The following is a 70,368-nucleotide window of genomic DNA, read 5'->3' as shown; positions in this document are numbered from 1 at the left end:
CTGTAAAATTAGGATTTTTCACTTGACAAACTTTGTTAAATTACTGTTTCCATGTTATTTAATTCATTTTCCAACTTGAAAACTGGCAACTATCATTAGAACATCATTAGAAACAATATGTAGCTGTCAGCGACTAAACTACTGTTTGTAAATCAGCAAATAAATAAAAATGTATAATTAGTTTTATTTAAAAAAAAAACAGTGGAAAGTTTGAGCTTCAATACTGATCTGTATGTTTTCACATCAGTTCACATCAGGTAAATCAAGTTGTGTCAGTCAAAACTATAATATAGCAACCATTATAATTCCAGTTCAAATTGAGTCCGGTTATAATCGGATGCTAATAGTAAAAATAGTTCTACTGTAATGTTTCCACATACCTAATGACAAACAATACAGATACACAACATGGGACTGAAATTATAACTTGTTTCTGTTCACTCAGTCTCAGTCTAACTTGTGCAGTCTCTGACCCATTGTTAAAGGTTTAAAGCAACTTGTTTAAGTTCGTGAAGACACTTTAACTCTCTCTTCACTGAGAGATCCACAAACTACTCAGGGATAAACGGCGGGGTGTGGATTAGAATAAATAACTGAAACCCTTTTTTTCCATCATTGTCCAAATGTAGACTAATGAGAGCATCTGAGTGGCCACTGAGTTTTATTCCAGTTTACTTCTACGAGCCTGAGATGAGTAATCTGAAATGATGACGTTAGCTAAATGTTTAAATTTAAAATGAGTCAAAGATCAGTTTTCTTTGGTGAGCTCCGTGGCGTTCACTATAGTCGCCTGGATCTGATCTGTTTTGTGTGACCCCAAATTCCCCAAATCTCAACAACAGAGATGAAGAGGGGACATTTAAAATGACACTTTGAGACAAATACACCGGGATGACACAAACTGTTGTTCTCCTTTAAGGCTGTTTAATTATTATACTTTGGAGGACGTTCCCCTCCCTTACCCCCGTTTGGTGTCATCTCTCCATTTCACACAGTCTAAATCAAGACAACAAGCTCTAATACATATTTAAAAATCAGACTAACAGACATGCAGGTTGTAACACGGAAAACGGTATCTGTATCATCAGTTAGTGCATTTAACAGATAAACTCTTCGAGCCTCCTTTAAATTTTGTTTTGGGGTAGCGGTAAAGGCTGTCAGTCGTCCAGGTCATATCCAAAGATTAAACTAAAACAAAGGCAGCTGTTTGAGTTTTCTTTAAGACGTTTCACTAATTATGGTAATGAAACAGTTGGAGTCTCTGAAAATGCATTTAAGACATTGTTTTCTAGTGGCTAAAATCTATCTTATTGAATGAGTGACATGTTTTATTTCAAACTGACTCCTGCCTCCTGCCTCGTGCGGTTGTCTCTCCATAGTCTGTCCGTGTTGAGCTGCATCGTGTTCTTGGTGTTGGACATGGGTGCCCTGCTGGGAGGGTCACTGTGAGGTCAGCGGGGGCACGACCGCTTCGGCCACCACCATGATGACCACTGATGTCTCACCGATCAAAACGCTGTAAGTAGAGTAAAACTGAAGATCTCTTTTTCTTTTCTTATCTTAAAAACTGCTCTGATTGTCGCTTAGTTCTGTCCTCTGTGTGTGAACGTGTCTCCTTAGGATCTTTATTCCAAAGCTGCCTCTACTAAAAATACATTCACACAAGAACATTTATTTTCTGGGTTTCATTCAGTTTCAGCACACGCAGTCACTTGAAATGGAGTCTCCGACCCTCGCTGGCTGCCAATCTCATCTCTGCTTTAGTTCTTCCTCTCGATTGGTTGCTGAGATCATGACCTCGGAGGGTGACCTGCGGAGCCCCGGGGTCCCCCTCCGCTGGCCCTACGCTGGCCCCGAGGAGCAGCTAAACACAGATGAGCGTCCGTCATCTTGCCGGACAAAGGGGCGAACATACCACGCTCGCCCCTCATGAGTCCAGCCAAGCGCACAGGGAGCACATTAGGACCTCTGGGTTTTATTTCCCTTTTCTTTTTGGCCCTGCAAAGAGTCGACCGGGGCGTCAAGTTTGTCAGGTGCCTCAGCTGTGGCCGTCTGACCACATCACACACACACGCACACACAGCCTTTCAGATTCCCAAAAAGGCCTCATGTTGCATTCTCCCGATTCACGTTGTCGGTTTTCATATTCTCCACGCGCCACTGAAGCGTTATGTCTGTTAAGATTTCTGGCAGGAATGAGGCAGCCCCCGGTACAACTTAAAGGCTTTCTTAGAGAAACCTTCACACGTGAATGCAGTCTCACAAGCACGAGCGTGATTGAAGCTGAAAGGACGGCTCCCCTTCATTCAGTCTCATGACGGAAACTCCAGTGAAATCTTGAGCTCTGCTTGCAGAAGAGAGGCAGAGGGCTGGCATGAAGGTGGAAGCCGCGTACGTCTCAGCAGTGTTGACGAATTTCACTCAAATTAAGCTCAGCCAAGATGATGCGAACCGGATTTATCAGCGTATAAAAACAGCTTCTTCATCCTAGTTACAAATGGTTTGATAGTAGTGGTTTAACTGATGGAGTTAACTAACAGTAAAAATGCTGCGTTTCATTAGTGGATCACTATTTCTGATGCATTTATTGGTAGTAACTCCATAGTATCTCAGAATATTCTGGTATCAAAAATATTAATCTAATGAAATAAGTAGTGATTATTCAAATAAATGTAAGGGGCTGAAAATTTCTTTTTTAAAATTTTGTTTAAAAGTGAAATACACATCTTCGTAAAACATATAAAGCTGTACTTAAAGGCCTTCACTACATCTGGAAGTGAAAACTGCTAAATTTAGAAAAAATAATAATAAATCATCATCTCGCTTTAATGAATATGCCTGCTACTATAATGTCTCTGGTTAATGAAGAAAATCTTCAATAAAAAAAAACACTTTAATAGAAAATATTAGTTTGGTAGAAAGTTATTTCATGCAGTGAACATTTAGATGTTAAGACTTTACGCCAGGGTTAGTATGATGAGTCTATTTGACTTCACAATTTAGGAAAATGTGTGAATCTCCATAAGTATACTTGATGATCAATACATATCTTTATCTTTGCCAGACTTGTATTGTTCTGTATATTTACATCTGTGGTGATCTACAAGTCACATGTCTGACCTTTGTCAGAAATGATTAAGCTGGCTAAAATGTTCTCTGCACCTGGTCTGAGTGTGTGTTCCCGGCATCAAGGCTGGCAAACTGGCATCGGAGCTGAATAAAGAAAGAAAAATCAGAGCATTGACTTAAAAAATAAATAAAAAATAAAAAAAATGTGAAACTCCTTAAATATCTTTATTAAGGTTTCTCGAATTGACATATCCTTTCAAATATGAATAATTTATTGATGTTGTTAAACGTAATGCCATTAATCTCGAACAAAAAGGCCTTAAATTTTGAATTATGCCACTCCATTGGAGACGTCTTGTGAAATTACTCACATGGTGTTATAATTGCCTCGTCTTTTACGCATAACTCCCTTTATAGTCGCACACAGGAACTGGAATGCAGGGTGCTCTTTGTCTAACTACCATGCAAAATTACCTGATTTATCTCGAGCACTTTCCGATGTCACACTGTCTGTGCCTGTGACAAAAGTGCCCCTTGTTGTGGCACGCCAGATAACCAAACCCACCCTGGTGAAGCACGCAGCGCCCGATCTAAAACGGCCTCTCTCAACCTTTTGTCCCCCAAAAACAAAGAACTGCACTTTCTCTTGGCAAATGATGCCTTAATTGTGCAAGTTAACAAGCTCGCTCTTTTTTTCCCATGAATAACAAAGAGTTTCATCCAAGTTTGTTTCTTTTTGTTTGTTTGTTTTTTTTTGCTTTGTTTTGTTTCTTTAACTCTTTTCTATAGTGTGCCACTGCACGCTTGTTGAGGCTGTTCCCATGCTGCGCTGCGGCTCCCCCTGTTTCTCGGATTGTCTGCGGTCGCGGCGGCTGTGCTGTACACAAGAAAAACTTGACGACACAACAGGAAGAGACAAAGAGCAAGAAAAGCGAGGGCGTGACTAAAATGACGGTCCACAGTGGGATATTTTGTACAGTATTCATTATGTTTCCATTTATATCGGGGATGTCTTTGACCCTTCTCTGCTCTCCCTCCTTTAAAACACTGCCTCCTTTATCACTCTATTCATTTTTGGCTCAAATATCTTTGCTCTAAATGGTGGTAGTGTTGAATAGAACATCTCAATGGATTTGCATAATCTGAAGGCATTGCTGGTGAGCACATGGAGGGTTGTGCCAAGAGCAGAAAGGTGAAGCCCTCATCCCTTGGCAGGGGGCAGAATCCTCCCTCACAGCCGCTGAGATTTTATAGTTGATATGTTTGACGCATGCCTTCCCCTTTCTCGTGTGTATCACCCAAATAAGCAGCATTTGCCTTTAACAGTTGTGATTTTATTGTATAAAACGCACATCATCGGATCAAATGCCGCTCGCGCTCTCACCAGAAACACTCCCAGACAATCAAAAGGCATTGATGAGTGTTGTTTTTCCCCCTAACAGACTCCATTCATGTCTGCTGTCGTCTTACAGTGCCCGTCATTCTTCAGACGCCGCTGGTGCCAAGGGCAGTAGGATGGCTGCCTCTCCCTGATGGGAAACTGTTGCTCATGTGCTGGGTTGGCTGCCAAGTTTTGGCATTATTGGCGAGGGAAGGGAGGGGGGGAGGGGGGGGAGGGAGGGGGTGTACAGAAAGGGGGCCCTTTAAACCCTGTGAGATAGTGCTATCTGTTGTGGGAATGATCTTCATCCCTTTTCCCCCTTTTCTTAGACTTAAACTCCCACTTACTCACACAGTTTCTGCTTCTCTCCCTCTCTTCTTCTTTCTCGCCGTCTCACCCCGCCACCCCACCCCCCTCTCCCCCAGCGCCCTCTCAGCCCCTTGTCTTTTCAAGCTGTAGATCAGACGACCATCCTGAGGTGAGCTGGCGGAGATCCGATGCCACTGGAGCACTTTGATTACCAACCCAGCACTGACGGGTGGATTTCTCACAGCTTGGGTACCTCTTTGGCTTCGCTCCCAAACCATGACTGTAACCCTCCTTCACACACACACACAGATAGAGAGGCAACACAAACACACTACATCAGGAGATTTGCTGTTGTACTCCGAGAAGCTTAGCTAAGCCTGACTTTAGCGCTCATACGGGTGCAAAGATCAAACGGGAGCTTTCAGATACGTGAAGGACAAATCAGCACGGAGGAAACAAACTGTTTTCCAGCATTTTGAGTTGCAAGCCCTTAAAGGAATAGCTCCACATTTTTTGTAAACGTGTACTTTCCAGAGTGCATTAGGTTAAAAGATTGATACCACTCTCATGTAAAGTAATTATTCAAAGCAGCATTCAGAAGCTTAGTGAAGCCTGTAGCATAAAGACAAGGGTAAACAGACAGTCTGGCTCTGTCCAGAGGAGACAAAATATGCATATTAACATGTTTGTTTGTTTAACATGAATGAAAACTCAAGTATAAAAATGAAAATAAAATATAATGTCTGTCTTTCATTAGTTATTTTGTACGGCCAACTATTTCTTACTTTTAGACAAAGTGTCACTCCAAGCTAACTGCAGTCTTATATTTGGTGTATAGTATGTGAGAATATTACTGATCTTCTTGTTCTTGGCAAGAATGTAAAGAAAAATATTTCCGAAAGGGGTCAAATTATTCCTTTAAAACACATTTACCTCCATTCACAGATGCAACTGTGGACATTTTCCTTTTCACCGTCACTGTTAAAAATACCTCTCAAGTTATTTCTGTCACTTGAATCTGGAAAGCTAAATAATCTCAAATGATCTTGGAGGTAATGTAACTGTTTCTGTCGGTTTCAAAGAGTAATCGGCTTGTTTTGACATTTTGAATGAATGTATCTTGAAACAAGAGCGATGAAGGCAGGTTTTTGCAGAATGAAGAAAATTTACACATGATTCTTAAAAGTCACCTAAATAGGTTTACTATATATTCATTATAGTATTAAGAAAATTGGATTCAAGAGCACTAGACTCAAAGGAGTCTAGTTAAAATAAAAAAATAAACTTCATAAGTAGATTTTTTTTTTCTCACTGATCTTGTGACCCCAGACATCATGTGGGCTCCTGACACGGTTGAAAACATTTAAGCTACAGTCCATGTGCATGTATTGTGCACAGGTTTTACACGCTAAAACTAAATTGAGAAGACTTCCAATAAAAAATAAAAAAAATCTTCCATGAACAATTTTTACTTATGAATCAACTTTATTCATAAAGCAAGTTACAGACAGTATTTACATCTTTTATCTCATCTACAACACAACACATCTCCAGAAAATGTACTTAAAGTCTTTTTTTTTTCAAAGTAACCATTAAACCTAATAACCTAAAATAATGTTATATTGGTCTCTATTATGAAATGTGATATTATTACTCACATGTTTGTGAGTTAACAATATTTTAATATTGGGTATATTAATATGTAAAAAAAGTTCTGTTGTTGCTCATAAATTTAAAACCGGGGGTTTCATCTGCAACATAACATTTTCATTCATCTTATTAAATGTCATATTATGTCATTATTCATTTAAAAAAAAAGTTAAGATATAGTGATCTCACTCAAAAAAAACACTTCAAAAACTTATGTTTTAGTTATACTAAAACTATATATATAGTATTGTATATTTTATACATTCTTCCTCACTATATTTTTGACCCTTTTTGCCCTCTGTAATTCCTCCTGCCTCTGTTCAATTATGCTACTTGGATACTGAATTTCACAGGAGATAAATAAAATAAATCTATCTGTCTATCTGTCTATCTGTCTATCTGTCTATCTATCTATCTATCTATCTATCTAACTTGACATAAATCAATGAAATGTATAAATAATATTTTTTAACATCTAATGTTCAAAAGATGCATGATATCAAGTTGCTCATTGGAGGGAAATCAGACGCTCAATAAAACTACTTCTATGTCTCTTTCAGCACAATCATGCCCACTTTTTTAAGTGATATAAAGTGATAACAGAGTTTTTGGTTTATTAAGGGACACTCCAATCTGTTTTCAGGGTCAGGTCACTTTTTTCTTTATTCAGGGATAATAATAATAATAACAATCATCATCTCCGTTCCAACTTTTATTTCTTTATAAACTTGTCTGACTTCATTCCCATCAAAGACAAAGTAAAAGATCCGAGTCCGATTGTGTTTTTCTTTGACATTCCAGCGATGAATAATTTTATTTTGAAAGAGCAGATTGTTAATGTTCAGCGTGTGATATTAATGCGAAAGATAAACATTCTCCAACGGGAGCTTTGCGGCTGCGGCTCATTTTACATGACAATAAATGGTCTGGGGTCTTTTTTTTTTATTCCTGCTCAATTTATTATTATTCATGTGATGTGCTGCAGCTAAATCTTTCTCATCTGGTTGAACTTGTCTTTTTCTTTCCCCTGTTTAGAGTCAGGATTTAAACCAATATTGAGGCCGTGGGGATCCAAGTATTCCCTCAAAAGCCTTTTCCCTTTTATCGTATTGTCACTTTTCCATCTGCATGGACACTGTCTTTCATTTCATTCATTTGCCCTCTTGTTGCTTGTCTTTTTAGTCAGAAGGCTGGTTAATGTGGATTTATCCAGCCACCGAGGCGATTAATGCGGGCTTATCCATGCGTCTGTCATCCACCCATCCACAGAGACATGATTCTTGCATCCGTCCTATCTGTCCTCACATGTCAACATACAGTACGTTCATATGAGTATCATCTTCTCTCGTTCTTCTTCCATCACCGTGCCTTGGCATAAATAAATATATTGACAGGAGAGTGATACTGATTTCAGCTTTGTGTATGAAGGAAATAAGAGGAGGGGGGTGTTTTCTTGCTCTCCTCTCAGTGAGAAACTTTGATTTCATGGTGTTGATTATTTTTCTTCGCATCCACTCAAGGATGAAGCACAAGGACTCAGAGATTGTTCCCCTTTCACATGCACGACAATGGGGCTCCTTGGTTTAAAAAACAACAAGGAGTTTCCACTTCTCTCTCTTTTTTAAATCCAGCAAAGTTAAAGAAGACAGAAGGGGCCTGGAAGCAGTTTATTGCATTTATTGAGATGCTGTGGCTGCTTATAGTGGATGCAGTCTTCCACAAAACAAATGTCTTTTGATCTGAGTCAGTTCTTCTTTTCTCGGAGGAGGATGCCTCCTCTCTATACTGCACGGGAAAGAACATTTTGTTTTATTTCTTTGCATGCAAATCTCTCTGATTTCTGATCAAACTGTTGACAGCGCTGCAGTGTTTGACTAAAGACACATTTTAACCAGAGTGTGTTTTCTTCTCTGCACAGCATCCATCTTTAATCCTGATGAACAGTGAGCCTCATTTGCCTAAATATATGGAAATGGAAAAATCTTGGCTAAAGTTCAGAAGGGACAACTTTCATCCTCCCTCCTTGAAATCATCTGCGGCGAAATCGCCCGAGAGCCTTGAAAATGCAACTCTTGGTGCAAAATCGTTTTACTTTTGTTTCCTTCTTTGTCAAACTTAGTAGCTGCTGAAAACTTTTATGGACTTGTAACTGTGATGAAACGGCGGATTTGAATTTTAAGGGAGGGGGAGTGTTTGGTAAACCGTTGGTTTTGTTAAGTGCAAGTTTGGTTAAGTCGGGAGTGGGTGGCCCAGTAGGAACCAAGCTTATGTGTGCCCCCCCTGTAACCCACAGATCAGCCCTTAAACAGCCTCTATGTGGAGAAACTGGGGATTTGTTATGTAGCATTTTCAATATGGCGCCCATTATGCCACAAAGGCCAAGCCTTTTCTAAAAAGTTGCACAATCTGAAGTCTCTCTTGTACAAATGATTCCATTTAGCAATATATATACTGTCTATACTCCAGTCAAAACTTACGTTCCTTTCCTTAAATTATATACCATGTGTAGTTTGCAGTTTGAGTTTCTGGTATATTTACATTCCCAAAAAATGTAGGACAAAATCCCCAGTCTCTTAGGAGTGACTTTTTTTCTTGTGTTTCTTTTGTAAACATAGTTTGGTTCACAAACTTACCCTTTAATGTATCTGTGTGAATTTATTTTCTCTCCAGTTCCCTCTTTTTTGGATTTACGCACGCCAAGAGTGTAAACTGGTCACACAAGACTAGTGTAAATGACGACAAAACCAGATGAATTTTAGTTAGAAATAGGGATAGTTTATTCACAGCATGTACATAATCTAACTGTATAAATTAAACAACAACAAAACAAGGCAAAGTTATTTACATGGCGTGCTGCGCACTGTGCAAACTAAACGTGTTTGCGTGCGTGTGACCGATGAAGTTGAAATAGTGGTGATCGAGTCCCTGCACTGGTGACAAGTATCCACCGTGCTGCTGTGTGTGCGCAGAGAGCGGCACTGCCGGATACGAGATGCTCGGGCTGCGGGTCGAGCTGTGCCATGAAAAGTGTCCCGGTGGACTCTGCTGGTACACGGAGTCAGACGGGCTGTGGCTTTGGTGCTCCGGGGAGGAGTGCAGCTGGCTGAGGTAGTCAGACGGTTCTGGCATCGTGCCGACGGATCCGAACACGGGCTCGGTGACCACGCGAGACTTCGACTGTAAGAAGGCGAGGATCCGTGCGTACTTGATGTCTTTGGTTTCAGCTCTGTCCTCCGTGGTCAGGTAATGCACCAGGTTCTTCATGCACTCGTGGTATCCGTAGTGGAAGTAGTTTGCGAATTCAGCAAGCAGTTCACCTGAAATAAATCAAAGTAGGAGGCGTTTACAACCCTGCAGATCAGACACTATGAACAAGTCAGACCAAGCGCGGTTTCTGATCTGATTCTGGTGCGTAAAGCTGGCCTTGCAGTGAAATATATAAATAAAAGTTAACTTGAATGACATGTTACACGGACAGCACTTGAGTCGCCTTTACCCCTGCTGACATGATAATACTAATTTGATGCGTAAAGTAGCAGAGCTCCGTGAAAAATGCACTGACCTTTTTCTCTCCCACGAGGGAAATCCGCTGAGTGGAGCGCTCGCAGGTACTGAACAGTCATCTCCAATATTTCAGCTTTCTCCAGTTTTCCGGAGTTCTACCAAAAATATATAAAAATCCAACATTAGATGATGTTTCACTACAAATATTAAGCACGTTTATCTGATGGACATTTGAATTGTAGTATCTTGTCTCGATAAATTCTCATTATTGTTTTATACATCTATCCAACACAAAATACAAATGATGTATTTTACAATACCTGTTTAGCCAGAGCCATTGGTACCGTTTTTCCAAGTTCGTTTAAGCAGCGATTAATGCGGTCCCGTCTTCTTTTCTCTATAACTTTGTGAGAGATCGGGGTTCTCTGTGAAAGCAGAAAGAGAAACAATATAACTACACAGTCACAGTCCAGTGCGCCATGGTTACAGTTACATAAGCTGGTCAAAAACAAACGACAGTAGTTGTATAGATTTTCATATTATGATGCCCTGAAATAATGTGGAAACCCTTGTTTATGAGCTCTATAACTCTTGGCGAGTTTTGCGCACCGCGCGCTTTTCTGCTCCAGAGCGCGCAGCAGACATCTGCGCTCCGGACAGTTTTGTTTTACCCCCGAGGACCTGTTGGACGTGGTTAACGTATTGTTTAACAAATCTGACACGCTAGATTGTGAAATGTAATTAATGACATTACTGTCACCAAACATTGCTTCGGTGCCAAATTTGTTCTTTCTGATTAATATTGCGCCGTAGTTATCCTTTAACGCGTGCCACACGATGGTGCACAACCTAGCTCCATCTTTCGAGAGCGACAATTACTCCAAATAGTAATTCGACCATATAAAATGTAAGTGATGAAGTGAGCATTCCAAAAAAGTAACTCGAAAGTCTTAAAGGTGCCGGGTTGCCACAATATTTCAGTCCACAAAATGCAGAGCGCACGGGGAGCGCATACCTTCCTGTCTTTCATTTTAGATGCCATCGATGAATTCCTGACAAAAGTCTCAAAAATGAGTTCAGCTTGAAGTTGGACGTGTCGGTCTGGTAGGAGAAGAGGAGGACTGAGGTTTGAGGGGAACGCTGGCCCTTATAAAGGCACCATCCAAGGGACTCTGGCATTCATGGTGTAAATTATTCCATGGGATTAGAACCGTGCATTGGGTAAATGTGTGCATTTAGGATCAGTTAAAGAAATAGTAAAAATCTAAAGCCATGGGCTAGCAGGGGGGCAAACCTGCTTTGTTAATCCACGTGGCTGTTCAAAAGACACGTGATTACTTTCGGAATATTATTTGCATAGTAACAACCCAGGCGGGAAATAAGAACTGAGCGTTGGGATCGCCTGATCCGGCGGGGCGCACTGTGCGCACTGAAAACAAAGCCGCCGAAAAAAGAAACCCTTTTTCTTCCAACTCGCGTTTCTCACACGATCGCCTGTTTACAAATCCCAGCAAGCGATCTTAACTCTCATCCAAGCCCGGTCCGAGTTTTAAGGCCTGTCCAGTGTCATTAGAGTAATTAAGTAAGCCTTTAATAGGCTGTTCCGCCAAGTTCAGGGGAGATCTTTTGGAGACGGAGTCCCCCCGTTTGTTCTCGGCGTTTCTCACACGACTTGGTGACACGTCCATCTTTTATGAGAGATGGCAAGCTTTTTGTTTACATTCTTTATTTTGTTGGACTCCTCGGCAGGTGTGTGATTAGCCCTGGCACACGAGCGTCGTCTGCGTCAAGGCCAGCGTCTCCAGCAGCCTCTGGCACACGAGGGTTACCCACCACTGGAGACTCTTTGGAGAGGCTCAATTTGTATCCTATTATCCTATAAGAAAATGTCTATTCACTCGAATGAATAGTTTCATTGGCCTAAATTTTAATAATGCTGTGAAAGAAAGGGAGAAATAAAGAAGAATGCAGCTGGTGTGAACGCGCATTATTCCCCGTCACCTGCAAGATGGGTAGCCTGGAGACCCCTATTCATTTGCCTAATTTCGGTCAACTTAACAAACTTTGGGAGAAATTATACTGCCATTGTTATGAAGGGTGAAGCTTTCTGATCGAATTAACAGCATGTTTTGATCCGGTAAATGTCATTAGAAAGAAAGAAACAATCGCGTTTAAAGGGGCCTGGGTAATGCGCCAAGTGGAGACGCCAAAGCGCAAACAGCACAAAGGGTGCTAGTAAATGCCACAGGGGACTTTTGTACCCTCACATTGCTCAAGTTTTTTCCCCCAAACAAAGGGCATTATTTTATACTTGAATACATTTCATACAACAATTGGCTGTTTTCTTCAAACATATTTTCACAGCAAGGTTAACAACAGGTTTATTGTGTGCGCTCCTTCTCACATATTCACACTCTCATGCGCCACAACAGTTTGCTCCAATAGTTTTTTTTCTCCCTTTTTTTTTTTTCCACTGAGAACGTTTTAATCTGGAAACTTTCTCCGTGCTTGGATATATTTGATCCTGTGAGCGATGTCGAAGAATTAAAAGCAGCGGAGGTTGAGAAAGAAAAGCTCACAAGACATCTGAAGCTTTTGGAGAGTTTTTTAGAGCACCATGGAGAGAAAGGCGCGAGCGAGCGGGACGGGGGCATAAAATCCAATTACTTGAATGTGGAGTTTTTAACACTTTTCATGAGTTTGTCCTTTGAAATATCGAGGGACTGGTGTGTTGTCGCGTTTCATAAAAACCGAATTAAATACTGGAAGTTTTTACTGACAGACTTTGTAACGCCAAACATTGCGTCAAAATGAAGCCAAAGCATGAGCCAGGAGATAATGTACTGTTGTGATGTGAACATTTTATTCAGTGTTCAAATAATTGTTATTAAATGGCCTTAAGACATCCTATTTAACTAATAAACATTTGATCCGTTTATATTTCTAGTCTCCTTTGACCAAAATGTCTGTGAAATCAACGCGTTTGCGCCTTTTACCATACTATGCTGTGTACATCTTTTGCTACTGACAGCATTACTGCAATTACTTTAAACAAACATCTTAGTGTATAAGGATAGCTGCTTTACGAACGAGACTGTTCACACGATTGAAGAAGTAAAACACATTAAATGCTCGATTTTGAATTATCCGAGTGGCTGGCAGCTCTGCGCAAGCACAGGGCATATATCCACGCGTATTCTGGATCGATTTTGGACTTTGATTGCTTTAATAATGTTATGTGGGCTTCTATATGTGAAGTAGTTACAGTAGTAGATTTGTAGTCACTGTAGGACGGTGCAACCGGGAAAAAATTTGGATGGAATAACAAAATCACTTCACAAACGTTGCTGTTTATTTTATAATTTAATGGAAGATAAAGACAACTACTGACTCATATGTGAGCCCCTGCAAATATATAAATATAACATGAGCTTTCCCCGTCTTTTCTTGCATTTTACTTTCCATTTCGACATTTTTGACGCATATATATTTTTGTTTTTATTTATTCTAAATTCATATTCAGACAGATTGGCATGTTAAAAGCAATGTTCGGTTTTGGTTTACATGCAAAGAGAGATACATGAATATGGAAATAGTCTGCACGTTAGAGGACAAATTAATCGGAATCAAAGGTGGCAGCAGGTTCTTGTCAGTTACCCACAGCGCAATATTACTCCACTTAGTGTGATATTTATAAAGTACTACTTTATTAGGATGGACACATTTCAAGTTTTCTGCAAGAACTGACATCATTTTATTGTTTTTGCCAAGTTTTACCTGCAGGTTTAATACTGGAGCTTTTGATTGTGCATTCAAAATTATTTTAGATCTTCTAAGTAGTCTAATGAGCGTCCTAGAAAATTATTATATCATTGCAGAATATGTCTAAAACTGGCTAGTCTGCTTCTTTAATCCATAGTGACTTCAGGCTAATGTTCCTCTTCTTGTTTTTAATTCTCCATTCTTGTGACTATCAGATCACCATCCTGTAACAGAAAAATAAACAAGCCTCCAGTAATGAAGCCTAATTTGCAGCAGCAGCAGCAGCAGCAGCAGCAGCAGCCGCCGCTGTGGACTCCGTGTTGTCAGGCGCTGCGCTCTGACCCGTGGTGACCTCTGAGGTTCCCAGACACAATCCTTTAGCTTGGTGCGCCACCCTGAGCCTGAACTGCAGCAGTTCACACGGTCTCCAATGAGCCCGTGGAAATCATCTAAGCTGAGTTCAGGCTACATGGTTCAGCAACTATACGGGCTCCTTTGAAAAACAAATATAGCGACTGTTTAATCCAAGCGTTTGCTCTTTAAAGCTTGGGGATGCAAACAGATGTAGCTGTTTTATATTCCTCTCACGAGATTTACAGTGGGGTGTAAAGGTAAACCTGCAGCAGGGGTTGTATTGAGTAACATTAAACTACATTATGAGCCACTGTAAGGAACTTAAATGCTGACAGGAATATTAAACAGGTACTGTTCACTTGAGAGATTAATAAGTAAAAATGACAAAGTTTACTGCAAATACTTAGAAAAGGATTTGTCATATCAATTCAAATTAAATACATTTCTTTAAGGAAAACTTTTTGTTTTTACCATTGACTCACAATAAACTAATGTTCGGATATGTTTTCTTCCAATATTATAATAAGTTGTATGTCTGTAAATTAAGGACAAAAACTCTCCATTAAACGCAAAAGTGCTCCGCCTTGTGGTGAGTTTAGGGAACTGTACTGACCTGTATGCTCAGTGGAAGATGTTTGAGTGTTAGAAGAAATACAGACAAAAGTTTTAAATAGGCAGATGTTTTCTAACTAGTGTGCACTTCTTTTGAAAGACCACTACTGCTATTACATCAATATTAGAGAGGCGAGTTACTGAATGGGTTATTCCATTGAGTAAACACATCATAATAATCTATGGTAACAATGAATTCCCAAGTCAGCACCGTCACACTTACAGTTATTCTGAAGCAAACTAAAAACTATGCTGTAATATAAGCCCTATGACGCTTGAACTAATGTTCACAATAACTTAATCTTAATTTAAAACCATGCGATGAGTTTAACTGGTAACCTTAAAGAACCCAAACTGAAGTAGAGATAGGATTTCTGGCACAACGTCAGCCGCTACCAAGATACACAGAAGTCTATTCAATTCAGTTCAATTCAATGCAATTTTATTTATATTGTGTCAATAACAATACAAATCGTCTCAAGACGCTTTACAAAACACGGCCTGAAACCCACAGAGCAAGCTTGAAGGCGACGGTGGCAAGGAAAAACTCCCTTTTAACGGGAAGAAACCTTGAGCAGAACCCAGCTCATATGGAGGGACCCATCTGCCTAAGGCCAGCCGGGTACAGACAGAAGAAAGAGAGAAGAGAACAGCAAGAGAAACAAGATAAACATACATCTGTCATAGATACATCTGACCAAAGCGTACATGTAGAATCTGATGATACAAATACAACATACAGCTGATGATGATGATGACAGTTTGAAAATGTAAGAGGAATCATAGGCAGGTTGGAGAATTGTTCATTCAGGTAGGAGTGCATAACTGCAGGAGGTAATGAAGACTGGGCAGGCTGATGAGACCATGACAACAGATGTAGTATGGAGCTCCACAGGAAACACACAACTCCAGGCCAGAGACACTCTGCAAGAGTCCAAAGAGACATTCAGTACAACTTTAAGTCATTGGTCTCACACTAAAGTTGTTCTTTATAATGGAGGGGAAAAAAATGTTTTAGCAATTACTTTTAAAGAATGTACATCAAAAACATACTGTGAGGAAAAGTATGAAAACTGTTCTCAGCCTTTATGATGCTGTAATATTTATATTTGATTTGATTATTGTAACTGCAACAGATGATCAGATGTCAGTACATTTTTTGCATGTTTGTTTTATGTCTTCTAATAATAGACAAAATTACTTAGTGTTAAAAGTCTGAAATCTGACTTAAAAAGTGTTTTTAACTGTAGAATATAACTTCTACTATTTTAAAAACCTCAAATTTAACTCGGTGTCTAAAGAGTTTATGTAATTTGTTCAAACCTTCTTAATCATTTTGTCTGTACAGTCTGGATCTGCAAAGTGCTTAGAGCTGTGTAAGATGCACAGTATTTCACACTCTAATATAGTGCCTTACAGGAACAAGTAGCCTCTGTCAAACGTTTTGCATTAATTTAACTGCAAGCTGTTTTTATAGCGTCATGTGGCTGTATGTGACTTTAAAACCACCACTTTACAAAGTACTGTATAAAGTTCTGAGACACTAAAAGCACCAGGACTGTAATATAAAATACTCTGTCACGAGTTGAAACTTTATTTTTAAACTCAATTTAAAAATTCTGCTGAAGAGAAACTACAGCTGTTTCATTAATGGTAAAATGTAGACTAAGTGTCAAATATAAAAAAAGTGTTCAGAAAATGACAGATGTATTTAGATTTTTTTTTATAGGATTGTCACACTGATGCAATAATGCTGAAGCAGCGTTCCACTGTCGTAGCTAGATTTAACCTTGGTATATATAGAAAGGTCCAGTGGTTCCTAACCTATGGGTCTGGTGTCTTCTTTAGGGTCACAAGACACGTTTAGGGGGTCACGAGATGATTTATGGGGAATGAAATGAAAAGAGTAAAACTTTAGATTGACAAGTTTATATTAAAGCTTTGGGCTTCTTTACTGGTTAGTTTTTTTGTGAGTTTTATGGTAAATTTTATTTTCTCTTTCAGCTTAAACTGTGGAAACTAAGTCAGGAGGGGAGATGTGTTTTTGGAGGAACTACTAAGTCATAAATGTGACCCCTGAGGCAGGTAGGGGAATGTATTCATATCCTTACTTTACCATGAATAAGGGTATTAATATATAATACTGTACTTTAAGTCAAAATCTGCTCTGAAACCTCACTAGAGTAACAGTACAGCTGTATTTTCTGTATCAGATGCATTTTTAAGTGTATTATGTATAGATTATATTACTGGATAACTGTGATTGATGGATTAAGTGTCGCAACGGATAAATGTAACTGTACATTTGAGCAGTTCAATCTTGAAATATCCTTGTATTATAAGGATTATCTGACTATATCAGATCACAGACAGTATTGATTTGATATTCTTAAGTGTAATTTCAAAGCACATGGATTTTATCTGAGTACTTCCATTTTATCATACTTAATACTTCTATTCAGGTGTGAGACACATATACCTGTAGGTGTTAGCTGTTGTTCAGATTAAGGATTGATTTGAAAAGGCATATCAGGTGTACAGCAATTATTATTTTGTGTTTTAACTTTGTTTTATTGGTAGTAAAAGAACTGTATACTTTGCCACCACTGATCCTAAATCAAAGAATAACAGTCAGTACACTTTGTTTAACCTGTTTTTATTTCATATTTGTAGCTTAATTGTAGAAAATACATGAAACATTGAAATATTTTACTTCACTTTTGGATTTTATTGTATATTAGGACAAAAGATCCTGAAAAAGCCCAGTCACCCCGGACACTCTCTCTTCTCTCTACTGCCATCAGGCCGGCGTTTCCGATGCTTGAGGACAAAGACTGAGAGGCTGAAGAAGAGTTTTTACCCTCATGCCATCCACCTGCTCAACTCTGAGCCTTCTATCTATCTACGCCTTTGACCCCTCCTGGGGCATAGGCCGCTAACAAGGGTTCTCCAGCCATCCCGGTCCTGAGCAATCTTCTCCAACTGTCCCCAAGAGTGGCCTGTCCTCTTGACATCGGCGTCCAGGTCTCGGCGCCAACTGTTTCGAGGTCGACCTCTCTTTCTCTTCCCTTGCGGGTTCCATGTAAGGGACTGTCTGGTGGTGTTTGAGACCGGTTTGCGTAATGTGTGCCCTAACCATCTCCAGCGCCTTTGGATGATTTCTTGGTCTGCTGATTGTTGGTTTGTGCGTTGCCAGAGCTCCTCGTTGCTGATCTTTTCTCTCTGAGCCTTAACTGGACTTAAATATCACTGCACTTTATTCATGTAGCTGCTAAATACTGTAAATTTATGTACATAAACAACTACCCCCCCCCCCCCCCCCCCCCTCTAAGTTTACCAGTCTATATTTTTATTCAGTCTGTATTTTTATTTTTATTTATTTTTATTTATTTTTATCTCTCTATCGGTGTACATTACACTTAAATTGCTTACCTTGTGTGCAAACTACTGTTTACTGTAGTACTTATATTTTTTTTACTACTGGCTGCAGGTACAACAATACATTTCACTGTGCATTGTAGTATAACTGTGCATGTGACAAATAAATAAAACCTATCTAAATATCTACTAAAGTTCCTGGAGAGCCAGCCTGGTATCTATAAAGTCAGCATGAAATAATAATAATAATGAAAAAATAGCCAAAATAAGTTCCTTAACATTACTTGAGTTGATGTGTTTAAAGGCCGGTTTGAGCCGCATAGACGGTAAATATGCACAACCGTCATTGTCAGACGCATCGACCAATCACCGGGCGCCTCTCAAACCTAACATGTAACGCGGGCTCTGATTGGCTGAGAGGCGGAGCCGCTAAACAAAGTGGAGACCGCGCCGCAGCAGCAGAACCAGAGACGCCGCTGTTGCTGTCGCTTCTTCAAGAATCAGGTTAAAGTCTGCCTCTGCTCACAGGTCAGTGGGAACATTTAAACCCTAAACAAAAAAAACTCAACATAGACCGCTGTTTTGTAGCCTGGGTGTAGAAGTTGGAGCCCAACGAGAGCGTTTGAAAGCGCTGCTTTTTTTATGTTTATTGTTGCCCTAAATAGAGGAGGACAAGCCGCGCTTTGTGTCTTTTCTCCTACATCATATCTGCATTTCCGTTTATCTCATGATGTCGAGTATCACAGTGTGTCCTGGCGGCACCTTTAATCAGAACAGTGTGTTTTAAGTTTCTCTGTGTGTGTTTGAGTCGGTGAGAAACCTGTGAGGCTGTGAAGCTGTCGTCAGAAATGAAAACAGATATGGACACGTAGCATCAGATGATTAGATGTCGCGTGTCGAGTGATACTTTGTTTTGAAACTTTTTCTTTCTTTCATTTAATTTACTCTCCCTCTCCTCGCACCACCGTGTATTTATCTGCACAGCCTAGGGACGTCACTGACAGTCTGCTAAATAAGATTACAGGGACTTTAAAAGAGGAACAATGTCACTATTATCTGCTGGTGCCTGGTGCTAGTGGTGACATCCCGCCATATCATTATGACTGTCTGTGTGTGACCTGCTGGTTGCCTCCAGCCACTCCTCAGAGCAACACAAGTTACATCTCACCACTGCTGTTTCATGTGTCACACCACATCCATGTGTTCACAGGTTTCCTCTCATCTCAATGTAGGAATGAAAATCTACCTGCAGACTTTTAGATCTGTGTGAACATTTTCTTTCTTTGCATTAAGTCAACGTTGCACCATTGCTATGAAGTAGGCCTACAGGAGTGTAGAATTTAAATTCAAACCGCATCACTGCCGACTGATTGTACACTCAACCTGCCAGTGCATTAGGTACACTTGAGGAGATAAATTCATTCTGATATTACAGTCGTGCTCTTAAGTCATGGCTTCACAAAGGCTATGATAGTCAGCATTTATTTAAAATAAAAAAACTGTGTTTTCATTTTGAAGGCCGTAGATTGTTGTTCTCTGGATTGTATTGTGTTGCACCGGCACATGTTTCATTTTAACATCTCTGCCAACTACATCCTCCAAAATAAACATAGACATTACAGCAGTCATGAAGGAGAAGGCTTGAAAATTTCTGATTTGAGATTTTTCTCTATCGATGTCTGACCAAGCACAGACAAACATTATTTTAAAAAAAGACATGTTTTCTGCTTTACTGCTGGTTGCACTATTTCATTGCAGGCAACAGTTGCCAAGCAACCAGCCGAGACTCCAGAAAGATGCCAGCCAAGACATAATAATCCGACGTGTAATCTCCTGTAATTTCTCTGTTTAAGTGCTGAGCTAAAGAGCTAAAGAGCAAAAACTGTAACTGTTGTCATTAGCTTTGTGCTACGCTGACCTGCTGCAGGTTGTAGCTTTCATATTTGCCGTGCAGCAGCCGGGGCGGCGCACATCTTCCCATCTGATGCCGGACGGCCGGGCAAATGAGCATACGACAGAAAATATGAGATCATTTCTAATTAAGAGGGGAGGGGATAGAGATAGAGAATGACATGGAACAATGGTCTTAAGTTATCAGCTGACATACTGTATATTTTCATTTTAAAATGTGTAGTAGTTATTGGTAATCCTAGTATCAGAGCCTAAGTGTTTTTTTGTTTTTTTACACTGACAACATAAAGTTGCGCGGGAAAAAAAAATGTATGCCGTTTCACTTTCGCTTTGTAAACCTCGCTGCAGACATCAGGGGAACAGAAGCTGCTCTGGTCAAAGGCCTCTGTTGTTTCCTGTCAGCGCAGACACACACACACACACACACACAGATGGTGGTCGGATACTCTCGTTATGAATCAGTCCCCCAACCTGCTCTGTCATGTAGAAAAAGATGTCCGAGTCGGCACATGCAGACGCTCCTGGCTTGTTTACTTGACGTATATATTGTTGGATGCATGTCCGATTTGTGTCCTGTTTGCGCAGGTGTCCACGAGTGCACGTGTGTGTGTGTGTGTGTGTGTGTACAGTACATTCTTTGTTCAGAGATGTACTTGGTAGTGAAGGCGTTTCATGGCAAACATCCTCGAACAGGAATCCGTGGAATGCAGCTTGAGGGAGTGATTGCCGTTATCCTCCCATTTTCAACCACTTTTTATTTTTCCTTGTGCCTTCTGTGTTTCCAAGAAGATACATCCTAATGTATGTCAGCGTGCGTAGCTTCAGTATTTCGTGCCTTTTTATTGGATAAAAATAGGAAGTAACAAGGCGTAGAGAGGGGGCAGCGTGCAAGGAGACATCTTGCAGCAAATCAAACCTGTGCCACTGCAGTGAGGACTACAGCCATGGTTTATGGTTCTCAGGACGCCCCTTTAAACCCTACAACATCATGCTGTTTCATGCCCGTGTGGTGCAGTCACATGAGTTTCACTGCAGGCCGTACGCTGAGCTGACCGTCCAGATTCAATCATGTGTTTCTGCCACTCAGCACAGGGGCAGCTTTCATTAGATCAAACCCAGGGATAATTTGTGGTTCTGTAAGTCAGGAGCAAGCCGCCATGCTGTTGTCACTTTGCTTCGGTCATTTGAAAACACCAGCATTCTCAGTCTGTTTTGGCAGACAAAGGGCTGAGCTATCCTGGTGTTTACACAACAGTCGGCTCGGTGACACGTGGCCTTTAAAGCTGGAATTTCAGCTCCGAGCAGATGATTTAAAGTCAGTCCAAACTGCTTTTACTTACGTGACTCTCACACTAAAGTGATTGTGCGTGAGTCATGTGACACCAGTGAATGATGCATTTGGGTTAATAGACCTCAAAGCATCATGCATGGAGTGTTAAGGGAGAACTGATTCAGTGTGAATGCCGTTTCTTCAGATGAGTTTCTCGTCGGGACGTCCCGATCGGCATCAGGAGATCTGTATCTGGGCCGATCCAGGCAGTTTTTAAATTATCTGATCGGGATCAAGCTTCGGCTGAGCCTGATCTTTTGTGCGTGTTCATTTTAGGTCTGCCATAAACCAAAACCCACGTCCCGGTAGCGTTAAATTATTTTGTTTTAATGGTGGTTGGCTGGCGTCAAAGCTGATAAGAAAATGAAGGCGAAGAGCTAAAACCATGTGACTAAACATATCTGCTGTGTGGATGTACTTTATTGTGGTAAAGTCAAATGAAGTCAGTCAGACAACATTTCCTAAATTATGCAATGTGGATGTTCAATCACGTCCGTTAGTCTGAGGTGAGAACAATTGTTGGAGACAAAGGAAGTCACAGACGCACGGTGGCCACGTGATCTAGAAGAATACTAGTAAGATAAGAAAACCCTTATTGAGTCCCCAGGGAAGAAATGTTGTTTATTTGAGATCGGATCAGTACTCTATATTAAATGATCAGCTTGATCGGGACATCCCTAGTTGTTAAAAAAAACTTCTTGTGAACCGAGTGTGAATCAGCAAATGTTAATAGCAAGCATAGCATAAGTATCTCATTGTTTTAGGGGTCCTGAGTAATTCCTGGCTAGCTGCTTCCAGTGTTTGTGCTAAGCTAATTGGTTGCTTCCTCCGGACCAACTACTTAATGGCCATACTGTAAGAGCCTCTCTTGTCTCTTATGGTAATGCAGATGAAACCGCCCTCAGAGGAAGAACACGAGCAGATGAACATCAACCAATATGATGTTTCTGTGTCAGAGTGTTTTTTTCCCCTCTTGTGACCTATATTGTCACGTGCCGGGTATGTGACCTTTGTTCCACATCTCAAACCCCATCCTCCACACCCTCCCTCCCCCATACATCGCTCCACTGCGTGCCCACGTGACCACGAGTGTGAGGTTTCATCGCGCGGGTCAGGACCTGCAGTTTTGAGTAAGGTCGGCCTTTGTGCCCTCAAAATCTATTATTGAATGTTACCGGAGGAAGGAGGAGGAGGAGGATGGACACAGGTCAGGAAGAGGCACAGAAGATGCATGAGTTTATACAACAAAAAGCCTGTCTGTCAGCGACTTGTTGCTGGCTGCTTCAAAACCTGCTTTTAGAGGGCGCCTCATCCTCCGTAGTAATCCAGAAAAACTGGTCGGTCGCTTGCCTCGAAGCATCAAAACGTAGTGCCAGTTGTAAAGAATGTGCAGTATTGACTCATCAGCCGTTTAAATTTACCTCCCTGAGGGATGCTATTTTTGAAACTGCTAAATAATCAACTGTCTTCCTGCTTTGCGAAGTACAAGAACTAAATCTGTGACACATCACTGTTGACTTAATCTTTTACACTTAAAAGATGTACTTCTCTTTCACAAGTTATCATTTTATCTTGATTTAGCACCAAATGTTTTCACTCCGTTAAACAGACAAAATGTTCTCGTTCAGTGTCCAGAGCTGAAAGATAGTTGAGACGCCTGGCATGCAGCTTAACACTCACCCCTCTTGAGTTATTGTTGAAACATACTTTTCTCAACCGGCATATGTGGTTTTGCAGAGATAATGTTGCCAATCCTCTCCAAATTCGTGGCTCTGAAATGGGCTCCAGATTTCAGACGGGGGCAGAAGAAAAAAACAAAACAAAAAAACCCCACATGGCTACTACTGATGCTTTGACCAGATCAAGCTGCCTCTTGTTTCAGCTGTAGATGTTAAAGTTGGTTCCAGGTTGACTGAAATATGCTTTTACCACATACGTGATATTTTACCAAAAGACTGTTGACGGTACATGAAGGAGACGTGACACGTTAATTGTTACTGTGAGTGTTCGTGTAGTAATGTGTAGGATCAGATGGAATAAGCATAGCATTGCATGTCTTTAGTAGAAGTGAAATTGATGGGAAAGAGGAACATTTTAAGCTTTTTATCAGCTCTGACTTGTGACTCCAGTATGATTTGTTCCTGGTTTTCATGGCTTCCTCCCAATGCGTGTAGTTTGCGTGACATAACTTTCTGCTGGAACTGCCAAGACAGCTTCCGAGTTTAAAGACTTCCCTCTTTTATGTCTGACCTTTGGTTACCACATGGAGAGATCTTTTCTTCATTCAGTCAATGAAGTCCCTCTTACTACATCCGTGATGTTTAATCCTTTCGCTGTTGCTCTTAAAGAATGACTAATTGTTTTAGCATGTATACTGTATTACGCAGATTAATATGGTGGCTGAAGAAAATCTGCTTCTGAGATTTGAAAGCACCCGTTGACTAGATGGGATTACGCTTTGTGTTGAAAGGCTTCATGTGTTAATCCTCCATTGATAAGGCAGGAATAATGAGCTTAAACAGTTTGACCTGGCGCTCGACGCCCAAGTCAACCGGCGGCTCAGCGTCAAACTTTACTGTCAGTGCACCATTAAGAGGAACTAAAACACAAGTAGACATTTATATTTTTTTTTTCTGTAACTTCCTTCCTGTGGTTTGACTGTCTCTTGAACGAGACAGTACAGCCGCAGTCTCCCCGCGAGCTGCAGGCTGCGTCCAGCTTGTCCTCATATTCTGTTATGTGTCAAATGAACCCTCTGGCCTCTCCGACACATTTTTCCAGTGTCTTGTGTTTGTGTGCGCTGGGGTGTGGGGTGACTGGTGAGCTGGCTCTGCCATTGGCTTGTCATCCTCCCAGGCCAAGTATGGAGAGTGGAGAAGGTGGTGGTGGTGGTGGGTGGGAGGGCGGGGAGGGGTTTGTATGAGTACCTTTTGCCTCCAACAACTCTTGGCCAAGTATGACAGCAGTGGCATCTGTCCGGTGTTGACTGTCCATCTGACAGAGTGACTATTTTCAGTTTTTCTGAATATAAAACGACTTGAAGCAATAACAGAGGAGGCTGTGTTTTAATTACAACCATTCTATAATGAATTGATTAGTGATTTGGCAGAAAAGTAAGGAAAATGTCGACAAAAACAACTGAGGCACATGTTTCTGTTTCCAGAAAACCTCTGGCTCTGCTCAGACAAAACAAGACAGTCGTCATAAAAACCTACACCCGTCATTTAGACCTGAAGAAGCTACTTGGTTTAGCTTTGTGTTTGGAGATGTCATACGGACTGCAAATTTATGCTTTTTTTGCCAATTTTTACATTGTTTTTCTTTTATTTTTCATTTTGTACCATAAATCAAGAATCAGATGAATATTGATTGACAGATTAAACAATATAAAAACATGTTGTTGAAACTTTCTAAACTCTGAAAACCCAGTGTATCTTTCCCTTTTAACACTTGACTCTAATGTCAGGATGTTTGGTTCTGGCCGTTGTTTGTATCCATAAAACCTGGTTAATATAAACCGTGAGAGGATTTTATTTGTATCTCCCACCGCTTAAGCCTACGGTCACACTCCTCTACGGCCAGTGTTTTTCTTTCTCTCTATATATAACAACAGATTTTTAACTCTGCGCTGTACCTGACATTTTGAAAAGTCTTGAAACACAGGAAAATAAGATGTGAATCTATTGAGTTGCTGGAAATGATTATCTTGCCATCTCCAAAGCGTTTGTCGGCATGCCCAGGTTGTGTTACGGCGGTGAGTCATTATCGTTGTTAACACATTCTCTGGTGTACGGCTTGATAAAGGGTGAATCTGTCAACACTCGTATCTCGTAGAACACACAGGCTGTCTCTTAATTAGCGTTTAATTCTTCGGCGGGCCCGTTTCGATTGTTAGGACGCCCGGCAACACAGGAACAGCACGCAGCGTGTCCAGATAAGTTATGATAAGATACTGGACGTCCGCTCTTGCATAAACATGACTGAATCACTACGGGCAGCTCATTCTGAATCAGCAGCCTCTGACTGAACTTGTGACCAACATTTAAAACCTTTTACTTTTTTTTACGCTCAAACACCTGCTGAGTTCAAAGTGACGGAAAACCCACCACACTAAATGTGTTTTAAACCCACGGAAGATTATACTTTTCAATCAACCTGTTGGCAGAGTCGGGCTCCTCTGAGTGGCTGCTGGTGTCTAATACGTCTGTGTTTCTGTTTGAAAGAGGCGTGTCTCTGCTATTCATAGTTGTGAGAACCTCAGAGGTCTATTAGAGGTCAGTGTGAGTCCTTCTAATAGCAACTGCTGCAGCACAGGGCTTTTCAGACAGACTATCCACTTTGGACACACTCTCAGCCTTTCTTCATATATATATATATTTATATATACACACTGCGGAACTGTGAGTATGGACAATGATTGTGTTTCAGTTTGTCGATAATCAATGCTAAACCTTTTGAGTTTCGCTCTCCTTAATACTGACCTGGAGGTGACCTAGACCACAGCTTTCCTGTCATAGCGGCTTTCATGTGGAATTAATTGATTACTGTTTATTTTTTCCTTGGCGGACAAACGGCACTGAAAAGCACTAATTAATCTCCAAATACCTTGTGGATGGCTGTTTAAATAACAGATACATTTCCCCAAAGTCTAACTTTAGCAGCATTTATTTTGTATTAAAGTTAAAACTAAAAATCTGTGAAATATAAGTAGAGGCTTTCCTGCAGCGCTTTTGCCCCACTTGGCAGCAGTCCCATTTGTCATGGGCTTGGCGATAATAATAGAAGTAGGTGAGAAGTCAGTTGTTACCTATGAGGTGGTTGTTCACTTGTTCATTTACCTACAGGGCAACCGTCCAAATTCAGAGGTGACCCTGCTGATGGCAAAGGTGACCTGAACGGAGAAAAACATGACACACTGCAGGGCCAAATTATTAATTCATGCGCTTCTCTATTGAGATTTAATAATTCAAAGATCATTTCTAGTTAGGCAGATTAGTCGCTGTTCTTTCTCGCTTCAGGCTCGTCTAATTAACGCACCACCTTATTCCTGTTATACTGGAATTCCAGTAGAACCGAGCCATATGTCCCAGACTTTGACCAGTGAGGTTTCAGCCCAGTGAGCTCATTTCTAAAACATCCCGAGCAGAAAGCTTCTCCTCTCTCCATAAAACAAGTGGTCCAGAGTCTGTGGCCGTGCCTTTATATCTCCACGGAGGCATTAGATCAGAACATGTGTGTGTGTGGAGTCATATTTCCTTCCTGTCTCTTTGTTTCCAAGTGCACAGCTGTCGGAATAGGATATTACATCTTCCTTTCTGCGCACAATATTTGTAAAGGAGCGGAACGTAAACACAGAAAAAAAGGCCTAGAAAAAAAGCCCAACAATGCATTTATCAACAATCTCAATTTCTGTTGATATTATAACAGTCTGCATCTTTTAGTTTCATGAGTTTTACAAATAAAGGCTGCTGGTTGAAGATTGCAGTCAAGTTTTTAGAGGAGGATTTTCTGAGCTCCTTATATTGACGTGTATATATTGCTGGGATCTTTAAAAAGTCAGGATCTAAAATGACGACAGATATATTTTAAATCCTGCAGACAGACTTTTTAAAGCCATACAACTGAATACAGTGACCACAGAGTGGTGGATCATCTGTCGCTGAATCACAGGGCTGAAACGCTGCTGCTGCTGCTGCTGCTGTGTCGTCCTGCCCCGAGTGATTCACCGTGAATCTATCCTTGAAGCTTTATTTTGGGTTTGCGTGTCTCCGAGTTCTGCCAGAAACAAACGAAAGCTTTAGACAAGAAATGATCCTTCAAAACAGTCTGACCTTACAAGGATCAAGCGTTCGTAGATTGATGTCGGTGTCGAATCATGCGTAAAAACAGAACATCAACAAAGTACAATTTTCCAAAATGCAAGCCAGCATACATTTGGCTTGCGGTACCTATTGGAGACGTTTAGTTTAGCTGATACGTTTGGCAGCCAGAGACCTTATTGACGTCAATGAAATCAGTATTCATAATAATTACTTTATGTGCCCTCTCTTTTAAAGCTTGGTCCATTCCTAAAAAAATAAAAGACCAAAGGCAGAGTTTCTAAATTGTAAGTTTCCTTCTGTGTCTGTGAATGCTCTGGGTCACCCAGGTCATGGTGTATCAATTTATTTTTTAAATATTCCTCCTGTGTTTCTTGGCAGGGTCAGTGCAGAACAGCCATGCAGGCTCAGGAGGTCCTGAGACAGCTGCGGATTCCCGAGCTGGAAGATGTTCGGCAGTACGTGCGAGGCTTTCCCACCAACGCTCTCGTGGGTATGGGTGCCTTCGCTGCCATCACCACCTACTGGTTTGCCACCCGGCCAAAAGCTCTGAAACCGCCCTGCGACCTTGGTGTGCAGTCGTTGGAAATATCAGTAAGAGATGATGTTCTTGAAACGACTGTGTCGATGTCTTGCAATTCCTTTTTATTAGAGGAGTAACTGAAGTTTGATCTATCCATCTATCTATCTATCTATCTATATGGTTCACAATTAAAATTGTATTTATCTATATCTGTATTATTATATCAGAGTTGTCCTTAGATCAACCAGTAACTAAAGGTATGGTGTGGAGGAGTCAGCTGGTCATTCATCTGTGAATGTTTTCTTTTCTCTCGTAGGGTGGAGAACGGGCGAGAAGGTCTGTGCTTAACGACAGCGACGAGAACATAACGCATTACTACAGCGACGCACTCACAATGTATGAGGCGTTCCAGCGAGGCCTCAGAGAATCAAGTGAGTGTATCTCTGGTGTCAAATGGGGAAAGTCCCTGCGAGCACTGAAAGTAAAAGTGAGCTTGGTTTGGTCTTTTGCAGATAACGGACCTTGTCTAGGGTCGAGGAAACCAAACCAGCCGTACGAGTGGCAGTCCTACAAAGAGGTGAGCCGAGAGAGACGGACATGTGAATGAACTGCGCACAATAAACAGGTTTTCTGAGTACATTTGAAAGAATAACTCTTGTTTTCACACAGGTGGCAGACAGAGCAGAGAATGTCGGGTCTGCCCTCCTTCACAAAGGACACTCTAAAGCGGGAGACAAATACATCGGCATCTTTGCTCAGAACAGACCAGAGGTAACGAAAACAGCCCATCATCACTTATGTATAACAACATCGCACTGTTTTATTAAAGCTGTACTGGGAAGGCTAATTACACAAACGCTGTGTTTTTCTTCTCATAGTTGATCGTTTTCTGCTTTTTCACCATACGATCCATTTTCCTTTGAGTTAGTGTAGCTTACTCCACCTTTTTCCTACCTATGCACCTGAACTAGAAGGCTGTCATGACATTTAAAACTGTACAGAGAAATTTACTTGATTATCATGGATGTTCGTTTATATGTAAACGTCCCTCAACTTTCAGATCAGATATAAAAGTGTTTGAGATAGTTCAGGTCCAGTCTGTTGTATGAATAGTGAAGGACTCAGATGATTGAATAACAACCACACTGGTGAGTTGACTAAAATTTTAATTCATAATAATATTGTTCTGTCTTCATTGCAGTGGACCATTTCAGAGATAGCCTGTTACACGTACTCGCTGGTGGCCGTCCCGCTGTACGACACACTCGGTACAGAGGCCATCGACTACATTATTGACAAAGGTATTAAAAAAAAGACACTTTCACACACTAACCACACACACCACCTGCAGCGCTGTCGCAGCGCTCTTGATCGAAGTCACTGATACTGACGAAAACCGTTCCGGTGCCGTCTGTTCTCCAGCCACCATCGCAACAGTGATCTGTGATGTACCCGAAAAGGCTCGGATGATTCTGGACGTCGTCGGCGGAAAAGGACAGTCGGTGAAGACAATTGTCCTCATGGAGGATTTTGACAGTGACCTGGTGACCCGGGGACAGGAGAATGGTATCGAGATCCTGAGTTTGAAGGAGTTTGAGGTGAGAGTCGCTCTAATTGAGTATTGGTGCTTGAAGAAGGCTCCTGATTTTATTTGAATAGTTGTTTTTTCCTGTATAATATTACAACACAAATAAGTCACTATTTGAGTCACACGTGTCTCATTCTGGTTGTGACTAAATGGAAATGAGGCACAGATGTCCCAGAGATTATCTGTGCTTCCTGCAGAATTGGTAAACAAACACACTGCATCTTTTGTACATTTTCCAGGCCCTGGGTAAAGCCAACCACCAGAAACCACAGGTGAGTAGGGACACACCCCTCAGCCGACCTGTTAACCACATAATAAAAGACTAAATTACTACAGTGAGAATATTTGTCTAAACTTAGATCACTTTATAAAAGCTGGGCTGCACCATGCACCCTTAAAATGCACCAGGTCTTCATGCTTCAGATGTGTGATCTGATTACAGCCTCCCAAACCAGACGACCTCGCGCTAATCTGCTTTACGTCTGGAACCACAGGTAACTACAGGACTGTTATCACTTATGCAGTTGGGGAATTCATTTTTTACATCGTGCATCATCCTAAATGTTTTCTTGTGTTTTCAGGAAACCCAAAAGGCGCCATGCTTACCCATGAAAATGTCATCTCCAACACTGCAGCTTTCATTAAAATAACACAGGTAACACACATACACTCATCTCTGAAATGTTTCCGAGCGACAATAATTCAGATGGGAGACGGGACTAGATGATAAATATGAATGATCTTTGTTTCAAGCTTCCCAAGCATCCATCTTCCTAATCTGTCACACTGCACGTAGACTGCAGTAAAGGCCGCAGACGGGGCTCTGCTTGTTTTTGGGTGTAAGAATTTAATCTGTGTCTTTGTCTGCATTCAATACAACTTAAAGAAGTGAGAACTGATTCAAAAGATGAGGCAGAGATGGCGACAATCCATGCCGCTAGGCGTCAAGATATGCGCTTATGACTGAACTCTCGTTAAATCTCCGTTCTTTATAAGTGAAACTAAACTGTATTTGAAAGTACATGGGGACTGGAAAACACAGGTCGCTTTATCCATCTATTTATTTGCAACAATAAAGATGGATATAATGGAAGCATTAAGCAGTTCGATGGGCCTTGGTTTAAATCTGAAATCCCTGTCTGACTGGTTGACTGAGGAGCTCCTTTGTCCCCCGTGCCATCAAACTGTTTAACCACCACTCACTTGGGGGGAGGAGGACAAAAAAAGAAAGGGACTGAATGACTTTTTCAACTAACCTGCAACAACATGAGTGCAATAGTAAAGTGCAATAACAATATGCAGCTGGTATTTTTCTATTTATGCAACAACCATGTATGTACAGTCACAATATTTATATTATTATTATTATTATTATTCTTTTCTGGGTGTTTGGTATTTGGGTTTATTTACTGTTTCCTATATAATTCGTGTACATGTACGTATGTTTGACAGTGCTGTATGCGATGGAGATGTCAATTTCCCTGCGGGAGCCTCCCAAAGGGATCAATAAAGTTGCCTATCTATCTGCTCTTTCATCCCATTTGTATTTTCCTGTCCTGTTTGCTCCTCCGTCCGTCCGTCCGTCCCTCCGTCCCCCCCGTGTGCTGTTGTCCAGGGCATACTGAAGGCCAACAATAAAGATGTGCTCATCTCCTTCCTACCTTTGGCCCACATGTTTGAGAGGGTGGTGGAGGTACAGTAGACCGGGCGTGACGCGCACACGTGCATGTGCTTTGTTTTGTGTGTCCTTCGCAGGTACACTGCTCGCTGTCGTTCCATGACGTTCATGTATCCTATCTACCCCTTGCTCACATGTTTGAGAGAGTTGTACAGGTATGTTGTGGGACAGATGGGATACATGTTACAAAATGACCGCTGTTGGATTTAATGTGAGACGAGTAGTCTGTGTCGTTTTTCCAGAACAACGTGAATGCAGTAGTATTATAAGTTTTAGTTGTGAAGGATTAAAATCCTGATGGCACTAATACAGCATCTGCTTTTAATTCACTTAAACTGCTGCAGATATAAGGCTAGGAACTCTATGAATGCTTTTTGATCACGGACAGAAATAAATACACTGATGCCTTCAAGAAGTGTGGCTATAGAAGCTGTAGAAGAAATGTGAACTGTGGAGTTAAATAACAAACAGTGGTGCTGTAGTGTGTCTAACGCAACAACAATGCCCCCGTGTGGTCATTAAATAATTTGCACAAGTTGGAATCTGGAGTAACCTTTTTATTTTCCCCCCTCAGAGTGTCGTCCTCGTCCACGGGGCTCGAATCGGCTACTTCCAAGGAGACATTCGACTCCTGATGGATGATCTGAAAACGCTGCAGCCGACAATCTTCCCTGTCGTCCCACGTCTCCTCAACCGCATGTTTGATAAGGTCGGACATGGTGTTTGTTTGTTTTTAGTTTATCTAGTTTTTATTCTGGGAAAAAAAAAAGCCACGCGTATCATTTCTCTGATCTGCTGCCGTGTTTGGTGTTTATTCCTCTCCAGGTATTCGGTCAGGCCAACACGCCGCTGAAAAGATGGCTGCTCGATTTCGCCTTCAAGAGGAAAGAGGCCGAACTTAAAAACGGAGTGGTGAGACAGGACAGCATGTGGGACAAACTCATCTTCAGAAAAGTACAGGTAAACGGAAAAGGTTTCTTGCTTTTAAATAAATCTGTGGCATGCTTTGAATGAGCAGGGGCGTGATAAAACAAGTCTTCTGATTTGTTTCGTACTTTGTAAGGCGAGCCTGGGCGGTCGCGTGAGACTCATCATCACAGGAGCAGCCCCAGTATCCCCCACCATCCTGACTTTCCTACGAGCAGCTCTGGGCTGCCAGGTGAGCCACGTCCACGCACATCTCACGCACATATTTCTAACAATAGCAGCAGCTGTCCTTCTTATTTTTTTTTTTTCATGAATGTCACTAATAAGATCTGTGCTTTCCACAGTTTTACGAGGGCTACGGACAGACTGAATGTACAGCTGGGTGCAACATGACCATGCCTGGAGACTGGACAGCAGGTAAAACATCCAATAAACGTTACCAAAGATCATTCAGATGTGCTTTAGGAAATGTAATGGAGTGTGTGGATGGCAATGATGCTTTGACCCATGAAACCAGAACATCGTCATTGTGTTCTCAGGTCACGTCGGGCCTCCTCTGCCCTGCAACTCTGTCAAAGTGGTGGACGTGGCAGAAATGAATTACCTGGCAGCCAATGGAGAAGGAGAGGTGAGGGGGAAACTGAATTTTATTTGTTTATTTATAAACAATCTCCACGAGATCCTTAAATAAACTGTCTATTTCTTCACTAAACTGAAGAAATCACAGGGGATATCTTTTAAAATTTTAAAGGCATGAGGGTTTTGAAGTTGGGGTAGGGTAAATCGTTTTATTTGTAATCTCCGTCTCTTTAGGTGTGCGTCAAAGGACCAAATGTATTCCTGGGATACCTGAAAGACCCGGAGAAAACAGCCGAGGCCATCGACAAGGACGGATGGCTGCACACAGGAGACATTGGGAAATGGCTTCCAGTGAGTAAAAACGCACCGACGACTCACTCTGCTGTTTGCAATATTGAAAATCTGGTTATGATAGTGGTACGGCTTTAGACTTGAGCTTTCTCCTCTGGTTTATTGCAGAACGGCTGTCTGAAGATCATTGACAGGAAGAAGCACATTTTCAAGCTGGCACAAGGAGAGTACATCGCCCCGGAGAAAATAGAAGCGGCTTATAGTCGCAGTGACCCGGTGGCACAGATATTTGTTCATGGTGATAGCTTACAGGTCAGTACTTTAAGACTCTCCACACTAATACTGCTTGTACAGTTTGTAGCTTTTCCTCCTAATTATATGCTTGTTGTATTTTTAAGGCCTGCCTGGTGGGGATAGTGGTTCCTGATCCAGACTTTTTACCCATGTGGGCCAAGAAAAAAGGGATGGAAGGATCTTACTCTGAAATGTGCAAGAACAAGGTCAGTCTTATTACCATCAGTGATCTCTACATACATCTCTGTCTGTCTTTCTGCCCGACTAACAGTTTTCTAACTGTTTCTAGGATGTGAAGAAAGCCATTCTGGAGGACATCCTGAGCTTGGGCAAAGAAGCTGGACTCAAGTCTTTTGAACAGGTGACAATGTCAAACCATGAAGTCGTCATTCAAGCTAATTATCACCTCCAAGTTAAAGCTGAAAGGACGAACGGATAAATCATTTTCAAAATCAATTAGTTGTTTGACACATTAGTCACAGATCTTGGGTTTCATTTGAAGCAAACTTGATAGCAGAGCATTTTGTTTTTCACTATTTTGGACAAAAGTTACTATTCAAGAAAACAACTTGACATTTTATTCAGATTCCATGAATTGTAGAGATGATGGGTAGAAAAACTTTTTAAAGAAAGTGGAGGGGTACCAAGTAGGACTAATCTCAAGGATGAGACTGAGAGAGCTAGATCTTTGAGATGCTTTGTATACATATGGCTTTGTTAAAAGAAAAAAGACTCTGTCCACACACTTGTATGATAGTTACCTAGGCAACTAGAGGCTGGAATGGCTACTAGCGACCAGGAGTCCTCTATAGATGAGCACCAGATGTCTTTAAATGTTCATGGTATAACTCGTTGCAGCTTTAGTCCAACTATTCTTCTCACTCGTTCTTGTTTCTCCGCTGCAGGTCAGAGACATCGCGTTACACACCGAGATGTTTTCCGTCCAAAACGGTCTGCTGACCCCGACCCTGAAGGCCAAGAGGACAGAGCTCCGCAGCCGATTCAGAGAACAGATCGATGAACTTTACGCCAGAATTAAGATGTGAGCCGCGACGGCTGAGAAGCACTGTGGGAAGGTGACGGTCATTTAGAGCACACAGCCAGAACCAAACTGTTTGTTCAGGAGGAGCTTTCACTTTATTTCTTTTTCATTTTTTGAAATTTTGTGGAGGTTGTTATAAAGAAAAAAAAAAAAGAAAAGAAAAGAACTGGATAATGAACGGATGAAAGTATGTGTCACACCTGATTTGGTTAGTAGTTGTACCGCTACAATCCTGCCATACACCGGCTACTTAGTGAAGAATATCTGAGAACATGTCGTCGTGTTACTGATTTCCGAGAATAAGTGTTAAATGTGAAAGAGGGAAATGTGACTTGCCGATACCGTTACTGCCTTTAAGTCTGCCTACTTCGTGATCAGAAAAGCTAAGCTCCTGAAATCATTTCAGCTATTCTTTTTCTTTCTTTTTTTTTTTAATTCTTGAAGCTCCTGAAAAAAAAAAAATCCTATGAAATACTTTTACAAAGTGGCAAATATTAGCTATTTATATACCAGGATATTTAATGTTTTGGTGAGGTATTTAAGTTGATATGTTCTCGTGTAAATAGATCTGCTGGAAAAGTGTATTTGTATGGACAGTACCTTGCCTGATAGTTAAATTCCCTGCATTCCCACGTTTCTCAGTGCTGCAGGCTGAAGGACTGACTTTACAAACCTGTTCCAGTGCTGAATTAACAGCCTATTGGGAATCATGTTGCTTGAAGGATTTTGTGGTTTTCGTTTGGTAAATGCATGTAAAATACTGATTGTTGCTATATACACACACACACATACACACACACACACAGTGCCTCCATTCGAAAGCCCTTTTAAATTTCAGTGCCACAGGTTTCTGGATAAAGCTGCACACAACGGTCATTTGTACATTTCAGACAAACACTGGGATTACGGTTACGTTTCAAGGAGGCTGTTCCAAGTCCTTCACTGATGGTCCATAAAATAACCAGCCTTCATTTCAGCTGCTTTAACAAGAAGAAAAATAAAAAAAAGATGTTGAGACTGTGACATCGCCTCATTTCAAGGGCTCTATGACCGTACAAGAAGCCATATTTGCTTTTTAATGATGTGAAAAGGGCAAAGGTGCAGTTTTGTGCTACGATAGAAAACATAGAATCTGTATTTGTTGCCTGTACCAAATAAATATTTTCTTCCAAAACATGTAGTCTTTTTTTTTTTTTTGTATTTCATGAAAGGGAAACACATCTTTAAGGATTTCTAAAAAGAGGTAACCTTTTTTTTTTTTAATGGAGCATATGAACATGTACATTGCGAAGCCTTAAATTGTCATAATAATCATTTAGAAACACACTATAATATAGTTGTAAGCTGTTAATAAAGACAAACAGTGTAATAACTTATGATACATCCTATGATAATTAATATTTAAATTGTTTTGCTATATTAAGTTTTCTGTTTATACACCAGTATATAGTTTTGGATGTCCACACATCATAAAAAAACACTTTAAAACCCACTGAAACCCTCTAATATCTTCTTACAAATGTTTTAGAGTGTCTTCGGAACCATCAATCACTGAATAGAAATAGCACGCTAGTAAATAAAGTGCTACTAGTACCTTTGATGTTGTACTGCAGAACGACACAAACCCTCATCCTCTCCTTCCTAGGAGTCAAACTCTGTCATACACGTGAGCAGAGCCTGGTCCGAGATCTCCTCCCCGTTTTGCTCAAAGTCTTCCAGGCTCTTTAGAAAGTCTTGGTCATCTGGTTCATCTCCCCACCCAACAGGAGCCTCCTCCTCTGCACACGCCGTGCTCTGTGGGGTCTGGGTCTGCTTTGGTCCCTGGCTGGGTTCAATGTTGCCGGCGTCGTCCATCAAGTACGCCTGGTCCTCCTCATCCTGTCGGCAAACAGAACACATGAACAACAGCAAAGATGTCTTCTTAACAGAAGAACTGCAAAATGTCCGAGTAGAATTGAGGTCGGGGTGTCAAGTTAAAGTGAACTAACCAGCGTCAAGATGTAGCTGACACAGATCTCTTGTGGCAGTGGGTAACCTGTAACAATATGATATCACTAATGTGCAATTTATTACTTCACAGACAGAATGTGTTTACATACATAATTTAAATACACACAGATGAGCCGTAACATTATGACCAACTTCCTAATACTGTGTAGGTCTCCCTTGTGCCTCCAAAACAGTTGTGTCTCATCAGAGAATGGACATGGTCCTTCTGAGGGTGTCCTGGGGTGTCTGGTAACAGGATGTTGTTAGTGGGGGCCCTTTGGGTCCTGTGGGTTGAGGGGAGGGGCCTCTGTGGATCATCCTACAGATACTTGATCAGTTTGGGATCTAGTGAATTTGGAGGCCAGGTCAACACCTTGTGCTGTTTTTCATGTTGTTTTGAGTTGTTCCTAAACCGTTTGTGTGTCTGTGTCAGGCTGCATCCTGCTGAGGATGGCTGCTGCCATCAAGGAGTGTCATTGCTATGGGGTGGGGGTGTCTGGTCTGGTCTAGGTGGGTGCTACATGTCTAAGTAACATCTACACAAATGCCAGATTCAAAAGTTTCCCTGCAGAACATTGTATTGTCACAAGATGGTCAATGTTATTCACTTATCCTGTCAGTGGTCATAATGTTGTGGCTGAACCTTGTAGTCATGACCTACTCGAGGACCTGAAGTTCCTGCAGTCAGGATCGTGGCACTTCTGGTACCACACTTCCTCTTTGAAATCCACAACGATCCTACAGAGGACGATGAGACTGAATCAGAAGGAGAGACAACGGCCACGGGACAGAATCTGAATCACGCTGTACGTACATGACGTTGTTGCTTTTATGAAACCGGCCCACATTTTCACACCAGCGGTATTTGGCGATGTCATAGACGAGAAGTTGTTCTGCAGCAAAGTAGTTCCATCGTCTTATGCCTGAGTTCACATGAGTTTGTATGAGAGTCAGGCACTCTGTTATACACTGTGCACACACACACCACACACAAGCTGCTTACAGCAACAGATACTAACTCATTAATCTCTATCCTACATTTTTAACATATATTGAGACAATTGTTTTAAACAGTTGTTGCTTCAATTATGATATTACCATATCATTAAGCTGTCTATTTAGTATCTCACATAGGCTAATGGATGTACACTCAGTAAAGTGAGCAGTCTCAGAGCAGAAGTGTGTTGATATCAAACTAAATATGATTTATTTTTCCAGCAACAGCCAAACACTTACTTCCTTGTATCCCATCCTTTCTAACAACCGTCAATACGAAGCTGTCCACTTCTTGGTGAGGAGACGACAAGCAGCCAGAAAGTGCATCTGTCGGTAATAAACAGAAAAAAAAATTAATTCACATGAACATGCCGCACATTTAGAGAAGCGTTTGGTCTCACATCAGCGTTTACCTGGATTTGAAGCCGATCCCTGCTGGCAGTGAACTGACGAGGCTTTGGGTTCATTTGTGTCCAGGACGTCCCACGTAAGAATCCTCTGACCTGTGAAGCTAACAATATACTGGAATGAGACCTGATGAGTTGGTTTGAAAATAAATAAATAAATACTTTCAGCACACAGAAAACTGACTTAAAGGTGTCCAGTGTACCTCACGTTGCACACTAAGGACGCCAAGAACACGCTCTCCTCTGCAGAAATGCCCTTCTCAGGTTTGGGTATGAACTGGTTGTCTTCTGCTACAGTGAACGCAGCGTTCTTCCCCACTTTTGATGACTTGTAAAGGCGGAAATTTCTGTTCTTTGTGTAGACACCTGAAGAGATTTAAACTACAATAAGAATCCAGCAATACATAGGCTGTTTAATCCAATTATTGTCCAGTGGATAAGTTTAAGGATTTTTTAGAGCGTGTCTTAAAACATCACATTCCTGCTGCTCTCACTGGCCGTGAAATGATCGCTCAAACCCCATGACGGTAATGGAGACTGTAATGAGCACTGTTTGAGGCTCTGTGTGAAGAAACAGGGGCATTTTAAATTACCATGGAGTTAATGAAGTGATGAAGAGAGAGTGAAGAAAAAGAGGAGGAGGAGGAGGAGGAGAGGGAAACAAGTGGAGCTGAAAGGCATGCAGGCTACAAACACACAGTCAGACCACATGACTGGGACCTTCTTTAAAATACATAACAGATCTAAATAACAATATTAATTTATTGTTTATTGCTGTTTAAAATGTGCCTATTTTATTAATGACTTCAGATACAGTGACTCTTTCTTATTTACTTATATTTTTCTAATTCTTATTTTCCATCCATCATTGCTTATTGTTCTATGGACAATAAAGATTGGGTTTGATATAACATCTGAGTTTTTTGTTGATCCACCTTAAATCCTCACTGAGGTCCTGTAGTTTTACTCATTTATTTATTTTTTTCACTATTACAGTGTATAGGTGATCGGACAAATCCATTTTGCTCAAACATCTGAAGAATTATTTTTTAGTTTTTTTTTCTCTCTCTTTCTTTCTTTAGTTTTTTTTTTTTTAAATATTTTTATTTATTTTATTTTTTTTTCCTTCACCCACCCACCCACACAACACAACACGTACAACTAGCACAGTTTATTTTGTTCAATGTTCTACACTGTTTTTGTCCTTGTCTTGTAAGCACCTTGCTTGTTTTTCTAAACAAAAAAAAATGAATAAAAAATATAAATAACATCTGAAGATGTTTTCCAGCGCTACAGTGACTCAGACAGCCACACTGTTTCATAAAGTGACTTCTGAAGCGACATATTAGCGTCACGTAAACGTTTGAGCTCATGTTTGCAGAGAAACTGTGTAATTTGTCTGTTACTATTTGCAGTGGCAGGGTGTGAGGAAGGTGTCTTTCACAGAATGATTAAAGCAAGACAAACCAAAAGTGTGTGAGGATAAAAAAATACTAATTAAAGGTTCTGGTTCCTCTTACCGAGATCAACAAAGAGAGAGTCTTGGCCATCCTTGTTTTTCACCTGGAGGAAGCTGAGGTCTATTTCTTCCTGCTTACGCCTCTTTGTCTCTGGACTCCCAGCGATCCCATCTGGCTTTGTCAATTCGACCTCAGACACAGCAGGTACTCCACTGTTAGTAAAACATTAACAAAAATTACTAAAAGAGATGACGGCAGGTTAATTAACATATTTATTTTGAAAGCTCTAAATAACAAACCCTGTTTCAGTGCTTTCTGCTACTGAATTCTTCTCCTTATCCACGCAGTGTTTGGCTTTGTTTAGGACGGGCTGAAGGATGGCGTGGATGAACCCACCTACAATAAAAATGAGACAGAATAGTTTGTAAATCACTAGTTTGAATATGAAAAAAAAAAAAGAAAAAAGAAAAGGTTAGGATCCATGTAAGTCTGACCGTACCAACATGTATGTTGTCCTTGAAAGCTGCGTTTTGGAGGCAGAAGATAAGATGTCGACTGAATTTCTCTTCTGTGCTGGAGTCAAGATTGAGGACATTCTTCACAGAGCATTCAATCCGGTACACGTCCATTAAACGGTCGCAGACGTACTGTCAACACACACAAAGCACAGACAGGTTCACACGGGCACATCCTGCATGTTTAGAAACACCAAGCAACAAGGTAACACCACATTATCTCTCCAGATGTTAACTTTGGATTCGGACATTTTGGATCATCCTCTCTTCATCTGAATCAAATAAATAACAATCTCAAAAGCTATTTTTTCAAATTCACAAGTAAAAATTGTTAAACAGAAAGTAGCACGTTATTCTGTGAACGATGTGCCCTACCTGGATAAACAAAGACACCATAGCTGTCCCGTCAGACCCTTTGTTTGAAGGCTTGTGGAACTCCAAGTCAAAGTAAAGCTTACAGACGGCAGACTCTGGTATCACCTCATAGCAGTGCATCAAGGACTGAGTGTAGGTCCTTTAAAATAAAGGAGAGAACAGGAGAATTTTCTCATCTTCTCCAAGACAAAAAAAACACAGTCATGTCTCATTTTGAAATGCAGGGCTGATGTTTACCTGTAATAGTGCCACAGCTCACTGTAACTTGTAACCAGGAAGATCCTTTGACCCAAGGACGTCTTTTCTTTTTCAAGTGCAAAAACATGAACACCCTGAAAAAAAACACAATACACAAATGTGAGAAACTCCTCCCTTGTACAGATTAACGAGACAATGCAGCATCTTGTTTTTTTTTTGTTACCTCTTTGCAGCTCTGCGCGAAGCTGATGGCTATGTTTTGGCGAGGGAAGAGTTTCCAGATGGAGGAGGGCTGGCACGGCCACAGTCGAGGTTTGTATGGAGTCGTCAGAGGGTTCAGTTGGAACGACTGAGCCAGCTGCTCAACCTTCTTCATTCGGTCTCCCCACTTCCTCATCCTTGAGTGCTTATTGATACCTTATATGCAATATGCAGTGCCTTGCTTTAGAAGAGTGGATGCATGATCTTAGTTTGGAACCTGCACAGGGATGTAAATAGGTTGAGTCAGTATGTTTTAACAGCACCACAAGCTGCATCTTCAGAAATGAGCAGAAAGCTCAAAACTTCATAAACAAGAGGCTGAATTTATTGCACAATCGTTGCTCTAGACTGTATATATATATATATATAATCCACAATACTGTGTAATAAAGTACTGTGGACTACTGCTGGTTTTACTCAGCGCCAGAGGATGTAGTCAAATCATTTGCTGAAATAAAAACGTCAAATATTACCCAACGGCACATTTTCCAAAAAAAGAAGCGTGTAAATATTTTATAATGTCACTTCATGCCACTGATACAATAATGTAAACTGTGCTGACCAATAAAGTGATTTTTTAATATGAACTTGCACAATAAATACACCGATCAGCCACAACATTAAAACCATTGACAGGAGCAGTAACATGGCTTAAGAAGGAGAGAAGAGGAGATGGAAGACAATGTGAGTCACCCTCCTATTTATCACACATCACCTTATTGTAGTATATCTGCCTTTACACAGCTACAGCAGAGCTGATTAAATAATGAATTAGTTGATCCACAGAGCATGAACTGGCATCCACTTTATTACGTGAACCTGAAATTATTTTAATATATATATTTTAATCAAATAAGCTTCCTGCTACTCAATGTCTCCCAAAACATTAGTGGGTGCTGCTGAAGCTTTCTTCACACAGGTGAGAAACCCAGAACTCCTGAACAGCTACTTTCTTTTCACGGTCACTGATCAGTCTGATCACTTCATTAAACTTGCCAGGTTTATTATTGAGATGATGATTTTATTTTTTTTTAATCCAAAGTCTAACAGTATCAGCAGTAGTGACATTATTGCGGAGCTGTAACCAGTCAAATATGACAACAGATTTTTGTTAGAGTCTTGAAAGTCATAACATAACATCAATAATATCAATATACTGATGTATTATTGTGTTGTTGGACTTCAGAACCAGCTGGTCCACTCCGACCATCACGCCCACCAGCAACTAAACTACATTTTTAGTGCAGGACATTCATGTGTATTTTTCATTATTTATTTATTTTTTTTATTTATTTTTTTTTTATTTTTTTTACAGACTTTACAGACTTTTAATTCAGTCTCGGAATACCGTCGTAAGCTTTTTATATCGGTGCAGTTTTAATGAGTTTTAATAAGACTCCTCACTTACTCTCCTAGCTGATTCAACCGTTGCCTAGCTACATAACTGTGACGTTGGCTGAAGCGCCGTCCTTATGATTCTCAGTTTGTTTAGGTTCAACAGTAAAATATTCAAACGAGTTACATTACCGTTGTGTTTGTGTCAAACGCGGCAGTCCACTCTCTTGTCACCTGATGAAACGTGACGAAAACAACACACACAATCTATTACTTCCCGTATCTCGTTTTCTTTTTGGCGCGCATGAAACCGGAAACGACGTCGGTTGTCGGTTCCGGTAACTAAACGAAATCGTGGCAGGAAACTTTGAATCTCCCAGCTCAAAGTTCAAAGCTGAAACGTTTGTCGATAAAATGCAATGTAACACAAAGAGAATAACATGCAAAAGATTCAGACGCTAAAATAGTACGTAAGATTAACACAAGCGCACAAGATTAACACTTCCGTTTTTGGTATTTCAAAATAAAAGCTTTCCGCCACCAATGATGAGGATGTAAATAAGTATGATGAAAAGAGAAAAGGCAATCTGCGTAGGAAAGTCGCTGCAAAGTATAACATAAAAACTGACATTTAAAACTGAATCATAAAATCACAGTTTAATTACAATATTCTGTACTTGGGGTATAATAATAAATGAATGTACAAAAGATATGATTATAGGCTATAACATACAAATCAAAGTTAAGAGACAACTAGATTTGTTTGAGTCCACTTGAAGACGTTTCACCACTCATTTAAGTGACTTTTTCAGATCTAGATGGTGATCTAGGTGGGGAGTTTAGGTTTTATTATATTCTAAATATAATAAATTATTAATATAATAATAATAAATCATTATTATATTATTAAGACTTGTTAAGAATTAAGATATTAAGACTTTCCAGACATTGTTTTCACCTCTGACACATGAATATAAACTTTAATATATTTACTCATTTTTATTCAAGCCATACTAAAGAACCACTAAAAACAGAGCAGACTCTCTTGCACTACCTAGATCAAGAGAGGGAGGAATACAGGATGTGAGAGGGAGGGCAGGAAAAGGACCATAATCTTGCAGAGTAACCTCTGGGAACACAAAGGAAAAACAACACCACGTCAGTGTTTAATGTTAGGAACTGTCATTAGTCACTGAGTATTTGAGCAGTAAGAATAGTTTAACATAGCAACAGTATGAGTTAAGTAGCAAATGATTTTACATGATAAGAAAGAAAGAAAGAAAGAAAGAAAGAAAAAGAAAGAACGAAAGAAAGAAAGCTGGGGGTGAACGGGGAAATAAAGTTGGTTTCAGCTTAATATTAGTTAATCACATCTGCAACCAATCTACATGGGGTTACAGTAAAAGGAGCTCAAGCAGAACAGATCAGTAGACACAGACAGCAAGGCAACCAGTAGCATGTTATTTCCTTCCTCGGGAAAAAAGGGGCTGTATAAGTTGTGCCACTGCCCCGACACTGTCCTGTAGAGAACAATCCCTCCCCTGCCACTGAATTTACACTGTGACTCAACTGTATGAGCCGCTCACAGAAGTCAGTTGTCCTCGATTAAGGTATTTATATGTCATTTGCTTTTCATTTGTGTTTGAATTTTATTGACAATGCTTTTTCTTTAAACAGCAGTCTGTAGAAGAAGAATAGCCTGTGAAAATGTGGGACATTAGGAAACTGGTTCTTGCTGCAATCATTTTCACAGCTGTCTATGACAAAGTGAGTATATTTCTAAAGATATATATTAAAAAAAATGGTATGTTAGAAAAAAATATTCTCTCCTTTTAAAATCATTTTTAACTTTTCTTACTCAATTGAAGGGGACTGCAAAGGATGTGAAACTACTGGCCACGGACCCAGATTTAATAGATGAACTGTATCTTGGATGCCCTAAAGAAGCCAAGGAGAGGTTCATCTATTCAGGCCTGTTGCAAAAAGAGCTGAAACAAAGCGCGTTATTCCAGGAGGCCTGGAGTGGAAGTCCCAAATGTTCAAGGCTGATCCCCGGAGGAACAAGGGAGCACACTGATGCACTTTCAACCTATGATTGGTCAAGAGATATTAAAGACACTTTCAACAAGGAAATACAGGAGATGGCTGGAAATTTTAGCATATACCAAGAAAACTTCCATTTCAAGTCTTTTCATTTCCTGCTTATGGATTCCATGAGGCTGCTGAAACCAAAAGAGTGCAAGAGTGTGTACCTTGTCCAAGAAGAAAACACACTGCTGCAGAAGGGAGCAATCGTGAGATTTGAAAGTTTCACCACTGCATCTTCAAACTCTGATACACGCATGGAAGATATGGAAGAAATGGTCTTGTTAAATATCACTTCTTGCTTCTTTGTCAACCTTACGGATCAGCTTTGCAAAGCAAGCGTGGAAAATAGTATACTCTTATCACCAGCTGAAGTCTTCACCGTGGAGTCAATTACAGAGGTGTCTGGTGATGATGAATATACATTGGTTGCTTTAAAACATTCAAAACTGGGCATGTCACACAGCTGTCACATCTTGTCACGGTAAGACTCATGTTTTCTTGAGAGAAATTGAACATTTTTGCTCAGTTGCATAGTTTGTCACAAATATAGAGCCTGGAACTGTGAGGTTATATCAAAAGACTCAGTGTAAAGCTTCACTGTTACTCCAAGTACTATACCCATAATAACCAGAACTAACTATCTGACTAATGATCAGTTCTTGCAACCTTTCAGGAGAGTTACTCCTAAAAGCTTTTCAAATATGGACACACGTTACCGTTCTTTTAGGGATTAATCTAAACTGAAAATGTAAAGTGTGGGAGATCACTGAAAAGTGAGAGAGTCTCCTCGTGTCCAGTGTGGTTGGGTGTGGTTTGATCAGATTTGCCTGAAAATTGAAAAAACAGCATTATGGCCCCACTACTGCCCTCAGGTGTTGATTCAAATGTTTCTGATCAATGCTCGAAAACATGTGATATGATTTATTTTTCTCTAAGAAGTGAGACAGCAAAAATACAAAAATCTTTCTAACTTTGGCTGAAACAAAAGAAATGCCTAGAGTGAGAGGGAGAACTTTTTAACTAATGATACTCCAGTCGTCTACTAAGATGTTCATCTCTCTTGCTTTGTTTCCATCTCTCCAGGTCTCCAGCTGTCGTCTCCACCCAGTGGGTCGTGTCTGGGCTCGTGGTCTTATCTTTATTTCTTTAAATGACCAGTAAAAACACTTGATATTGGACTTCTCTGGAAGGATCTGTAATGTAAGACTGATCAGCTGCGTTACTTCACAGTCCTGCCATATGTTTTATAATACAGATACTTTTTTTATATTATGCATGTTGGAAACATATATACCTTTCTTGTTTGATGATTCTTTCTGAAGCATCATTTACCTTGCACGGAGATGCATATACTCTGCAAATTCATATATATTAACTATAATGCCTTAGCCTCAAAGCCAACACTGTGCCCTCAAAGTTACGCAATTTCTGCTGAAAATATCATGCTTTAGATATATGGATATACATAAACAGACTGCCAATTGTGTTGTGCTTTTTACCTCTATTTTCTCATGACAACAAAAAAAAACCCAGTAAAGGTTTATTTTAAATGAAATCTGTATGATAGAGCAGAATATAGGAAGATTACTAGAAGTCAAGGCGTGTACAGCAGAAACAGCTATAAATAAGCCTTTTGTGTAAAAGAGGAATTTATTCTTGGAACTGTAAAACCACAGTCAGTGGAAAGTGTTTGAAATAACTCCCATTTTCATGTTGAATTAGCTTGGGTTTGTGTTTGAGTTCTGATGACGAGTAATTCTCTCAACCTAACATCCAGGTCATATAAGCTGTTGTTGTATATGTCATTGTACCACTGGTGTATATCTGCTGTTCAAACCATGATGTCTTTGTATCCATATGAAATAAACACCATAACAAAATGTATCAGACTCAGTTTATCAGTTTGTTCTTTCATGCTACAGCTGCCTCAGACATACACCAAACATCACTGGTTCACGTCTTTGTACAACATTATCCACTTAACAATCATCGTTACGCACGAGTGAAATAAAATCTATCAACGTAGATCAGTGGTGTCAAACTCATTTTAGTTCAGGGGCCACGTACAGTAACATTATAGCATAATAGCCTATAAATAACCACTAAATAATGTAATAACAGTAATAAAACTTAATGAACTGTAAGATAAGAAAGAAAGAAAGAAAGAAAGAAAGAAAGAAAGAAAGCTGGGTTGAACGGGGAAATAAAGTTGGTTTCAGCTTAATATTAGTTAATCACATATGCAACCAAGCTCAAGCAGAACAGAACAGAGACACAGACAGCAAGGCAACCAGTAGCATGTTATTTCCTTCCTCTGAAAAAGAAAAGGGTTGTATAAGTTGTGCCACTGCCCTGACACTGTTCTGCAGAGATCAGACCCTCCCTCCCCTGCCACTGAATTTACACTGTGACTCAACTGTATGAGCTGCTCACAGAAGTCAGTTCTCTTCGATTAAGGTATTTATATGTCATTTGCTTTTCATTTCTGTTTGAATTTTATTGACAATGCTTTTTCCTTAAACAGCAGTCTGTAGAAGAAGAATAGCCTGTGAAAATGTGGGATATATACATATATATATATATATATATATAATAGGAAAAAATTGGTATGTTAGAAACAAATATTCTCTCCTTTTAAAATCATTTTTAAATTTTCTTACTCAATTGAAGGGGACTGCAAAGGATGTGAAACTACTGGCCACGGACCCAGATTTAATAGATGAACTGTATCTTGGATGCCCTAAAGAAGCCAAGGAGAGGATCATCCATTCAGGCCTGTTACAAAAAGAGCTAAAAAAAAGCGCGTTATTCCAGAAGGCCTGGAGTTTAAGTCCCAACTGTTCAAGGCTGATCCCCGGAGGAATAAAGGAGCACACTGATGCACTTTCAACATATGATTCGTCAACAGAGTTTATAAAGACTTTTAACAACGAAGTACAGACAATGGCTGGAAATTTTAGCAGAAGAAAAGTTCCATTTCAAGTCTTTTCGTTTCCTGCTTATGGATTCCATGAGGCTGCTGAAGCCAAAAGAGTGCAAGAGTGTGTACCTTGTCCAAGAAGAAAACACACTGCTGCAGCAGGGAGCAACCGTGAGATTTGAAAGATTCACCACTGCTTCTTCAAACATTGATACACGCTTTGAAGATATGGATGGAATGGTCTTGTTAAATATCACTTCTTGCTTCTTTGTCAACCTTAAGGATCAGCTTTGCGGTACAAACATGGAAAAGAGTGTACTCTTATCGCCAGCTGAAGTTTTCACCGTGGAGTCAATTAAAAAGGCAACAATTAATGATGATGAGCAATACACATTGCTTGCTTTAAAACATTCAAAACTGGGCATGTCACACAGCTGTCACATGTTGTCACGGTAAGACTCATATTTTCTTGAGAGAAATTGAACATTTTTGCTCAGTTGCATAGTTTGTCACAAATATAGAGCTGTCTCCACCCAGTGGGTCGTGTCTGGGCTCGTGGTCTTATCTTTATTTCTTTAAATGACCAGTAAAAACACTTGATATCGGACTTCTCTGGAAGAATCTGGAAAGTGTTAGAAGTAACTCCCATCATGCTCAATTAACCTGGGCTTTGTGTCTTTGTAACCATATAAAATAAACACCATAACAAAATGTATCAGACTCAGTTTATCAGTTTGTTCTTTCATACTAAGGCTGGCTCAGACATACACCAAAAATCACTGGTTCACGTCTTTGTACAACAATATCCACTTAACATTCATCGTTACGCATGAGTGAAATAAAATCTATCAACGTAGATCAGTGGTGTCAAACTCATTTTAAGGGCCACGTGCAGCACAATTTAATCTCAAGGGAGTCAGAGTAGAAATATAATAGCATAATAGCCTATAAATAACCAGTAAATAATAGTAATAAAACTTAATGAACTATCCTTTTACAAAACATTTTATGAACAACCTGAAATTCTTAAGAAAGATTTGGTGCATTGGTGCCACCTGCTGTTTAGTTCTGGGTCTCAGTGTGGTGCTACGTCCACACACTGTTAGAAATTGCTGTTAATTTACAGCAGAATTCCAACAGTATTAACCTGTAATACATCACTCTACTGTTACAAACAAAAAAACTGAAATTTCGGTGATTTACTGTTCTTTTAACAGAACTATACTGTTTTCCTAAAATACAGCATTTTACCGCTAATCATTCATCCAAACCTTCTAAATCACGGTATCATGATGTATTTTTTCCATTCTGGGAAAGTTAACCCGAACTACACATGGGAAGATGGATCTGTTCGGGTGGCACAGTGGCGAGGTGGTTAGCACTGATGCCTCACAGCGAGAAGGTCCCAGGTTCGAATCCATTCGAATCAAGTCAGCAGGCTGACTGGGTCCTTTCTGAGGGGAGTTTGCATGTTCTCCCTGTGTCTGTGTGGCTTCTCTCCGGGTACTCCAGCTTCCTCCCACCATCCAAAGACATGCTGGTTAGGTTAACTGGTGATTCTAAATTGGCCCTAGGTGTGAGTGTGAATGGTTGTCTGTCTCTGTGTTAGCCCTGTGATAGACTGGCGACCTGTTCAGGGTGTACCCCGCCTCTTGCCCGATGACAGCTGGGATAGGTTCCAGCAGAGCCTGCGAGCTTACACAGGAACAAGCGGTTACAGAAGATAGATGAATGAATTACATGCTGATCTGTTCTTTCGCAAAGCACATAGTTTGTAGATTTTGTGAAGACTGATAATGTATTTTTAAACAAACCAGTTGACTGTAAAGTATTGTGAAAGTAATATTAACAAACAGTAAACACTGTATTTTTCAATAACAGCACAAAACTGTAAATTTTAGTGACAGTAAAAATATGTTAATTTTACAGTAACATAATGGCAACCCTGCTGCCAGTTCTTTACTGTTATTTTACCAGAAAATTCTTAACAGTGCAGCTCTGACTACAAATTAGGAATAGCAGTTAGTTTTACTGAAGAAATGCAGTAAACATCTACTATGTCATTTTCGCACTTCGCAAAGTCTTCCCGTAGGCGAAACGGGACTGTTTGGTGGGCTGTAAATCTCATTTTCTTTTCATCATAATACAACAACTCAACACAAACTCACTGTAAATACTGAATATAATCTGTGCCTCTGTATGTTTTAATCGGCAGCAAAATAATAACCAACAAACAACTCAGAGCGATGCAGGAAAATCACAGCAATTAGTAACAGTCCCCAGAAGCACAGTTTAAAATGACGCTTTCCCTCCGACTAACCAGAGTTACAAAAGCAAGCACTTGTGAATGAACATTCATCCAATCAGCTTTGATTTAACGTCTGTCTGTCTCTACAATATATTTAATGTTGGAACATTGATGCCGATCAGATTCTCTGAGTAACAACCCAGCGCCTTTAAATACAGCATTTAAATAAATGCTACTACATCATTCTGACAAAACCTGGACAAAAGGGAGGACTCAGTCGCAGAGGCAGTTAGAAAAATAAGGTCTTTAATAATTCCAAAATAAAACTCCAACAAGGTGGTAACAAAATAACTAACAAAAAAATCACTCCAAGGAGGCAAAAAACTAGACAAAGAGTTCAAAGGTTCAAAACTTAGCTATGGCTTGGAATACGCAGGCTGGTATGCACGACGAGACGAAATCGAAACGTAACACACTGGCACAAGACAGGGGAAAACGCAGACCATATATACACAGGAGGGTAATGGGGAACAGGTGGAAACAATCAGGAATCGGGGGAGACAATCAGACCGGTGACACAAGAGGAAGGGTAAGTGACCTGAAACGAGAAGAGAGTTAGTACTTTCAAAATAAAACAGGAAATCACGAGACAATAATGAAAACAATTCACCGAGGTGTGACACATTCAATACGATGCTGAGTTTTACATTAAATAAATGTAATTACGAAACATCAAAGCAGCTTATCGTAGGATTTATGATACTGACATCGATGTTTGACTAGAATGAACTAAAGAAAAACAACACCATGTTTAATGTTAGGAAATGCCATTAGTCACTGCTATTTGAGCAGTAAGAATAGTTTAACATAGCAACAGTAGAAGATGAAATAAGCAGCAAATGATTTTACATGGTAAGAAAGAAAGAAAGAAAGAATGAAAGAAAGAAAGCTGGGTGAAAGGGGAAATAAAGTTGGTTTCAGCTTAATATTAGTTAATCACATCTGCAACCAATCTACATGGGGTTACAGTAAAAGGAGCTCAAGCAGAACATAACAGAGACACAGACAGCAAGGCAACCAGTAGCATGTTATTTCCTTCCTCTGAAAAAGAAAAGGGTTGTATAAGTTGTGCCGCTGCCCTGACACTGTTCTGCAGAGATCAGACCCTCCCTCCCCTGCCACTGAATTTACACTGTGACTCAACTGTATGAGCCGCTCACAGAAGTCAGTTCTCCTCAATTAAGGTATTTATATGTCATTTGCTTTTCTTTTCTGTTTGAATTTTATTGACAATGCTTTTTCTTTAAACAGCAGTCTGTAGAAGAAGAATAGCCTGTGAAAATGTGGGACATTAGGAAACTGGTTCTTGCTGCAATCATTTTCACAGCTGTCTGCGACAAAGTGAGTATATTTCCAAAGATATATATTAAAAAAATGGTATGTTTGAAAAAAATATTCTCTCCTTTTAAAATCATTTTTAACTTTTCTTACTCAATTGAAGGGGACTGCAAAGGATGTGAAACTACTGGCCACGGACCCAGATTTAATAAATGAACTGTATCTTGGATGCCCTAAAGAAGCCAAGGAGAGGTTCATCTATTCAGGCCTGTTGCAAAAAGAGCTGAAACAAAGCGCGTTATTCCAGGAGGCCTGGAGTGGAAGTCCCAAATGTTCAAGGCTGATCCCCGGAGGAACAAGGGAGCACACTGATGCACTTTCAACCTATGATTGGTCAAGAGATATTAAAGACACTTTCAACAAGGAAATACAGGAGATGGCTGGAAATTTTAGCATATACCAAGAAAACTTCCATTTCAAGTCTTTTCATTTCCTGCTTATGGATTCCATGAGGCTGCTGAAACCAAAAGAGTGCAAGAGTGTGTACCTTGTCCAAGAAGAAAACACACTGCTGCAGAAGGGAGCAATCGTGAGATTTGAAAGTTTCACCACTGCATCTTCAAACTCTGATACACGCATGGAAGATATGGAAGAAATGGTCTTGTTAAATATCACTTCTTGCTTCTTTGTCAACCTTACGGATCAGCTTTGCAAAGCAAGCGTGGAAAATAGTATACTCTTATCACCAGCTGAAGTCTTCACCGTGGAGTCAATTACAGAGGTGTCTGGTGATGATGAATATACATTGGTTGCTTTAAAACATTCAAAACTGGGCATGTCACACAGCTGTCACATCTTGTCACGGTAAGACTCATGTTTTCTTGAGAGAAATTGAACATTTTTGCTCAGTTGCATAGTTTGTCACAAATATAGAGCCTGGAACTGTGAGGTTATATCAAAAGACTCAGTGTAAAGCTTCACTGTTACTCCAAGTACTATACCCATAATAACCAGAACTAACTATCTGACTAATGATCAGTTCTTGCAACCTTTCAGGAGAGTTACTCCTAAAAGCTTTTCAAATATGGACACACGTTACCGTTCTTTTAGGGATTAATCTAAACTGAAAATGTAAAGTGTGGGAGATCACTGAAAAGTGAGAGAGTCTCCTCGTGTCCAGTGTGGTTGGGTGTGGTTTGATCAGATTTGCCTGAAAATTGAAAAAACAGCATTATGGCCCCACTACTGCCCTCAGGTGTTGATTCAAATGTTTCTGATCAATGCTAGAAAACATGTGATATGATTTATTTTTCTCTAAGAAGTGAGACAGCAAAAATACAAAAATCTTTCTAACTTTGGCTGAAACAAAAGAAATGCCTAGAGTGAGAGGGAGAACTTTTTAACTAATGATACTCCAGTCGTCTACTAAGATGTTCATCTCTCTTGCTTTGTTTCCATCTCTCCAGGTCTCCAGCTGTCGTCTCCACCCAGTGGGTCGTGTCTGGGCTCATGGTTTTATCTTTATTTCTTTAAATGACCAGTAAAAACACTTGATATTGGACTTCTCTGGAAGGATCTGTAATGTAAGACTGATCAGCTGCGTTACTTCACAGTCCTGCCATATGTTTTATAATACAGATACTTTTTTTATATTATGCATGTTGGAAACATATATACCTTTCTTGTTTGATGATTCTTTCTGAAGCATCATTTACCTTGCACAGAGATGCATATACTCTGCAAATTCATATATATTAACTATAATGCCTTAGCCTCAAAGCCAACACTGTGCCCTCAAAGTTACGCAATTTCTGCTGAAAATATCATGCTTTAGATATATGGATATACATAAACAGACTGCCAATTGTGTTGTGCTTTTTACCTCTATTTTCTCATGACAACAAAAAAAAACCCAGTAAAGGTTTATTTTAAATGAAATCTGTATGATAGAGCAGAATATAGGAAGATTACTAGAAGTCAAGGCGTGTACAGCAGAAACAGCTATAAATAAGCCTTTTGTGTAAAAGAGGAATTTATTCTTGGAACTGTAAAACCACAGTCAGTGGAAAGTGTTTGAAATAACTCCCATTTTCATGTTGAATTAGCTTGGGTTTGTGTTTGAGTTCTGATGACGAGTAATTCTCTCAACCTAACATCCAGGTCATATAAGCTGTTGTTGTATATGTCATTGTACCACTGGTGTATATCTGCTGTTCAAACCATGATGTCTTTGTATCCATATGAAATAAACACCATAACAAAATGTATCAGACTCAGTTTATCAGTTTGTTCTTTCATGCTACAGCTGCCTCAGACATACACCAAACATCACTGGTTCACGTCTTTGTACAACATTATCCACTTAACAATCATCGTTACGCACGAGTGAAATAAAATCTATCAACGTAGATCAGTGGTGTCAAACTCATTTTAGTTCAGGGGCCACGTACAGTAACATTATAGCATAATAGCCTATAAATAACCACTAAATAATGTAATAACAGTAATAAAACTTAATGAACTGTAAGATAAGAAAGAAAGAAAGAAAGAAAGAAAGAAAGAAAGAAAGAAAGAAAGAAAGAAAGCTGGGTTGAACGGGGAAATAAAGTTGGTTTCAGCTTAATATTAGTTAATCACATATGCAACCAAGCTCAAGCAGAACAGAACAGAGACACAGACAGCAAGGCAACCAGTAGCATGTTATTTCCTTCCTCTGAAAAAGAAAAGGGTTGTATAAGTTGTGCCACTGCCCTGACACTGTTCTGCAGAGATCAGACCCTCCCTCCCCTGCCACTGAATTTACACTGTGACTCAACTGTATGAGCTGCTCACAGAAGTCAGTTCTCTTCGATTAAGGTATTTATATGTCATTTGCTTTTCATTTCTGTTTGAATTTTATTGACAATGCTTTTTCCTTAAACAGCAGTCTGTAGAAGAAGAATAGCCTGTGAAAATGTGGGATATATACATATATATATATATATATATATAATAGGAAAAAATTGGTATGTTAGAAACAAATATTCTCTCCTTTTAAAATCATTTTTAAATTTTCTTACTCAATTGAAGGGGACTGCAAAGGATGTGAAACTACTGGCCACGGACCCAGATTTAATAGATGAACTGTATCTTGGATGCCCTAAAGAAGCCAAGGAGAGGATCATCCATTCAGGCCTGTTACAAAAAGAGCTAAAAAAAAGCGCGTTATTCCAGAAGGCCTGGAGTTTAAGTCCCAACTGTTCAAGGCTGATCCCCGGAGGAATAAAGGAGCACACTGATGCACTTTCAACATATGATTCGTCAACAGAGTTTATAAAGACTTTTAACAACGAAGTACAGACAATGGCTGGAAACTTTAGCAGAAGAAAAGTTCCATTTCAAGTCTTTTCGTTTCCTGCTTATGGATTCCATGAGGCTGCTGAAGCCAAAAGAGTGCAAGAGTGTGTACCTTGTCCAAGAAGAAAACACACTGCTGCAGCAGGGAGCAACCGTGAGATTTGAAAGATTCACCACTGCTTCTTCAAACATTGATACACGCTTTGAAGATATGGATGGAATGGTCTTGTTAAATATCACTTCTTGCTTCTTTGTCAACCTTAAGGATCAGCTTTGCGGTACAAACATGGAAAAGAGTGTACTCTTATCACCAGCTGAAGTTTTCACCGTGGAGTCAATTAAAAAGGCAACAATTAATGATGATGAGCAATACACATTGCTTGCTTTAAAACATTCAAAACTGGGCATGTCACACAGCTGTCACATGTTGTCACGGTAAGACTCATATTTTCTTGAGAGAAATTGAACATTTTTGCTCAGTTGCATAGTTTGTCACAAATATAGAGCTGTCTCCACCCAGTGGGTCGTGTCTGGGCTCGTGGTCTTATCTTTATTTCTTTAAATGACCAGTAAAAACACTTGATATCGGACTTCTCTGGAAGAATCTGGAAAGTGTTAGAAGTAACTCCCATCATGCTCAATTAACCTGGGCTTTGTGTCTTTGTAACCATATAAAATAAACACCATAACAAAATGTATCAGACTCAGTTTATCAGTTTGTTCTTTCATACTAAGGCTGGCTCAGACATACACCAAAAATCACTGGTTCACGTCTTTGTACAACAATATCCACTTAACATTCATCGTTACGCATGAGTGAAATAAAATCTATCAACGTAGATCAGTGGTGTCAAACTCATTTTAAGGGCCACGTGCAGCACAATTTAATCTCAAGGGAGTCAGAGTAGAAATATAATAGCATAATAGCCTATAAATAACCAGTAAATAATAGTAATAAAACTTAATGAACTATCCTTTTACAAAACATTTTATGAACAACCTGAAATTCTTAAGAAAGATTTGGTGCATTGGTGCCACCTGCTGTTTAGTTCTGGGTCTCAGTGTGGTGCTACGTCCACACACTGTTAGAAATTGCTGTTAATTTACAGCAGAATTCCAACAGTATTAACCTGTAATACATCACTCTACTGTTACAAACAAAAAAACTGAAATTTCGGTGATTTACTGTTCTTTTAACAGAACTATACTGTTTTCCTAAAATACAGCATTTTACCGCTAATCATTCATCCAAACCTTCTAAATCACGGTATCATGATGTATTTTTTCCATTCTGGGAAAGTTAACCCGAACTACACATGGGAAGATGGATCTGTTCGGGTGGCACAGTGGCGAGGTGGTTAGCACTGATGCCTCACAGCGAGAAGGTCCCAGGTTCGAATCCATTCGAATCAAGTCAGCAGGCTGACTGGGTCCTTTCTGAGGGGAGTTTGCATGTTCTCCCTGTGTCTGTGTGGCTTCTCTCCGGGTACTCCAGCTTCCTCCCACCATCCAAAGACATGCTGGTTAGGTTAACTGGTGATTCTAAATTGGCCCTAGGTGTGAGTGTGAATGGTTGTCTGTCTCTGTGTTAGCCCTGTGATAGACTGGCGACCTGTTCAGGGTGTACCCCGCCTCTTGCCCGATGACAGCTGGGATAGGTTCCAGCAGAGCCTGCGAGCTTACACAGGAACAAGCGGTTACAGAAGATAGATGAATGAATTACATGCTGATCTGTTCTTTCGCAAAGCACATAGTTTGTAGATTTTGTGAAGACTGATAATGTATTTTTAAACAAACCAGTTGACTGTAAAGTATTGTGAAAGTAATATTAACAAACAGTAAACACTGTATTTTTCAATAACAGCACAAAACTGTAAATTTTAGTGACAGTAAAAATATGTTAATTTTACAGTAACATAATGGCAACCCTGCTGCCAGTTCTTTACTGTTATTTTACCAGAAAATTCTTAACAGTGCAGCTCTGACTACAAATTAGGAATAGCAGTTAGTTTTACTGAAGAAATGCAGTAAACATCTACTATGTCATTTTCGCACTTCGCAAAGTCTTCCCGTAGGCGAAACGGGACTGTTTGGTGGGCTGTAAATCTCATTTTCTTTTCATCATAATACAACAACTCAACACAAACTCACTGTAAATACTGAATATAATCTGTGCCTCTGTATGTTTTAATCTGCAGCAAAATAATAACCAACAAACAACTCAGAGCGATGGAGGAAAATCACAGCAATTAGTAACAGTCCCCAGAAGCACAGTTTAAAATGACGCTTTCCCTCCGACTAACCAGAGTTACACCAGCAAGCACTTGTGAATGAACATTCATCCAATCAGCTTTGATTTAACGTCTCTGTCTGTCTCTACAATATATTTAGTGTTAGAACATTGATGCCGATCAGATCCTCTGAGTAGGAACCCAGCGCCTTTAAATACAGCTTTTAAATAAATGCTACTACATCATTCTGACAAAACCTGGACAAAAGGGAGGACTCAGTCGCAGAGGCAGTTAGAAAAATAAGGTCTTTAATAATTCCAAAATAAAACTCCAACAAGGTGGTAACAAAATAACTAACAAAAAATCACTCCAAGGAGGCAAAAAACTAGACAAAGAGTTCAAAGGTTCAAAACTTAGCTATGGCTTGGAATACGCAGGCTGGTATGCACGACGAGACGAAATCGAAACGTAACACACTGGCACAAGACAGGGGAAAACGCAGACCATATATACACAGGAGGGTAATGGGGAACAGGTGGAAACAATCAGGAATCGGGGGAGACAATCAGACCGGTGACACAAGAGGAAGGGTAAGTGACCTGAAACGAGAGGAGAGTTAGTACTTTCAAAATAAAACAGGAAATCACGAGACGATAATGAAAACAATTCATCGAGGTGTGACACATTCAATACGATGCTGAGTTTTACATTAAATAAATGTAATTACGAAACATCAAAGCAGCGTATCGTAGGATTTATGATACTGACATCGATGTTTGACTAGAATGAACTAAAGAAAAACAACACCATGTCAATGTTTAATGTTAGGAACTGTCATTAGTCACTGAGTATTTGAGCAGTAAGAATACATAGCAACAGCAGAAGATGAAATAAGCAGCAAATGATTTTACATGGTAAGAAAGAAAGAAAGAAAGAAAGAAAGAAAGAAAGCTGGGTGAACGGGGAAATAAAGTTGGTTTCAGCTTAATATTAGTTAATCACATCTGCAACCAATCTACATGGGGTTACAGTAAAAGGAGCTCAAGCAGAACATAACAGAGACACAGACAGCAAGGCAACCAGTAGCATGTTATTTCCTTCCTCTGAAAAAGAAAAGGGCTGTATAAGTTGTGCCACTGCCCTGACACTGTTCTGCAGAGATCAGACCCTCCCTCCCCTGCCACTGAATTTACACTGTGACTCAACTGTATGAGCTGCACACAGAAGTCAGCTCTCTTCGATTAAGGTATTTATATGTCATTTGCTTTTCTTTTCTGTTTGAATTTTATTGACAATGCTTTTTCCTTAAACAGCAGTCTGTAGAAGAAGAATAGCCTGTGAAAATGTGGGACATTAGGAAACTGGTTCTTGCTGCAATCATTTTCACAGCTGTCTATGACAAAGTGAGTATATTTCTAAAGATATATATTAAAAAAAATGGTATGTTAGAAAAAAATATTCTCTCCTTTTAAAATCATTTTTAACTTTTCTTACTCAATTGAAGGGGACTGCAAAGGATGTGAAACTACTGGCCACGGACCCAGATTTAATAGATGAACTGTATCTTGGATGCCCTAAAGAAGCCAAGGAGAGGATCATCTATTCAGGCCTGTTGCAAAAAGAGCTGAAACAAAGCGCGTTATTCCAGGAGGCCTGGAGTGGAAGTCCCAAATGTTCAAGGCTGATCCCCGGAGGAACAAGGGAGCACACTGATGCACTTTCAACCTATGATTGGTCAAGAGATATTAAAGACACTTTCAACAAGGAAATACAGGAGATGGTTGGAAATTTTAGCATATACCAAGAAAACTTCCATTTCAAGTCTTTTCATTTCCTGCTTATGGATTCCATGAGGCTGCTGAAACCAAAAGAGTGCAAGAGTGTGTACCTTGTCCAAGAAGAAAACACACTGCTGCAGAAGGGAGCAATCGTGAGATTTGAAAGTTTCACCACTGCATCTTCAAACTCTGATACACGCATGGAAGATATGGAAGAAATGGTCTTGTTAAATATCACTTCTTGCTTCTTTGTCAACCTTACGGATCAGCTTTGCAAAGCAAGCGTGGAAAATAGTGTACTCTTATCACCAGCTGAAGTCTTCACCGTGGAGTCAATTACAGAGGTGTCTGGTGATGATGAATATACATTGGTTGCTTTAAAACATTCAAAACTGGGCATGTCACACAGCTGTCACATCTTGTCACGGTAAGACTCATGTTTTCTTGAGAGAAATTGAACATTTTTGCTCAGTTGCATAGTTTGTCACAAATATAGAGCCTGGAACTGTGAGGTTATATCAAAAGACTCAGTGTAAAGCTTCACTGTTACTCCAAGTACTATACCCATAATAACCAGAACTAACTATCTGACTAATGATCAGTTCTTGCAACCTTTCAGGAGAGTTACTCCTAAAAGGTTTTCAAATATGGACACACGTTACCGTTCTTTTAGGGATTAATCTAAACTGAAAATGTAAAGTGTGGGAGATCACTGAAAAATGAGAGAGTCTCCTCGTGTCCAGTGTGGTTTGGGTGTGGTTTGATCAGATTTGCCTGAAAATGGAAAAACAGCATTACGGCCCCACTACTGCCCTCAGGAGTTGATTCAAATGTTTCCGATCAATGCTGGAAAACATGTGATATAAGTTATGTTTCTCTAAGAAGTGAGACAGCAAAAATACAAAAATCTTTCTAACTTTGGTTGAAACAAAAGAAATGCTCAGAGCGAGAAGGAGAACTTTTTAAATAATGATACTCCAGTCGTCTACTAAGATGTTCATCTCTCTTGCTTTGGTTCCATCTCTCCAGGTCTCCAACTGTCGTCTCCACCCTGTGGGTTGTGTCTGGGCTCGTGGTCTTATCTTTATTTATTTAAATGACCAGTAAAAACACTTGATATCGGACTTCTCTGGAAGGATCTGTAATGCAAGGCTGATCAGCTGCGTTGGCTCATATCTCACTTCACAGTCCTGCCACATGTTTTATAATACAGATACTTTTTTTATATTATGCATGTTGGAAACATATATACCTTTCTTGTTTGATGATTCTTCCTGAAGTATCAGATGCATATATTCTGCAAATTCATATATATTAACTATAGTGCCTTAGCCTCAAAGCCAACACTGTGGCCTCAAAGTAACTGCTCAAAATATCATACTTTAGATATATGAATATACATAAACAGATATAATTTGCCAATTGCGTTGTGCTTTTTATCTTTATTTTCTCATGACAAAAAAAAAAACAAAAAAAAAACACAGGTTTGTTAAAGGTTTATTTTAAATGAAATCTATATGATAGAGCAGAATATAAGAAGATTACTGGAAGTCAAGGCGTGTACAGCAGAAACAGCTATAAATAAGCTCGTGTGAAAGAGGAACTTATTCTTGAAACAGTAAAACCACAGTCAGTGGAAAGTGTTAGAAGTAACTCCCATTTTCATGCTGAACTAGCTTGGGCTTATGTTTGAGTTCTGATGATGAGTAATTCTCTTAACCTCACAACCAGGTCATATAAGCTGTTGTTGTGTGTGACATTTTTTGACCTTGAGTGTCGTGAAATAAAAAAAATATATATATATTATTGTACCACTGGTGTATATCTGCTGTTTAAACCATGATGTATTGTCTCCATATGAAATAAACACCATAACAAAATGTATCAGACTCAGTTTATCAGTTTGTTCTTTCATGCTACAGCTGCCTCAGACATACACCAAACATCACTGGTTCACGTCTTTGTAGAACAATATCCACTTAACAATCATTGTTACGCGCAAGTGAAATAAAATCTATCAACGTAGATCAGTGGTGTCAACCTCATTTTAGTTCAGAGGCTACGTACAGCACAATTTGATCTCAAGGGGGCCAGAGTAGAAACATGATAGCATAATAACCTATAAATAACCAGTAAATAATGTAATAATAGTAATGAAACTTAATGAACTATCCTTTTACAAAACAGTTCATGAACAACCTGAAATTTCTTAAGAAAGATTTGGTGCATTGGTGCCACCTGCTGTTTAGTTCTGGGTCTCAGTGTGGTGCTTCATCCACAGCTCTGACTACAAGTTAGGAATAGAAGAAATGAAGAAATACTGAAGAAATGCAGTAAACATCTCCTATGTAATTTTCACACTTTGCAAAGTTATCCCGTAGGCCAAACTGGACTCTTTGGTGGTCCGGTTTTGGGCCCCGGACCACATGTTTGACACCCCTGACGTAGATGATCACACACAGAAAATCTGAGCTGTAAATTTCACTTTCTTTTCATCATAATACAACAACTCAACACAAATTCACTGTAAATACTGAATATAATCTGTGCCTCAGTGTGTTTTAATCTGCACCAAAATAATAACTAACGAATACTGTTTGATCAGAGCGATGCAGAGAAATCACAGCAATTAGTAACAGTCACCAGAAGCACAGTTTAAAATGACGCTTTCCCTCCGACTAACCAGAGTTACACCAGCGAGCACTTGTGAATGAACATTCATCCAACCAGCTTTAACATCTCTATCTGTCTCTACAATATATTTAATGTTGGAACATTGATGCCGATCAGATCCTCTGAGTAACAACCCAGCGCCTTTAAATACAGCATTTAAATAAATGCTACTACATTATTCAATACGATGCTGAGTTTTACATTAAATGAATGTTATTACGAAACATCAAAGCAGCTTACTGTAGGATTTATGATACTGACACTGATGTTTGACTAGAATGAACTAAAGCTCAGGAATGTACAGTAAATAAATAAGGATGCAATATCCCCTTAGACAAATATGACATATTTAGTCTTAATAATGAGAAGCTCAACACTTTATTGAGATACCACTGTTAAAAAGCCATATTTACATTCAGCATTTCTCAAACCTTTTTGGGATTGCCATGCATCAGTGTCCTTGTTTGCAAAAGTAAGTGCAACAATTCAAAATAATGAACAGCAGCATTTTGAAAAATAGCAACCAATAAAACTTCACGTCAAAATGCATCAGATATAATGTTTAGACATCGATATAAATGTGTATTTATAGATAGATATCGACTACAATATGAACTGATACAGAAAAATATTTGTAAAAACTGGTGATTAAATTTCAGTTCTGGTTAAACTGGGACAAATAGAAAAAAATAATCCCTACAGACATGTCATGCTCACTACAGCTTTTACTACTTTTTGTTTACATTTCAGCAAATTAAAAGTGTGCAGAATCCACTTCAGAACGCACCCACTAATTTACAGACAAATGTCATAGTTTTACTCTGTCACTGAGAAAAAGAAAAATATATTTTTCATGCAGTCTCAAGGACAATCTTATGTCTATGATGACCTTCCAAGATTATAATGCCCTCAGAAAGTGTAAGTCATTGAATCTAAGAAGTGCCACTGCTACAGTAAACTGATTAACTCAGCAAGCAAACACACCGATCAGTATATGTCACAATAACGTTTAATATAAAAATCTATAGAGCGTTCAGCTGGAGTGTGTCCAGTAGAGACAACTAACTGTCTTTATTATTCTGCTCAGAGTTGGGTTTAGGCCTGTTCCCACGAGAACAGGTGCTCTTGTCTTTGCTCAGGATGCTGGTGTCAACTCGAGAGAGAGTGCACATGCTGCTCTGGTGACACGGTCGAAGCCTTGTGTTTCGGAGCTCCAGCTCATCGTAGCTCGACACCCGGACGAAGGGACACCAGCGGAAAACCTGCTTGAAACCAGCCCGGAACCTGCAGCCAAATCAGCCCCCCCCCCCCCGGCATGTGATCACTGTGCGGTGGGCAGTATTTTGTGCGTTGGAGGTTGTGGGACAGGCCCGTTTGTACTCACCTGCTGTTGAGGCAGCAGTAGATGATGGGATTGTACATGGTGGAGCTCATCGCCAGCCACAGCACCGACAAGTAAACCTGCTGGATGTACTTCCACTTGCTCAGGCGCTTGTTGAGGCCCGTCACAATGAAGTAGACGTGATACGGCAGCCAGCAGAGGGCAAAGGTCGCCACTACAATGATCATCATCTTCACCACCTGCAGAAGGAAGGAGAACAGCACCAGAGCCATGAGCAGGAGAGCAGAGGGAGGCCTTTCAGACATTTAACAGCAGAAAAAACACAGCGGTAAGAAATAAAAGGAACAACGGATCCATTCCATTAGTGGTGCTGTGCACTGTCCCGTCTTTCTTGGACACTTGGACTGAATACAGATCTCATTAATGGGATTAGAGACACTAGCAGTCAAGATAATGCAAGTAGTGACAGTGACAGAAGTTCTCCAATCACTTAAGGCACTGTAGCATTAATGCAGCATCGCGCCGAACACAAGATAGATCACCATCCTGAACAGAAGTGTTAGTATCACACACAATAAGCCAATAGCCAAGCCACAAGTTGAGGAATGAGATCAAAGAAGACAAATTCTTCTTTTGCATTTTACAAACTAGTGTTCGTCTGCTACTTTGAAGTCCAAGCTGTTAACATAAAATGTTTGTCTTGTCTCATTAAAATCTCTGTCTCACTTTCACAGAGGGAGAGATATGCATACTAATCACATTTTTTCTTTTTTTGCAGCAAAGAAATTTGGGCAACAGCTCAATACAGTGGAAGAGGACCATGAAATTAAGTGTTTGTTTAACTGAATGAAGTATTTCAAGAATGCCATTTCACCAATGTCATTAGACTGGCAACTCCTCCTATAAAGCTGCATCGGTTTAATTCATTCATTCGGTGTCACTGTTTGCCCTTTGGCTGCAGTGAAGCCAGCTGCAACACACAGCTTCTGATATATTAAAGAATTAATATTTACTCTTCTCGTTTGGTCTCGAGCAGTTTCTTGATTGTAAGTGAACCAATATGTTCATAGCTACGCTGACTGTCCCTGGAGGTTGGTAGTGTACGGGGAGTCCGAGACGACGAGGTGACTGGCGCTGAAACTCATATCTGAAGCTTTTATCCACCCAAACATTTTCTTTAGTGCAGCTTTAAATAAATCAGCATGGCCACACTGACTGATCCCATACAACTATTCCTCCCTGCGTCCTGCCCAAACATCCCCAACACCTGGAGAAACTCCAAATCACAAAAGGAAAAAGCTCTCCGAATGTCATTTCACAGCGGGGCGTTTCAAAGCATGGCCATTATTTAGATACACAGTGCCTTTGATAGATACACGGTGTGTTGTGGACCATTTCCTTTCTCATCATAATTGCCCATTCAACAAGTTCGAAACGACTGCCAGCAAAGAGGGAAAGGTCGCTGATGACGCACTAGCGATGATGCAGCAGGCGCAGCAGGTTCCAGGTGGGCTGGATGGGAGAGCACCTCAGAACTCATCAGCGTTTTACAGCACAATGCAGAGCTGCAGGGGGTTAAAGGGAGCAGACGGCTACTAGACCATCAGCAGATGCTCCTCTGCAGCACGGAGATGAGAGGGACTTCGTCTTATCTCCATCTCAGACGCAATCTTGTCAGAGGGGACCTTTGGATCAAGCCTGACATTGTCTCACAGCTTTGTTTCCTGACATTTAGAGACCTCTTTCATCTTCCTTGGCTCAATCTTGACAGAAATCGGCCCCTCTGATGATTTTCTTTCTCTGTGGTCCTTTAAAATATTGCAGAGTGCAAACCTGCACCTGTCTCTGTTGTTCTCATTGTGTCTGTGTGTTTGTGCCATTAATATTAATGTAAATCTATTAATATATCTTTTTTTTTGATTACATCCTTTATAAATTTCCATTTTGAAAAGGTCCAAACTTCCAGAGCCTGACCCTCGAGCTGTCTCTTTGAAATAATCCGACATGCTGACATACAGTATTTGTGACGTTTATTGATGAATTGTATTTCCTGGCAATAATCCCAGAGCTGTCTTGATAGATGCTCGTCACGACAGCTGTGACGGTCCTAATCCCTGTATAACCCCCGGTAGCTGCTGCAGCACACACTGTAGAGTCCAAAGTACAATGAATTAAGAATTAAGAGGATCCTTTCCTCTTCAACAAGTTATAATTGCGACAGTCTGTATTAGTACAAAAACAACATAAAGTCTTCTTGTATGTTTATTCTGACTTCCCTTCACAGCACCGCACTGCTGCTCTTTTCAGCTCCTCGCGTCACATTTCACTGATTAAAGCTGTAAGTGGTCCACAGCGTTTTGCACTTTGCACATCTGAACACATCTGCATTAGCTGCCACTGCGGTGTGTTTCGCTTCCTCCCCGCCCAGCACTAGTGTGCACTAGTGTTCCTGCTCAGGAGAGATTATCCTGCAAAAGTAACAGAATGAATTTGAGTTTCAATCAGCAACAGAGCTGGTGGTTTTCCGTCTTAAAATAAAGGAAACAGTCAGCTCATTACACACGGCATGCTGAAGTTTTTCTTTTCCGTCAAATGTTTATTTTTCAGTGACATTTGAGCTTTTCAAATAAAGGCTTTCAATGACCGGAAGCCTTCCAAAAAACTTTAACCCTTGACCTTCCTGTATGTTTTTCACTTGTACAAAGACAGTCTCTTGGCAGACTACGTGGTATGTGGAAATGTGTTATTTTATCAACAGATCCACACACTACATTAAAAGAAAAGGCGTAAAATCAGATTATACACTAAACAAACATGTTGATTACCTTCCTTTTAGCCTGCAGCTGTCCGTGATAGCTATCAGATGAGTCTCCGGGGATCTCACCTCCCCACAGCGTCAAGCCTACGATGGTGTAAGTGATGCCCATCACCACTAAGGGCAGCATGTAGACCAGAACTGTAACTATGATGTGATACCTGCACAAACAACGAAACACTTCACCAGTATATTTCAACATGAGTGACTGAAGCAGTCGAAGGAGCAGGATCACAGAGCAGACGCTGTAAAGATAGATGTGTAACGATAGCCCTGCTTTGCTGTGACAAGGATGAAGTTTGACATGAGCTAGAAAAAAAAAAGAGAAAAAAAAAGGAGGCTGTCAGTGCTGTCTCACATGAAGGGGTCGTCGGCCATGCGGGGCCACGCCACGTAGCAGAGGGTCCTGCGGGGTAAGGTTCGGGTGGTGGAGAAGTAGCAGAGGGGGAAAGCCAGCACCACGGCCAGACTCCATATACAGACGATGACCCCCATCGTGGCTTTGGCAGACAGGCGTGGCTTCAGAGGGTGGATGATTGCCATGTACCTGCAACGAAGAGATCACGACATGTAGCCCTGTGCTGTGAATGAATGCAAACACCAGATATTACAGATTCTGCACGTTAGGTGTGATGCAATACTGATATTTAAACATGATCACAGCTGGTCTTCTGCAGAATACCTCACTTTGACTTAGTCTAAGGCTAAAACTGGTTTGTGAAAATGGGTTTGTCATTCGACCTTTTGAAATCAGAGTAAAGAGAAGACCCTTCAAGTCATTAGTGATGATATCTTGATTTTCTACTAGAGAACATATTTTCTGCAAGTGCTTCAGGCATGTAGACTCTATATGCTATTTATTTTTTATTAAATTCAGCGACTGCCAACATTTTAATATCAATATCTGACCAGAATCAAAGTAAACAACATAAAACAAAGTCGTCACATACACTGTGTATACTGAGGTAACTTTAAATGAAGGTATCTTCAAATGAAACATGACCAGCATGGAGTTTATTCCTAAATAAACTCAATAAACTCAACTAAAGGTCCGAGTTCAATAACCAGATTACATAAAATTTCCCATAAACTGAAAACTGAGGGATGCAACGCAATTCTGGATACAGAATACAACCTGTCCTTGCAGACTTACCTGTCCAGGGCTATCGCGGTCATGGAGTAGATGCTGGCGAACACAGCGGTGACAGGGAAGAAGTTGTGAAACCTGCAGTACACGTCCCCGAAGTACCACTCTCCGTGGGCCGCGTAAATGAAGTTGATGAGCGTGTTGAACGCCGCCATCGAGACGTCAGAGAAAGCCAGGTTCAGTAGGAAGTAGTTGGTGACAGTCCTCATGCGCTTGTGCGCCAGGATAATCCAAATCACAATCAAGTTACCCAAAACCGCAACAGCCAGCACGGTGCTGTAAGCCACCGACCAGAGCGCGATGCGCCAAGCTGGCTGCACAAACTGGTTGGTCAGATTCCTGGTAGCGTTGGATCCATCCCTTTCGGAGGCCATTCCTCAAGTGTCCCTAGCGGGATCTGTCTCGGTCTGCTGCCGGCCCGAGACACAGACCGCTTTGGCGTCTCTGATGCGCAGCGTGCGCACAACAGCGTCAACATGTGACCATTTTACACAGAGAGTGGTCCTGATGCAGCCACTCCCTGACAGCAGCCACGGTGATACAGGAGAGGATAAAACATTAACTCAGTTTACCAAGATGAACCAGGCATGCTTTCTTAAACCTGTTGTGCATAAGTAAATGTATAATATTTGTTGAAGCAGTTTTCACTCAGAAATCCAGAATTTCATCCATGGCAAATCATTTTGTCCACAATAACTATATTAAATCTCAACAGATGCATCACTTCTCCTGACAAGTCCAGCCACCTCTTAGCAACTCGCTTTAAATAAAGAACTAAACGTCAGACCTCATTCGAAAGGGATAACACTGCTGCTGCCATTAGAGCTGTCTGGAGCTTTAGATCAGCCTGAGTGTGATACAGTTAATCCTTAAAAGCGGTGCCATCAAAAGCAGAGCTCATAGCTTCAGGATATTATGTAGGCTATTTGTTTATATTACGTAAGGCCATTAGATGTGGGAGATAATGAAAATGTTTAGCTCATAATATCATCACAATAAAGTTTGAAATTTTGTGTCTACTCTTCATGTCCCACATTCAAAATTACCTACCAAAACATCCAGAAGAAGTGACATGAAGTGTCAGAGACTAGAAACACCCACTAGTGGGGACCTCTGGGTCCCGTGGGTTGAGGGGAGGGGCCTCTGTGGATCATCCCACAGATACTTGATCAGTTTAGGATCTAGGGAATTTGGAGTTGTTCCTAAACCTCCTTTTTGTGTGTGTGTCTGTGTCAGGCTGCATCCTGCTGGGGATGGCTGCTGCCATCAAGGAGTGTCATTGCTATGGGGTGGGGGTGCCTGGTCTGGTCTAGGTGGGTGGTACATGTCTGAGTAACATTCACATGAATGCCAGATCCAAAAGTTTCCCAGCAGAACATTGAATTGTCACAAGATGGTTAATTCAGCTTATGACCTTCATCTGGGTCATCAAAAACACACAATAACATTTTAAATACTGTGCAAAGATGGGTTGGGCATATGGTTAATATGAATGCCCTCATGAGCTCCCACAGGAACCTCGCAAGGCTGCTGCCTCAGTCCCAAACTCTACCCCGTCTACACCTATGACTGTCTCCACTAACAAAAATAATATCATCATCAAATATGCAGATGACACAACAATGCTGGGTCTCATCAAACATCTATGGAGAGGACAACAACCTTGTTGTCACCATAGGAAAAACTAAATTCTGGACTCATTCTGGACTTCAGGAGGAAGCCCTCCCTCTGCAACTTCTCAACAACCAAGGGACTGAAGTGGAGCGGTCAGACAGTTGCAAGTTTCCCTGTCTTCACGTGTCACCTGGGCCACAAACACCAGGGCTACAGTGAAGAAGGCACAGCAACAGCTGTACTTCATGAGACTGTTGAAGAAGGCTGGACTCGGACGTCAGCCCCTCACCCAAGCGAAAACATTCTCACTAGTGGCATCACGATGTGGTTTGGAAACACCACCAAAGCTGAGAGAAAAGCTCTTCAAGGAGACTGCAGAGAGGATCACGGGCCCTGACCCCCCCTCCACGGACACACTACACACCCAGAGCTACAAGAGAAAGGCCCAGAGCATCCTCAGCGACCAACACCACCCAGCTCACTCTCTGCTCAGGTGGAAAGACTCAATACACAACCTGTGACACCACAGACCAGAGAGCGTCAAACACTCACAGGTCACGGTTCTATAACAGTTTCTTTCCAGCCACTATCAGGATGATAGCCAGGGACATCAAGGCTGGAAGGACTTACCATATCCTCCACGTCTCTACAGACAATCACATCACACACCTCACCGACTGGACTGTCTCTCTATTATACACAGAGCTGTTATTTTCATTAACAATCAGTGCTTTTTTTATATATATATATATATATATTTATAAGCGTTTATATTTTGTAGTAATAAAAGTTTTGGTATTTAAAATGTTTACCTGCTTTTTTTTTTAAAGGCTGACTCAGGAAATCTTGCACATGCATTACAATGTAATGCAAATGGAAATAAAGTCTATAATATTCAATTCTCATGACAGGAGGGTAAGATTGTGCCAAAGTTGACTGATAACAGAGGCATAAAACACTGTAGCACACAACATGCTGACATTAATGTGACGTTAGTATAATGGTGGCATGCACCATTATTTTAACATGTTGGCAAATAAGATTTATGTCACTCACGACTCAAACTCAGTAGCATTTTTGTAAAATCACTGTGGTCCTGCTAGTGCCGAGAAAGTTTTGTTTCAGCTTTGCACAGTTGCACAAACAAGGTGCAAGATATCAACCAGTAAGTTTATAATAATAATAAGTTAGTTATTTATTGTGTTATAATGCCAACTAAAGCCACAGTGTCTGCCTCACTGAGAAAAAAAAAACAAACCCTAACAGTGTGTTGTTGTCCTGCTGTACTCCACTGCCGGCCGCTGAGCTCATTTTTTTACGAGCTCCATGTTGTGTCGTTTTCGTGTTGGCATCGTTGTCTCTTAAAACATGTTATTAGGAGAACTAGGACACTCTGGGATTCACAGAGAAGCTGTGCGGGCTGCAAAGACCACAAGAAGGTCAAAAAGTCTGTTTCCTCTCAGCAAGACCTCATTACCTGGAGGTCACCTCTTTTGGGCGACTCCCCGTCTCAAATGTCACTGTTCAAACCCCTTCCCAACACGCCCTGTCCTCCATATTAAAAAGGTCACAATCTATTAAGGCTGATAGTGTCATTAGTTGCATCCAAAGGGATTCCCCCCCTATTTTATGTGAATAATTCAGGCATGATTTAATAAGTGGGACGGAGGGGGGGGTGACGGCAGGGGAGAGGACTGGGCTCTTTGTCTGGTGTCTGATCTGTGTATTATTTATTCAACATGTGAAATTGACTGACACAAAGAGTTTGACACAGTAGCACAGCTGAGTCAATACGATCCTGCAGAGATGAGTATATTTGTGAAGATGTTCTGCATCTTTTTAAGCCGCTGTTAAGATCGTAGGTGTTTGGAAATAACGTTCCAACGGGGAATCAGTGCAAACCGCAAATTCAAGACTATTCACACTCACAAAAACAAAACAAACAGAAAAACTACTTTTTAGATTATTTGTATAATTTGTTTTGAACATCACATTCGTTTAGTGGGAAATTAAACCAAAAATAAATAAATAAATAAAAAGCTGTTTATGGCTCCCATGTTGTTTAATTGTTGGTTTATCTTCCTCGGTCGGCTCAGTAGCAGCAGACGTTTCCCAGTCATGCAGTTTTATTGTTGCATCAAAAAACTTTATTTCTTCTTCTGTCTCTCGCTGCTGGTATGAAATGTTTTCTCTTGGGGAAGCCTTGATTACACAGTAGCAGCGGTTCGCCGGGGTTGACCTGCCGAGGCTGATTGTGCTCGACCCGAAACCTGTCTGGTTTCACGTGGTATGAGACTGTAATCTGTTGCCTGGAGGACTAGAGGTTAGGGAAGGCGACTAACAGACCAACCCCCAAAACAATCCCGAACCCAGAAATGGGGGAAGGTTGGGCTTGGGGCCAGCAACCCCAACTCCTAAAAAACATACATATGCTACAGAAACATTGAACACAGAAAGACGGACTCCAATCCTGATAGAGGAAGGTTCTTCTCTAAGAAGAAGTATGACCCTGGGTGATGAAAGTAGCAAAAAACGTTCTTCCCCATGTAAGATTAGACTTGCATTAACATGTAAACTCTCTACTTCATGCTCTAGGCCAAGTCTGGCCCATGCATCGGAAACACAATAAAATGTGTGATGAATCTGGGCTAGGTCTGCTGACCTGATCCTGGACTCAGTGTTATGATATTATTTTTAGTGCACGTGCTGTAAGTGTATTGAAATCTGACACAGCTTTGTGGGACACTGTGAATGTATTTTACTTATTTAAAGTTACAAAATATGCTGGATTCAGTATTCTGTACGAAGCACCAAGAATTATTCTCATTACCCCCCCCCCCCCCCCCTCTTCTTGTGAGTATCTCTGGCCTGGAGTGGTGTGTTTCCTGTGGAGCTCCATACTACATCTGTTGTCGTGGTCTCATCAGCCTGCCCAGTCTTCATGGAATCCTGCAGTTATCCACTCCTACCTGAATGAACAATTCTCCAACCTGCCTATGATTCCTCTCACATTTTCAAACTGTCATGTAACATCATCAGTTTGTATCATAAGATTCCACATGTACGCTTTAGTCAGATATGTGTATCTATGACAGATGTATGTTTATCTTGCTGTTCTCTTCTCTTCTCTCTTTGCTGTTCTCTTCTCTCTTTCTTCTGTCTGTACCCGGCTGGCCTTAGGCAGATGGGTCCCTCCATATGAGCTGGGTTCTGCTCGAGGTTTCTTCCTGTTAAAAGGGAGTTTTTCCTTGCCACCGTTGCCTTCAAGCTTGCTCTGGGGGTTTCAGGCCGGGTTTTTGTA

General features: G+C 40.4%; 7 protein-coding genes and 2 pseudogenes across 9 annotated transcripts; 6 read left to right on the top strand and 3 right to left on the bottom strand.

Annotated features, from left to right (window-relative positions):
* Positions 1-9,001: 9,001 nt before the first annotated feature.
* Positions 9,002-11,398, bottom strand: helt (helt bHLH transcription factor). Its single transcript, XM_084555243.1, is given in 5 exon segments — positions 9,002-9,726; positions 9,972-10,068; positions 10,234-10,338; positions 10,929-11,000; positions 11,003-11,398. Coding segments are annotated over 5 exon segments (840 nt in total). The 5' UTR covers positions 11,093-11,398; the 3' UTR covers positions 9,002-9,250.
* A 7,114-nt stretch (positions 11,399-18,512) lies between these two features.
* On the top strand, positions 18,513-35,171 carry acsl1a (acyl-CoA synthetase long chain family member 1a). The gene is made up of 21 exons (XM_084569265.1): positions 18,513-18,547; positions 27,461-27,673; positions 27,919-28,033; positions 28,115-28,179; positions 28,272-28,373; positions 28,804-28,903; positions 29,025-29,200; positions 29,430-29,462; positions 29,633-29,684; positions 29,772-29,845; positions 30,946-31,023; positions 31,443-31,577; positions 31,694-31,828; positions 31,932-32,027; positions 32,140-32,212; positions 32,335-32,423; positions 32,609-32,725; positions 32,834-32,977; positions 33,064-33,165; positions 33,249-33,320; positions 33,865-35,171. The coding sequence occupies exons 2-21, from the start codon at positions 27,479-27,481 to the stop codon at positions 34,003-34,005; spliced, it is 2,094 nt and encodes a 697-aa protein (XP_084425391.1). The 5' UTR covers positions 18,513-18,547; positions 27,461-27,478; the 3' UTR covers positions 34,006-35,171.
* Positions 35,172-35,247: 76 nt separating this feature from the next.
* Positions 35,248-41,943, bottom strand: primpol (primase and polymerase (DNA-directed)). Its single transcript, XM_084569276.1, has 14 exons — positions 41,730-41,943; positions 40,165-40,419; positions 39,981-40,075; positions 39,744-39,882; positions 39,353-39,500; positions 39,153-39,249; positions 38,914-39,065; positions 37,597-37,759; positions 37,400-37,497; positions 37,227-37,313; positions 36,805-36,913; positions 36,652-36,728; positions 35,990-36,036; positions 35,248-35,879 (listed from the first exon to the last, which is right to left on the bottom strand). Exons 2-14 carry the CDS (start codon positions 40,336-40,338, stop codon positions 35,643-35,645), a joined length of 1,623 nt encoding a protein of 540 aa, XP_084425402.1. The 5' UTR covers positions 40,339-40,419; positions 41,730-41,943; the 3' UTR covers positions 35,248-35,642.
* A 1,279-nt stretch (positions 41,944-43,222) lies between these two features.
* Positions 43,223-45,699, top strand: LOC311503543 (NAD(P)(+)--arginine ADP-ribosyltransferase 1-like). The gene is made up of 3 exons (XM_084566325.1): positions 43,223-43,304; positions 43,406-44,106; positions 44,709-45,699. The coding sequence occupies exons 1-3, from the start codon at positions 43,245-43,247 to the stop codon at positions 44,773-44,775; spliced, it is 828 nt and encodes a 275-aa protein (XP_084422451.1). The 5' UTR covers positions 43,223-43,244; the 3' UTR covers positions 44,776-45,699.
* LOC311494554 lies at positions 45,505-47,001 on the top strand (annotated as a pseudogene). Its single transcript has 2 exons — positions 45,505-45,588; positions 46,296-47,001. The product of its transcript is annotated as an uncharacterized misc_RNA (transcript).
* A 3,133-nt stretch (positions 47,002-50,134) lies between these two features.
* LOC311494546 (NAD(P)(+)--arginine ADP-ribosyltransferase 1-like) lies at positions 50,135-52,588 on the top strand (the record flags this gene model as incomplete). The annotated part of the gene is made up of 3 exons (XM_084553642.1): positions 50,135-50,194; positions 50,295-50,995; positions 51,598-52,588. The coding sequence occupies 3 exons, from the start codon at positions 50,135-50,137 to the stop codon at positions 51,662-51,664; spliced, it is 828 nt and encodes a 275-aa protein (XP_084409768.1). The 3' UTR covers positions 51,665-52,588.
* Positions 52,394-53,906, top strand: LOC311494538 (annotated as a pseudogene). Its single transcript has 2 exons — positions 52,394-52,477; positions 53,201-53,906. The product of its transcript is annotated as an uncharacterized misc_RNA (transcript).
* A 2,992-nt stretch (positions 53,907-56,898) lies between these two features.
* Positions 56,899-59,270, top strand: LOC311495715 (NAD(P)(+)--arginine ADP-ribosyltransferase 1-like). Its single transcript, XM_084555269.1, has 4 exons — positions 56,899-56,944; positions 57,012-57,101; positions 57,203-57,903; positions 58,506-59,270. The coding sequence occupies exons 2-4, from the start codon at positions 57,042-57,044 to the stop codon at positions 58,570-58,572; spliced, it is 828 nt and encodes a 275-aa protein (XP_084411395.1). The 5' UTR covers positions 56,899-56,944; positions 57,012-57,041; the 3' UTR covers positions 58,573-59,270.
* A 533-nt stretch (positions 59,271-59,803) lies between these two features.
* LOC311503617 (neuromedin-K receptor-like) lies at positions 59,804-65,827 on the bottom strand (the record flags this gene model as incomplete). Its single annotated transcript, XM_084566441.1, has 5 exons — positions 59,804-61,433; positions 61,534-61,730; positions 64,317-64,467; positions 64,665-64,853; positions 65,460-65,827. 5 exons carry the CDS (start codon positions 65,825-65,827, stop codon positions 61,211-61,213), a joined length of 1,128 nt encoding a protein of 375 aa, XP_084422567.1. The 3' UTR covers positions 59,804-61,210.
* Positions 65,828-70,368: the final 4,541 nt, after the last annotated feature.

This window comes from Chelon labrosus (assembly GCF_963514085.1).
Source record: "Chelon labrosus genome assembly, chromosome: 2".
Lineage (NCBI taxonomy): Eukaryota > Metazoa > Chordata > Actinopteri > Mugiliformes > Mugilidae > Chelon > Chelon labrosus.
Note: the sequence above shows the minus strand (reverse complement) of the source record. Positions and strands in the feature narration are given on the sequence as shown.

Excerpts from the sequence above, each read along its gene's own strand:
- acsl1a (XM_084569265.1), top strand. The coding sequence starts at position 27,479 with ATGCAGGCTCAGGAGGTCCTGAGACAGCTGCGGATTCCCGAGCTGGAA. Across the intron at positions 28,374-28,803 it reads TTGCTCAGAACAGACCAGAG|TGGACCATTTCAGAGATAGC; the intron begins GTAACGAAAACA and ends TCTTCATTGCAG. Across the intron at positions 32,978-33,063 it reads TTCATGGTGATAGCTTACAG|GCCTGCCTGGTGGGGATAGT; the intron begins GTCAGTACTTTA and ends TGTATTTTTAAG.
- primpol (XM_084569276.1), bottom strand. The coding sequence starts at position 40,338 with ATGAGGAAGTGGGGAGACCGAATGAAGAAGGTTGAGCAGCTGGCTCAG. Across the intron at positions 39,501-39,743 it reads TGGTGTCTTTGTTTATCCAG|TACGTCTGCGACCGTTTAAT; the intron begins GTAGGGCACATC and ends GTGTGTTGACAG. Across the intron at positions 35,880-35,989 it reads TCAGCTACATCTTGACGCTG|GATGAGGAGGACCAGGCGTA; the intron begins GTTAGTTCACTT and ends GTTTGCCGACAG.
- LOC311503543 (XM_084566325.1), top strand. The coding sequence starts at position 43,245 with ATGTGGGACATTAGGAAACTGGTTCTTGCTGCAATCATTTTCACAGCT. Across the intron at positions 43,305-43,405 it reads TCACAGCTGTCTATGACAAA|GGGACTGCAAAGGATGTGAA; the intron begins GTGAGTATATTT and ends ACTCAATTGAAG. Across the intron at positions 44,107-44,708 it reads AGCTGTCACATCTTGTCACG|GTCTCCAGCTGTCGTCTCCA; the intron begins GTAAGACTCATG and ends CCATCTCTCCAG.
- LOC311495715 (XM_084555269.1), top strand. The coding sequence starts at position 57,042 with ATGTGGGACATTAGGAAACTGGTTCTTGCTGCAATCATTTTCACAGCT. Across the intron at positions 57,102-57,202 it reads TCACAGCTGTCTATGACAAA|GGGACTGCAAAGGATGTGAA; the intron begins GTGAGTATATTT and ends ACTCAATTGAAG. Across the intron at positions 57,904-58,505 it reads AGCTGTCACATCTTGTCACG|GTCTCCAACTGTCGTCTCCA; the intron begins GTAAGACTCATG and ends CCATCTCTCCAG.